General features: G+C 30.7%; 6 protein-coding genes and 1 non-coding gene across 14 annotated transcripts; 4 read left to right on the top strand and 3 right to left on the bottom strand.

Moving 5' to 3' along the window:
- The first annotated feature begins 22,231 nt into the window (after positions 1–22,231).
- LOC111282639 (UDP-glycosyltransferase 74B1-like) lies at positions 22,232–24,573 on the top strand. The gene is made up of 2 exons (XM_022870812.2): positions 22,232–23,311; positions 23,473–24,573. Exons 1-2 carry the CDS (start codon positions 22,670–22,672, stop codon positions 24,217–24,219), a joined length of 1,389 nt encoding a protein of 462 aa, XP_022726547.2. The 5' UTR covers positions 22,232–22,669; the 3' UTR covers positions 24,220–24,573.
- Positions 24,574–25,505: 932 nt separating this feature from the next.
- EMB3108 (DEA(D/H)-box RNA helicase family protein) lies at positions 25,506–30,778 on the bottom strand. Of its 3 annotated transcripts, none has more exons than XM_022870588.2 (8): positions 30,246–30,778; positions 29,411–29,695; positions 29,137–29,250; positions 28,601–29,046; positions 27,039–27,363; positions 26,147–26,299; positions 25,830–25,881; positions 25,506–25,704 (listed from the first exon to the last, which is right to left on the bottom strand). In XM_022870588.2, exons 1-8 carry the CDS (start codon positions 30,678–30,680, stop codon positions 25,655–25,657), a joined length of 1,860 nt encoding a protein of 619 aa, XP_022726323.2. In that variant the 5' UTR covers positions 30,681–30,778; the 3' UTR covers positions 25,506–25,654. The 3 variants fall into 3 exon arrangements, with proteins under 3 accessions (XP_022726323.2, XP_022726324.2, XP_022726325.2); XM_022870589.2 differs by having other exon boundaries at positions 25,506–25,701; positions 30,246–30,775; XM_022870590.2 differs by lacking the exon at positions 29,411–29,695 and having other exon boundaries at positions 30,246–30,777.
- Positions 30,779–31,379: 601 nt separating this feature from the next.
- On the top strand, positions 31,380–38,498 carry POL{LAMBDA} (DNA polymerase lambda (POLL)). Of its 6 annotated transcripts, none has more exons than XM_022870946.2 (14): positions 31,380–31,696; positions 31,789–31,926; positions 32,238–32,567; positions 32,738–32,831; positions 32,936–33,066; positions 33,408–33,470; positions 34,028–34,207; positions 34,301–34,354; positions 35,446–35,534; positions 36,131–36,221; positions 36,918–36,998; positions 37,275–37,342; positions 38,013–38,097; positions 38,176–38,498. In XM_022870946.2, exons 1-14 carry the CDS (start codon positions 31,424–31,426, stop codon positions 38,272–38,274), a joined length of 1,776 nt encoding a protein of 591 aa, XP_022726681.2. In that variant the 5' UTR covers positions 31,380–31,423; the 3' UTR covers positions 38,275–38,498. The 6 variants fall into 6 exon arrangements, 5 of the variants coding, with proteins under 5 accessions (XP_022726681.2, XP_022726684.2, XP_089616925.1 ...); XR_016342144.1 differs by having other exon boundaries at positions 31,408–31,696; positions 38,008–38,097; XM_089760799.1 differs by having other exon boundaries at positions 31,496–31,646.
- Positions 38,499–39,254: 756 nt separating this feature from the next.
- On the top strand, positions 39,255–41,560 carry LOC111283128 (protein PLASTID REDOX INSENSITIVE 2, chloroplastic-like). Its single transcript, XM_022871542.2, has 3 exons — positions 39,255–39,635; positions 39,732–39,827; positions 41,134–41,560. Exons 1-3 carry the CDS (start codon positions 39,342–39,344, stop codon positions 41,320–41,322), a joined length of 579 nt encoding a protein of 192 aa, XP_022727277.2. The 5' UTR covers positions 39,255–39,341; the 3' UTR covers positions 41,323–41,560.
- Positions 41,561–43,623: 2,063 nt separating this feature from the next.
- LOC111282211 (Putative thiol-disulfide oxidoreductase DCC) lies at positions 43,624–46,453 on the bottom strand. The gene is made up of 3 exons (XM_022870221.2): positions 46,168–46,453; positions 45,877–46,044; positions 43,624–44,010 (listed from the first exon to the last, which is right to left on the bottom strand). The coding sequence occupies exons 1-3, from the start codon at positions 46,394–46,396 to the stop codon at positions 43,787–43,789; spliced, it is 621 nt and encodes a 206-aa protein (XP_022725956.1). The 5' UTR covers positions 46,397–46,453; the 3' UTR covers positions 43,624–43,786.
- A 2,198-nt stretch (positions 46,454–48,651) lies between these two features.
- On the bottom strand, positions 48,652–51,053 carry LOC111282202 (uncharacterized). The gene is made up of 4 exons (XM_022870197.2): positions 50,432–51,053; positions 50,109–50,313; positions 49,188–49,757; positions 48,652–49,095 (listed from the first exon to the last, which is right to left on the bottom strand). Exons 1-4 carry the CDS (start codon positions 51,009–51,011, stop codon positions 49,008–49,010), a joined length of 1,443 nt encoding a protein of 480 aa, XP_022725932.2. The 5' UTR covers positions 51,012–51,053; the 3' UTR covers positions 48,652–49,007.
- A 74-nt stretch (positions 51,054–51,127) lies between these two features.
- Positions 51,128–51,201, top strand: TRNAV-AAC (transfer RNA valine (anticodon AAC)). The gene has a single exon. It is a non-coding gene; the product is annotated as a tRNA-Val (tRNA).
- Positions 51,202–72,089: the final 20,888 nt, after the last annotated feature.

Here is a 72,089-nt window from a genome sequence, read left to right as displayed (position 1 = left end):
AGCATAAGTTATGGGGATAGGATCAATATGAGCTCTCTCTTGGTTACCCTTAGATCTCAAACTACTAGCTTGATTATAGCTCCTTGAGATTGGTGTACTAATAAAACTAGGCCTAAATATAGGTGCTTGAGAAATTGGTTAATAAAAACTTTGAGTAATGTTCATGGTTTGGCAATAAGGCTGGTAAGGGACTTGTGCAATATTATTAGCTGTCGAGTAGTAAGCAAGATAAACATATGGTGGATATGAAGCATAACTTCTGAATTGTTGCCCTTTAAAACTCGCTACTTAGGTTTCAACTTTTTTTTTTAGGTGTCCCACCTTTCTTGGCACTACTGGACTCTTTTTCCACAAGCTTGCCACTCTTTATGACATTTTCAATAATCTCTCCATAGATTACCATGTTAGTAAAGTTCTTTGTTGCATTTCTTATCATCTTCTCATAATAGGGTGCTTTTAAGGTGCTAATGAACAATATTGTCATTTTTTCTCAGTCAGAGGAGGTTAAACTTGAGTAGTCATATCCCTTTATTTTTGAGCATATTCTTTGAAAGACTCTATTGCCTTTTTTTTCATACTTTGTAAAGAAAGGTGATCATAGACCAAGTCTATGATTTGGCAGTACTAATTAATAAATGCCCAAGCAAGCCCATATTAAAAGTGGATACAGGTTTGATCTAGCTAAACTACCACCTTACAGCTGAGCCAGTAGAGTTGTCTTTGAACACATACATCAATAGCTTTTCATCACTGGTGTAAGCAGCCATTTTTTGACAATAAATAGTGACATGTGTGATCGGTCACTTAGTACCATTATACTTCTCAAACTTAGAAACTTTAAACTTTGGTGGGATTACAACATTTGGGACCAAATAGAGGTTGGTTGCATTCATAGAGCCATAAAAGTCTATATCCTTGATGGCTTATACTCTCTCCTCTAATAAGTTCATTTTATGTTAAGACTTTAAATCCTATAAACCTTCAACCACCTTTAATTTCAACTTCTTATTCTCATTAAGGTCATCTAAGTTGGAAACCGGGACTTACTCAACTATTTTTTCAATGAAGATAGGATTAGCAAAACTTTGAAATTGCCTCAGAGTTGGTGCATATGGCATTCCTATGTAAGTATGCCCTGTAAGGAATGTGAATTGTTGTGATGATGTGCCTTGAGTGGAATGGGCTTGACATGGGCTGAAGCTAGGAGGATACAGAGGATCAACATCTTGCAATTGATGGTCTTTAGGTCTAGCCTCTTCTTTTATAGTATTCCCTTTGTTCAGCTTGCTTAGTTCTTTTAAAATTTTACTCAACTCCCCTTTAAGCTCTTCTTAGACCCTCTCCAACTTTTCAATATGGCTTGCATTGTCTTGCTCCATTCTTTTGACTTGGGCTTGGGTGTTATATTGGTGTTGAGCTATCCTTGAACCTTGATTTTTCATAATTACGGCGCAAATTTATAGGGATATTTATGGAACCAACCAATTATGCATGAAATTGAATGCAGAGATGCATGAATGCAATAAGAAGGATTTAATTACGTGAATGCATGCATATACAATAAAAGAAAAAGGATTAGTAAACATGATATATACAAAAAACAATATAATATATACAAAAAACAATGTAAAGGGTTAGTATGCAAATAATATACAAAGAAAATATATAAATTTACAAGCAAGATAAATGTCCCATCATGTATCCTATTGAAGATTTTCTAACACAAAAAAAGGCATGGCTCTAACTTAAGTTCGGACCCTTAAGGTTTACTTATATGCTAGGTTTAAAGGTTTAATAGTATAAAGGTTCCCAAATTGTTCCTTACATCATTGTCCATTATAGACTAGTAAAGCATCCTAATCGTCACCCATTATAAGCTACAAGCAGAAAAGATTAAATTTGAGGGTTTTCACTAGCCCATGCAAAGACATGAAATCTCACAAAGGCATAAGTACTTTACTCCCTCTTAAAGGATAAAACTCGAGTAGTCATGTTATGCATACGCAAATGAATAACAGATATATATAAAATGAATAAATAAATAAATAAAATATAAGGAAAAATTTCTTAAATTTATTAGGTTAAGCTTGGATAACAAGAAATCATTTGTTGGCCTAACTCTTGATGTCCCTAGTGAAGTTGCCAAACTATCATAACATATAGATCCATGGACCTATTGCTAGACATAAACTTAGGAATCATCACGAATCTTTTTTGTTAAAGTGTGATTGGCCATCTGATAGAATTTGTCCCATTTAAAGAGGAGTCTCAAGATTGACTTAGGTATCTTTAAATAGTATATTCTAGTCCATGAAACTAGATTTTAGGTTCAGAAGTGCGACTACGTGTGAGAAAAGTTATAGCACCCTCATAGCATCCTTCCAAAGAATGGTACTAGTTTGATTTCAAATTGTTCAAGCCTTAACCATATTCATGATTTATCAAAATATTTAATATTAAAAATTAATCTTAAAAGTACTTTAATAGTTTGATAACAATTTAAGATAATTCTCTCACCTTAAGAGTATTTATGGAGATTAGTATCCCACTCTGAAGAGGCTTTGTTATTAGATTCATTAACATATTTTATTTAAAAATTAATTAGTAAAATCTTTCAATAGTTTAGTAAGATTTACTTTGATACAGATCTCACAATAGTTTAGTGAAATATCTTTATAAATTTGTTTTTTTAAGAAATGCATTAAATCTTCCAATAGTTTGATCAGATTTAATGTAAGATGCAAATCCTCCAATAGTTTAGTAGGATCAAAACAACCTTTTGTTAAAATAATATTTTTTATAAAAAATTTGATTTATGAAATTATCCAACAATTTGGTAGAATTTATAAAAATTTAAATTCATGAAAAATCCTCCAATAATTTGGTAGGATCCATGAATCTACTTTAGAAGTATTTTTTTAGTAATTATTTTAATAATAAATAAATAAATAAAATTCATAAATACATTTAAAGAAAATAAATAATAAAATTTTCCATTTAAAGTGATGAGCAAAATAATAATTAAAGATAATAATAATAAGTAAAAATAAAAAAAATCTAAAAATCAAATAGAAAAAAAAGTAAAATCCAAACAAATCAAATAAAATCAAAACAGAAAATAGGATGAAAAAAGAAAAAAAAAACACTTACAATTGGGTTGGGTATCATCCACGGGCAACGTGCGGTTTACATCCAGGTTCTTTTAGGTCAAAGTTCCAAAATAGTGCTGTTTTGGTGTGGGTATTAAAAGGCAAATTTTATTTTTTTTCTTCAATTACCTGAATCCCCTCTCTTTCTCTAACTCTAACTCTCCCTGACTTCTCTCTAGAAGTCTCCACTGAAAACCTTAAGTTCCCTAAATCCCAACCACAAATCCAAATTTCAATGCCGAAATCTTTCAATGGCCATTGAGATATTCAAGTAAACCTAGAAACCACCATCTCCGGCCACTGTGAATCACTGAAATCTTCACAGGTTCATCTAAAAATTCATCCCAATCCTAGAAAATCCTAGACTAACCCAGAAAATCTGAGATTAACCTAGAAAATCTTAGAACAACCCAAAAATTCAAACTTCACCCTAAAAAAATTCTACTTTTTTCTAGAAACTTCTTAAATCCAAAAAAAAAAAATAATAACATTGGTAATTTCTAGGAAAAAGAAAGAAAAAAATTACAATCAAACCCACCAAAAATCACAACAGAAACACCAATCCACCATCAATACTCAAAACCATAATTGTTTTCTAAAAACCAAGAATCCAAAACCAACATTACAAAAGCCAAAGAACTAACTTATGAATTTGCCCTCTCTGGAATCAAAATTCCTAGTTAAAAAACACAAACACCAAAAAACCCAAGAAAACCCAAAAATCCCAAAAACCCTCAGATGGCCCAAAATCAACCTAACACTTAAACTTAAACCTCTACTTAGAAATTCCTAGATTATCCTAAAAAAACCCTAAATGAATAATCAAATTCCAGAAAAATAGATTCAAAAACAAAAACCTAGAAACCAAATCAATTCCTTAAAAAAATCTAAGTGCAAAGAAACTTTTCCATCATTTTTGTATATTTACCTCTAGAATTTTCGTATGTTTTTCCTTCTATGCTTGAACATGATTTATAGAGTTTTTTAACAGAATTTTTTAGATTTAACGGATTCAATCAATACTTGAATCCTAGGATTTTATTCTTGTTCGATTAAGGTCAATGGTTGTATGATTGATTCTGTTTCTAATTTCATGCAAATGAAATCCCAAAGATCCTCCATTGCTTGATTCCAGCAAACTTTACTTTGATTTGATTTTCTTTCCTTTTTTTTATTCTTTTGACTTTTTTTAACTTTTTCAAATAATTAAAATAAATAAATAAATCAAATTAAAACAAAAAATTTTTCTATTAGACCCAAGGCTTCCTAATCGGGCCCAATTTATAGTTGAAGCTTGTTTTTAGTTCTGAAAAAAATTTCAAACAAAATGGGGTGTCTGCATGGCTTCTTATGTTTCTCTACATATTAATCTACTCAAGTAACATTATATTCTTTGCTATCAGTTTGTAGTATAAAGTAATGGTCTTCTCTTTGAATACTAAATTTATTTTAAAACTTGAACATCATTTTCTTTCTATGTTAAAAAAATAAGTCATATGTGGCTATTTGTATATTGTTATGTTGCAAAGTGATTGGAGAAGTTGAAAACTACAATTTTTACTCAAATAAGTATCCTTGCTATCAAGCATAGAATAATAAACCTCGGCTAAGGATTCCCTAATTTAATGGTCTAAATTTTGTAAAAGAAATAGCAATTCAAGACATTAAAGATTGGAAAAAACAATATGGTCGAGGATATGGAGTTCTAGACTTTAACAATGCCATAGCTGCTCAATTTAAAAAAATATATTGGACTTGTGATTGATCTTGATAAGGAAGTTACAGTTATGTCTGGGTGCACAGAAGCTATTGTTACAACCATGTTAGGCTTAATTAATCTAGGTGATAAGGTGATCCTTTTTGCTTCATTTTATGATTCTTATAAAGCAACACTATCTATGGCTAGTGCCAAGATAAAATGCATCACATTGCAACCTCCTGATTTTACTATTCCCATTAATGAGCTTAAGTCCACTATCTTAAAGAATAGTCATGCAATTCTTATAAACACTTCACATAATCCCACTGAAAATATGTTTACTCATGAGGAACATAATAGCATTGCATCAATATGCATTGGGAAAGATGTATTGGTTTTTACTGATGAAGTTCATGATAAATTGGCTTTTGAAATAGATCACATTTCTATGGCATCCCTTTCGAGAATGTATGAGTTAATAGTAACTATGAATTCCTTGAAGAAGACATTCTCTTTTAATGGGGTGGAAAATTGGGCATGCAATAGCTCCACCATAATCGACTTGGGGAGTGAGGCAAGCGCTCTTATTCCTTACTTTTGCTACTTCCACTATAATGCAGTGCATTGTTACAATGGCTTTGAAAATAGATAATCTATAAAAATTTAAACTTAATGTATTTCTACATGTTTTTTGTTTGTCAAAATATATATAAACAATAATATTAATATATATTATCTCATAATTATTATCTTATAATTATGTTGATTTTTATGTGTTTAATAATAACAGCACCGCATCATAGTGCAAATGTAATCCTAGTATTTATAATAATCATAATTAAAAACCTTGTATTGGAAAAAAAAGTATAAACCTGGAGTTTTTTCCTCAACTAAGGCTCTCATTAACCTTACATACTAAATTAGAGCAATTTTAAGCTTAATTCCTAAAAAGAGGTATCTTGCACATGTGGACTACACATAAAATAAAAAAAATAAAAATATTTAATCAATTATTATTTTATCAACAATTCAATTAGAGATTACTGAAGGCATTTTCAACAAGGAACACCTTTAATAATTTCACCAAAAAATTTCACAGCCTTATTGAAGGCATTTTTGGTAAAAAAATGCCTTCAATAAATATTCTATAAAAAATCTTGAATCATATAGATGTTAATCATAAGGTGATAGGTTCAATCCCTCCTTTTAGCCATTTTTTTTTAGTTTTTGTAGAGATTATTTATAATTGATTATTTTAGGCATTTTCTAGGCAAAAACGCCTTCACCAATTTGTCCAAAAAATTTTGGAGAAATATTGAATGCGTTTTTGGTAGAGAAATGCCCTTAATAATCCATAAGAAAAATATGGAACTGATTCTTAAAGATATTTTTGGCCAAACTCACCTTTAATAATCCAATCAATAAATTTTTAGTATGGATTATTAAAGGCTGTTTTTGTCAAAAACACCTTCAATAATCTATACATAAAAGTTGGAACAGATTCTTGAAGGTATTTTTGGCTCAAAACACCTTTAATATTCCACACTATAAATTTGAATCGTCAGATTATTAAAGGTAGTTTTTTTAAAAAATGCCTTCAATAACATTTTGTTAGGGATTATTCAAGGCATTTTCGACAGAACAACACCCTTAATAATCCATATAAAAAATATGAAATGGATTATTGAACGCATTTTTTGTCAAAAGCACCTTCAATAATCCATTCAATTAATTTTTAGTTGCTATTATTGAAGGTAATTTTTTTAAACGCCTTCAATAATCCATACAAAAAAGTTGAAATGGATTCTTGAAGACGTTTTTTTGCCTAAAATACCTTTAATATCCCACAAAATATTTTTTTAGGTGAGATTATTAAAGGCAGTTTTGATTAAAAATGCCTTCAATAACATTTTATTAGGGATGATTCAAGGCATTTTTTGGCTAAAAATATCTTCATTAATCTCATCAACAAAACATTTTTGATATTATATATATCAAGTCAGTTATAGGTTTATGCCCAGAAAACATTTGTTTTATATATGCGATACTACGATTTATATTTTGGAATTTACATAATGAACATTATTGTATTTATATAAATTGACTACACATTCGAATTTAAAACTGATAACCTTGCCTTATTAATATACTTTTATGAAATAATCGTACTCAATAATATATTAAAGACACAGTGTATTCATATTAAGTATACCAATAATATTAAACTAATACCCCAATCTACAAATTTAAATTTTCCATTCAACATGGCATGTTAAAAACTTACAACAATTTGTTCCTTATATATTTACATTCAACCAACAATGTCTAACATCAAGGTTTATCAACATTGATAAATGATAATACATACTCACACCATTCTTTACAAACTTTATCTAATTCCTCTACTGTGAAGCTTTTTTTACCCTCCCACTAAAAAAAAATCAGAAGTAAATGTTAATAAATGAGAACATAATTTAGGTTACCTTAAAGCTTTCTTTATCCTCTCACTAAAAAAAGTATCAAAAGTAAATGTTAATAAATGAGAACATAATTTAGCTTTTTATTTTTTTAAAGATATAACGAGTTTATAAAATTTATACTAACCTTGAATGGTGTGGTCATAAAATCATATAAAACTATCTCATGCATAAAATGAAAGACATAATATCCATATTCAGTATTACCAGGTTGACGTGGTACCTAAAAATTAAATTGAGTAGGTTTAGGAAACATTTATATACACAAACTCAGCATAAAAGAATAAATTTCACATTTACCGGTAATGACACCTATTTTGGTTTCTTTGTCTTTTTATTGAATGTAGATATTACCCTAAATTGAAAAGAAAAAAATTACTTAATACATAAATAAAATTACTATTTAAAAAATAGAAGATATATAATATAATAAAGTGTAATACCTCTTTACAAAAGTTTGAATATTGGGGTTAGGCATCGTCATTGGATTAACTGAATTAAGTAAGTATGACGTTAAAGATTTAGTGTCAATCACAATAAATGCCCAATGACGACTGCAAAATAATAACAATGATATACTCAGATTACGCATCAGATCAAATTTAGGTAAGGTTAGAATATAACTTATTGTGCATTACACGATAGCAAATAATAATCAGTCGATCTTTTCATGCATTCAATCACATTATTAGCATGATAAGCAACTGTGCCACTCTACTCACTAATGAAGTTGGGGTCAACGAATTTAAATCTATTTGTCAATTATCTCCCTTTGAGCTCTCTATATAGGAAGCTACACGATAATAATTAACAATGCTAGCTAATATTACACTGTAATATAGATTAATACATATTGAATTGCATATTTGTATTTATAAGTTAACTTCATATAAGCAACAATATCAATAGCTAATAATTCATCCAGTTCATAAAATTCTTTAACCTCCTCCACACCAATGAAAGAAAATGATAGTTTACCAAATAACCTTTTCTCAAATTCCATGGTTATGAAGTTTCCTTCGGATAAATGCTCTAACAAATATTTAGATAACTCATCCATGGTAGCTTGAGCAAGGGTCATACTCTGAGTTCCAACATCCTGCTACAATATATAATGAAATATAAGTATTAAAACCAAATCAATAAATATAATAAACAAATTAATATTAAACTTATAAACAAAATCATACTTCATTGGAGGTAGCAGAGGATGGGTTTGTTGCCTGACTTGCAACGAAAGCTTGTCTTACGGGGACAATGCTATCAGACTGGCCTACTTGCAAGCTATGCTGCATTGTTGCCAACATGGCCTCTAAAGCAGTAAGTCTTTGCTATTACTCATTGAGGCATTGCTCCTAGTCATCAATTTGTTACTGTTGTTGCTCAATGATTGCTTTGCATTGTACATTTCTCATTCGCAGGGTTTTGGGTTGATTACTAAAAACTTTTGATGGCAAGACAAACTTACCAACTCCACGAACCCGACCAGGCCTTTCTTTAGTGCCTAATGCTAAAGACAATAGATCTTCGCCATACCGGGTTACCAGTTCACCATATTTGACTTTGGCAACGTAATTATCCTGAAAGACAATAATAAGATAGGCTATAATAATAAATCATACAAGCTAGTCTACAATCATGCATACAACCACAATGTCAATCATACATGATATCAAAAAAGTAGTTATACATACAATTTTTTTTGTCATTTCTTCGGTTGCTTTATCTGCAAAGGATCCATCTTTTCGTAGATGTCTTTATTTTCAGACATCCCATCTAGAAACTTTTGTGCCAAAGTTCGTTAATTCTTATTAAATTATCGTAATATAAAAATAAGAATGTATGAAATAAATGTTCATAAATATTCATTAATGAGTATAAAATAAGTGTGTGAATACATAGAAGCTCATACTTCACATTTGCATATCCTTTTCTCGTTGTCCGATGGTGATATTATTGTTTGGCATGAATGTTCCATTGGTTTTCTTTGATTTTCTATAAAAGAAAAAAATTACGTCAATCACATATGAAGATCAAAAGATATATTGCATAAAGACTTATAAATAATTTTTTTGGTAATGGGTTTGCATACTGATAAATCTTTTGAAAACTAATATCGAACAAAATTTGTCCAATCTTCAACACTTATTACATCTGCATATGACGTAGGTGGAACAATCAATACATCACTTTGATCAGCCAACGATAAAATATATTGGGTTATCAATCTACTTTTAAAGTCTTTAAATGCTTTTCCAATTGATTGCTACACAATCTTTTTGCAATCAATTAGGACGTCGAACCATTCCTAAATAAGTTAACACAATTATTATGAACACATTGAATTTTAATTAAATGATCATTTAACAAATTTTATGAAATAGTTGAATAAACATACTACAACTAATTGTCATATATCATCTTTTAGATCTCAGGAACTCATCGCCAATTAGTGTACGTAATTGAAATCCTACTATGGACGATGGCTCCAATATGAGTAGCCAACTTGGTAGCTCTTTCAAACATAAGTTGCCCACTTTGATTGAAGTCAACGTGAATTTTTGTGTCACTCACTTTAATTTATTTATTTGGGCCCCTTCCTTTTCTTTTTTGGCCTACAGGTATGTCTTGTGTATGTTCATTTGAAGGAGAACAATGTTGTTCGGAGTCCATAACACCTGCGATCTTGATTATAATTATATGAATTACACAAAATGACTGTCTAAATTTAACATTGTACATAATTAAATACAACCAATACCATACTATGTACAAAACCACTATTTAACAAACCAATCAGCAAACTATTCAGAAACACCGTTCAACAAATCATTCAGAAACACCATTCAGCATAACATTCAGCATACGATTCAGTATACCAATATCATACAATATCATTCAGCGAAATGATATCACACAACAAGGTTTAGCAAACCACAATATTTAAAGAAAACTACACAGAAATAGCATACATGTAATGAAAGGTGCTTGGATGACTATGCTTATGGTAAAATTAATAAAAAGATATAAACGCATATGTAAATAGTAAGGAACTAAAAAAAATAATTCTATCGAATAATATAAATAATACAATAAATAAAAAAATAAAGATATATTGGTAAATAGAGAGGTGCACATCGTTGATTTGTTGAAGGTCGGTGGTGATGGTAAAGATAAATAAACCAAAAGTCTGATAAAAATGTGTTTATGGGTTTAGTTTGGTTGATTAATGCAGCTTTTAATCATTCTCTGTACTAATGGTTTGTGATTTTGATATTCAAGACAAGAGAATGAATATATAAATTATTGTTAAAGGCATTTTTCTAGAAAAAATACCTTTAATAATCCCCTTAAAATTTTACGTAGAGATTATTGAAGGTGTTTTTTACTAAAAGAAGCCTTTAGTAATCCAAAAAATAATTTTCAAAAGAAATTATTAAAGGCATTTTTCCTTAAAAAAATACCTTTGATAATTTTTAAAAAAATATTGAAGGCATTTTGAGTAGAAAATCGCCTTCACTGATATTCTCGTGACAAGAATTGAGGGAATTATTGTAGGCGTATTATGCAAAAAATACCTTTAATAAATTCTTTCAAAAAATTATAACAAATTACTGAAGGTATTTTTTTGAAAAAATGCCTTCAAAAATCCTCTTAACATTATTGAAGGCATTTTATATTAAAAAATGCCTTTAATAATACTAAAAATTTTTTAAAAGGAAATTATTGAAGGCGTTTGTTCTAAAAAATTACCTTCAATAATTATGTAAAAAAATTAAAATGAATTAGTGAAGGCATTTTCCTAGAATAAACGCCTTCACTAACTATCTTAAAATTTGAGCACTAGTATATCAAAAGCATTTTTCAGTAGAAGATGCTTTTAATAATCCTAAAAATTTTTTAAAAAAAATTATTGAAGGCGTTTGTTATCAAAAAACACCTTTAATAATTATGTACAACATTTAAAAGAAATTATTAAAGGTATTTTTCTGGATTAAATGCCTTTATTAACTTTTATAAAATTTGAGTATCGGTATATTCAAGGCATTTTTCAATAGAAGACGCCTTTAATAATCTCAAAAATTTTTAGGAGAAAATTATTAAAGGCATTTGTTATAAAAAAATACCTTCAATAATCCATTCCAACTTTTAAAAGAAATTATTAAAGGCATTTTTTAGTAGAATACGCCTTTAATAAACTCAAAAAATTTTAAAGAAAAATTATTGAAGGCATTTGTTATCAAAAAATGCCTTCCATAATTATGTACAAAATTTAAAAGGAATTATTAAAGGTATTTTTTTAGAATAAGCGCCTTCACTAACTATCTTCAAATTTAAGTACTGGTATATTGAAGGCATTTTTCACTAGAAGACACCTTTAATAATCCTAAAAATTTTTAAAATGAAATTATTGAAGGCATTTGTTCTTAAAAAATACCTTCAATAATTATGTACATAAATTAAATGGAATCAGTGAAGGCGATTTTCTAGAAAATGGCTTCACTAACCGTAAAAAAAATTTGAGTTGTGAAATATTGAAGGCATTTTTCACTAGAAGACGCCTTTAATAATATCAAAAATTGTATTAAAAAATTATTGAATGCGTTTGTTCTCAAAAAATACCTACAATAATTATGTACATAAATTAAAAGAAATTAGTGAAGGTATTTTTCTACAATAAACGCCTTCACTAATCGTCTTAAAATTTGAGTAGTAAAATATTGAAGACATTTTGCACTAGAAGGCACCGTCAATAAATTTTTTTAAAAAATAAAACAAATTAGTCAAGGTGTTGTTTTGGAATAAACGCCTTCAATAACCCTTTAAAATTTTAGTAGTGTAATATTAAAGGCGTTTTCTACAGAAGATGCCTTTAATAATCTCAAACAATTTTTTAAAAAAAAAAAATTATTGAAGGTGTTTTTAGTACAAAACCATCTTTACTGATATTCATAGATAAAAATGAAGGAATTATTGAAGGCGTATTATGCAAAAAAACACCTTCAATAAATACACCATAAAAATTAGATGAAATTAGTGAAGGCATTTTTGTGGTGTAAATGCCTTTAATAATTCCAAATAATTCTACTACGACTCTGTTGAAGGTGCCTATAATATATTCAAAAAATATTTAGGAGGAAATTATTAAAGGTATTTTTCTTAGTAAACACTTTTCATAATCCAATCCAATAAAATTTTTCCTAAACTTAGTGCATCCAATCATCAACTTCAAGCTTCATCTTCATTATTTTACTATTTCTCTTTCCAGACCAAGTATAATTTACTTTCCCTTTCCTTCAGCTTTTAGTATTCGAGCATTGTCTTTTAGAAACCTATTTCGATTATTCATTACTTATTTACTTTAGCTTTTACTTCATTTGACTATTCCTTCAGCTTCTACAATTCGTGATTTTCTTTTTGGTTTAAACAATTTTCTCCTAAACCAACTTTATTTCACTTAATTTCAACCCCAACTACAAATACTCTTGGGTATTGTCTATGTTAACAATAGAGTTTTAACATTCATAATATAAGGTAGCTAATAAAATACTTTATAATAAGGAGTTCTCATTTTCTGTAAGTACTGGTCTTGTTGTTATCTTTTATTTAAAACATAGTAAATTAAGTATTGTACATGTTCGTTTCATATAAATTATTTATATACATTTGGTCTGATAATGTAGCAAGTACTAAATGGATAAAAGTTGGATGTAAAAGTCAAGATTAAGTTAAGAGTACAGAGATAGAGTAGAAAATTTTCTTAATTTTACATTTGAGAATACAAGTGAAGATAATATGATATTATGCCCATGCGTGAAGTGTGCTAATATCGAGTGGCAAATGCATCAAGTTATTTTTGAACATTTAATTTGTATTGGACTTCTCTCGAGATATGTTAATTGGTATTTTCATGGAGAGTCTATACCGTTAAGGTCTTCCACTAGAGTTCCTTCAACTTCAAGGGCTCTCGAACTCCAACATGATCATTTTATAGTAGATGACATTAAAGGCATGTTGTGAGATGCTTTTAATATTCATAACTAATATTTTCGTAATTTTTTCCCCAAAATGAAGGATTTAATCAGTCCAATATTGAAATGAATGAATTTGGTTAACTTGGGATTAGTGTACGTGACCAATAACCTAGAGGAGAAACATCAAAGTTTTATAGGTTGCTTGAGGATATGAATGAAGAACTTTATGAGAGATCGAAGCATTCAAGGTTATCTTTCTATGTTCATCTTTTTCACTTGAAATGCTTATGTGGATGGACGAGAAACTCTCTGACTTTATTATTAGAGTTTACAAAAAAAATGTTTTCTTTTGTAAAAATCCTTAAATCTTGTAAGGAATAAAAAAAAATGATCAAGGATTTAGGTATCGGATATGAGAAAATTCATAGTTGTTCCAATGATTGCATGTTGTATTAGGGTGATAGAAAAAATCAAGAATCTTGTCATTTTTGTGGTATTTCTCGTTGGGTGGACAAAAACCCTGATGAAAGGTTGAATGAAGATGGTGATAAGGTCTATGTCAAAAAGAAGCCTATTAAGGTTTTATGCTATTCTCCATTAATACCAAGACTTTAACGACTCTTCATGTCTTCCAAAACTGTAGATTCAATGAGGTGGCATTATGAAAAATAAATGGATAATAGATCATTGAGGCATCTTGCAAATTTTTTGGCATGAAAATCATTTTATTATAGGTTTTTAGACTTTGCATCTGATCCTCAAAATGTTATGCTTGGACTAGCATCTGATGGATTCAACCCATTCAAAATTATGAGTACTTCTTATAGTACTTGACCAATTGTATTAATTCCTTACAATTTACCACCATGGGTTGCTATGACGTAATAGTCATTTATATTGTCTATGATAATTCATGGAAAAAAAGGTTCAGGTAATGATATAGACATCTACTTACAACCTCTTATTAAAGAGTTAAAGCAATTATGAAAAGGAGTTGATACCTATGACGCATAAAAAAAAAGAACTTCAATATACGTGCTGCTTTATTATGGACTATCAATGATTTTTCTACTTATGCAAATTTATCTGGTTGGAGTCTAAAAGGTTATTATGCTTGTCCATGTTATGCTGTACAAATATGTTTGAAGTGGTTACCTAATGGTAGAAAGTTCTGTTATATAGGACATCATCGATGGTTAGATGATAATCATCGATTTAGATTTCAAAAACATCTTTTTGATAGAACTGAAAAGTTGAGGGGATTGCGTTTACCCATTAGTAAGTCTAATATCTTGTCAAGGTTAAAAAGATATCAATTTCACTTATGAAAAAATGACTCCATCAAGAAAAAGAGTGATGGACATCTTTGAAGGTGTGTAGCCTCATATTTACCAAGTTGGTGATACTGATACTGAAGTTGATGATCTTGATGTTCAAAGTGATGAAAAGAATGATGAAAAAGATGACCCTAATGAATCTGAGTTATGAAAAAAAAAGAAGTATCTTTTATGAGTTACCTTATTGAGAATATAATTTATTACACCATAACCTTGATTTGATGCACATAGAGAAGAATATTTGCAAAAATTTTATCAAGACAATTTTCAATGTGAATAGAAGATCAAAGAATGACTTAAAGAGTCGGTTGACCTAGTTGATAGGAGGATTCGCCCTAACCTTTATCTGAAGTTGCTTCCTAATGGTAAATATCGATTGCTTACTGCTTGTTTTGAGATTTCTAAAGCTGAAAAAAATATGTTTTGCAAGGTTTTGAAAAATGTCAAAGTTCCAAATGGCTATGCATAAAATATATCGAGATGTGTAAATCTGAAAGAGCAAAACTTTCTTCATTAAAGTCACATGATTATCACATTTTGATGTAAGACTTACTTCTAATTGCTTTATATTCATCAATGTCAAAGCAAGTCACTTCTATGGTAACTAAATTGAGTAACATATTTAAATCTTTATGTGAGAAATTTATGAATATGGAAGAGCTTGACAAACATCAAGATCAAGCCACAATTATTTTATGCCATTTAGAGAAGATTTTCCCTTCAAACTTCTTCACTATTATGATGCATTTGGTTATCCACTTTCCATATAAAGCAAAAGCCAATGGGTCAATTTATTATCGATGGATGTATCCTATCGAAAGGTATTATTTGTTAATAGATTGATTACATTTTTATTGATGATCATGCTTTACTTAAAAAGATATATGGCTAATGTTTTATGCTATAGGTTTTTAGAGAGGTTAAAGTCTTATTGTCGCAACAAATGCTATCCAAAAAGTTCTATTGCTGAAGGATATTTAGCAGAAGAGTGTATGACATTTTAGTCTTGTTATTTGGAAGATGTTGAAATGAGATTTAATAAACCATCAAAAAATGTTAGTCTACAGCATACTGACTCTACCTACAGTTATCTTTTTCAAAGTTTTGAATAACCAATAGGCAAAGCTGAAATGATAGAGTTAGATGATAAATCTTAGGCACATGCACATCAATATGTTCTTTTTTATCATGACTCAATTAAATCGTTTCGCACGTAAATTTTTTAGCAAAGAAATTATTAATTACATTAAGAATAATTTATTGTCTTTTTTTATTGTTAATACTATATCATGATGCTTTGTAGTGAGTATAGAAATAATTTAAGAGCTCCTACACATTATTGATGATCAAACCCTCGAAAGCTTGATCAGTTGTTTGTCGAAAACTTTCATGAATGGTTAGGAGCAACTATAAGTAATGCCATACTTCCCATTATGAGAAATCTACATAGAATGCTTATGGTATAACTAACATTAATAACATATATATATTTATTTCACTTTTATAGGTTTGGAGTAAAAGGCTTATTAGTGAAAAGGTGAAATGTCTTTCATAAAGTTCGAACAGGATTGTGAAACGATACAAATATTTCATCATCAATGGATTTAGATTTCACACTAAATCCCGTGAGAGATTTAGAAGTACACAAAGTTCAAGAATTATTGTGATTTTATCAAATACTAGCTATGCTAATGCTAGGAACACAAATCTTTTAAAGGAAATTGTTGACTATTATGGCATGATTAATGACATTATTAAGTTGGATTATTATGGCAAGTGAAAAGTTATCTTATTTCGCTATGATTGGGCTAATGCAAATAGTGCAAAAGGTATTACGAGAGATCAATATGAATTTACACTTGTGAATTTTTCTCGATTAATTCACACTGGACAGTAACTCATTGATGAATCTTATGTTTTTTCATCTCAAGTCAAATAAGCTTTTTACTTTGAAGATCCCAAAGAATTTGGTTGGTTTGTTGTTCTTCGAAATACACCTAGAAACTTATTTGATATAAGATTAGATACCAAAGATGATGTTGAACATAGAACTGAATGTTATCCTTTTGCTGAACAAAACTTGGATGAAAATATCTCCAGTACCTACGGTTAGTAGATCAACGAAGATGTTACTGATGACATTTATGAACCATGAAATGATGCATCTATATTTTGTAATTCAAGTGTTTAAGACATAATGTAGTAAATGATTGTATGTAATTAATGTCGCATTTGCTATTGTATATTTGTTGTCTTCTAAATCATACATTATCTTTTGATTGAATTAAATCAATATGTTCTTTATATATTGTAGGTTTTGATTTCTTAACTTCTCAATGTCTTTATATATGTTCTAAACTAATATATTTTCTATATTCATTTTTATGATTAGGTAAGCTATAATGCGAAAGAGTAGATTGAAAGGAATACATATTAGAGATATTAGTTCAAAACTGTCTGCGGCACCTATTGATATTAGCTATGGACTAAATCCTTTTGAGGAGAATGAACGTACTGTCGAATCTAACTTAATCACTTTTAACCCTTCAACTAATATTAGATATGGCAATACGGGATGTTCAGGTTTAAATAGTATCATGTCAATTGATTATGCTTTTAAATTTGAATGCAGGTATCATATACCCTATATTTAGAATTTGAGTATAATGATAAAAGTATTGCCATTTTACAAATTTATTTTTTATTTATTGTAGTTGATAACAATGGTCGACGGAGGACTGGAGACTTGACAACTTTGAAAGAATTATTTGTACTACCTCTAAATGAGCATATTATAGTGTCTGCAAACTCTGATAGGCAACCAATTGATGAAGAAGCTCAACTATTGGCTGGATTTCTAGGCATGCTTGCCCGTAATGGAATGAAATTGCCTATTCATTATGAAACATGGCATAAAGTTCCAGAATAAGTTAAAGTCGATGCTTTAAACTTTATTGAGGTATTAGTATAATTAGTTACATATAAAAATATAATTATTTTACATTTTGTTTACTTATTCAAACTTTTCTAATTGTATTATTGCAGTCAAGATTTATATTTGAAATACTAACTTCATTTGTGCTTAAGTCATTGGAAAAGAAATGGAAAGATTATAAGCAAAATTTGAAAAATAAGTATTTGGATCAAAATAATACTGTATAGGCGATGATGAAAAATCTACCCTATAATGTGATTAGGTGGCAATATGAACAATTAGTTAGATTTTGGTTCTTAAAAAAGAAGATGTACTAATTTATAACTTTGTATAGTAGAATGAAATGATGAAAATATTTTATGCTTTAAGTTGGTAATATTTGTATTTCTATCATATACGTAATTATTTTTTATGACAGAAAAGAGAATAGATTGGGATTGGTAGCAGAAAGCAACAAAAATATAGCCACACAAGTGGATCAAAAAGTTTTGCAAAAAAGCAAAAAGAAATAATAAGTTTATGATTTTAAACTTATTCTAATGAATGAACTTTTTGTGTTATTAAAAGATAAATATGCAAATTAATAATTATTGTTCTATTTTAATAGTTTTGATAGTTTCAATACATGATATCAAACTTATCGAAAGTTTAAAACTTAGTTGACACGAATGATATGTATGAAAAAGTTATTGTTTACGTATATTTAGGTAAAAATACAAATTTGTTGTTATTATTGTATTTTAACAGTTTGGATAGCTTTAATGCTTGATATTAAACTTGTCTGATTGATTAAACTTGGTTTCTACGGTTGATATGGGAGAAAAAGTTATCATTTATGTCTATTTGGGACAATTTTTTGCATATAAAAGGCAAATATACAAATTAAACTTTTGGATGGCTTTCAATAGATTGAATAGCTTCAATCTATGATATTAAACTTGTTCAAATAATTGAATTTGGTTTTTATGATCGATATGTATAAAAGCCCAAAATGCTTTTATTGTTTGCGTTTGTTTAAGGCTATTGCGTTGTTAAGGGGCTAAAATATAAATACATGATATTATTCGAAATTTTAATACTTGATTGACAGACTGATATGCATCAATAAGTTACGGTTGATATGTATCCTATCAAATAACATATGTTTTTGTATAGGAGAATGAGATGGGCGGTAAAATTGGACATGTGAAACTTTTTCACTTAACATACACAAAAAAATGGATCTTACATAAATGTCAAAACATAAGAAATTATGGTAATTTGTAACATCTCTTTTAACAGAAAGTAAATATTTACTCTTTTTAACACATTATCAATTAATCATTAAACTTGATACTTGTATATGACAAATTTATAGGAGAAAGCAAAAGAAAAAATGACTGCTGAGATTAAAGTAGCATCTGATGGTTTTCTCAACATGTAAGAATTGAAAAAACGGATATTCATAGAAGTTACTGGAAAAGAAAGGCATGGACAGGTCCGAGGCCTTGGATTGGGTCCAACATCATTTACCTATTATGGACATAGCTTTCAGCAATTTACATTCTCAGTAAGTCAGTCTTTGCGAGATATTTCAATATTGAGAGAGGAGTTACAAACTATGCAACAACATTTTCAGCAAATGAAAGTAGAAAGAGAACATGAGTGTGCCAAAATTTAAGAAGAACATGCTAGAATGGAGTAACAGCATACAAAATTTCAGTAGTTGCATGATCAATTCAATCATCTTATGAATTTTATGCAACAATAATTTTCAAGAACTGATCTTGGTAGTCCACCAACTTAGGTATTATATTTAGTAAATATTTATATTTTTTAATATAAAAAAGCTTACAATGAAATGTTAAAAATTGTATGATATTATTCAGTAGGTTCTTGAGCACACTAGTGACCAAGGTAGAAAAATTTCTTCATCAATTAACAACCTTCAAAATCTATGCAGTCATCAATTTCATACATTTTAATTTTTATTTTGTTAATGTATTAAAAATATTTGAATGTTATTATACTAATTATTAAACTGTGTTAATTAGATACATATTTAAACGTGAATTAAGTTTATATTAATTTTAGTTTCTGAATTTAAGCTCGTTTATAAAAATAATAAATATTAACAGAAATTTTTTATTTAAAAAAAATACATTTCTTAATTTCACGGTGTTTGCATTCAAAAATATTGTTAAATGAATAATTTAGTGACGTTTGTATCATAAAATGTCACTAAAAGTAATGGTGCTCTTACTAGAAAACACCGCTAAAATAGCGATTTTTTTTATACAAACGCCACCAAAGCAACGGTGTTTTTCTTATAAAAACATTACTAAATTAGTGACGTCTCAAAGATACAAACATCATTAATATAAAGGCGTTTTCATATACAAACACCACCAAAGCAACGGTATTTTTCTCATAAAAACATCACTACATTAGCGACATCTCATAAACGTCGCTAATATAGCAGTATTTCAGATACAAATGCCACTAATATTGTGACATTTTTACAAAAATGCCGTTATTTTTTGTGACATGTGTATAGCCGACAGTTTGACTGGCGTTTTTGGCAAACGTCATAAATCTTTTAGTGGCATTTATAAATGTCGCTAAACATTAAAAAAAAAAAGGCACTAAAAACCTAAAACCCTGTAGTGGTTAATGGTTCAAAGTTTTTCCATTTATGATGTGACATTTTGACTTTTTATGTGGCATTTTTGCTTACATGGTCGTTGAATTTATTGACATGTAAAGTCCACATGATCAAAAATGATGATATGGTAAAATTTTTTGAAATGTCATCATTTTTTCACATAAACTTTTCTCAAATTGTATGGCTCATCCTTGTATTTTTGTTAAATGATTGAATTAGTCCTTTATCTTAATGTATGTTTAAATTTAATCCTTATAGACCAATTAATTATCAAATTTAAGATTTAACTTAAGATAACATATAAAAACATAAATTATTAATTCGACCATGATACTTTTTTTTTCATATTTAGATAAATTTTTTGGATATTTGAATTATTAATTGGACTTAATTGACAAATTAAGTTAATTTCAAATTAGATTATAACCATAACATAAACTGAATTATATCTTTTTTTATCTTTCTTTTATTTATTTATTTTGATTTTGATTCTTTATTTTTTATTAATATCTATTTTCAATAATTTTGAAATATAAAAAATTAAAAATAGATAAAAAATTAAAAACTTTAAAAATGATAGAAATATAAAAATTAGATTAAGAAACCCATAGTCTACAAACCCAACAAACTCATATACACAATAACAATAAAACAACTGTAGACATTTTATTTTGTCTAAAAATTTTTTAGATATAAAATGGACTTTGAATTTCATCTTGACATTAGGTTCCAAAATCATTTTTTGATCAATTAGGTTTTAATTGTGAAATTGGATTTTACACCCAAATTTAAAAGCCCAAAAGTATTTTATTTATTATTTATTATTTTCTTTTTTATTTTATTGTTTAGTTGGTAAAAGTCAAAAAGTGAAAGTCAAAAAAATTGAAAAATGAAAAATAAGGAAAATATAAAAAAAAAATTTGGAAAGATTGATCTAAAAAACTTTTAACAATTCAACAACAATCGACAAGATAACACAACAAAAATAAAGACAACCAACAAAAACAATTAGAAATAATTTTTTGTTGAGAAATTATTTTAAAGGTTTTAGCTTTAGAATTTTTTTGGCATTATGCTCGATTTTATTTCGGACGATGATACAAAATGGTGGTGTCGATGATCGATTTCTGAGTATTGACGGATTTTGGAATAAATATTATCTACAATTATTGAATTTTTTAATCACTAGTTTCTAAAAATCTCATTAAAATATAAATTCATTAAATGATACTCGTGGAGAGAAGTAAAAGGAAAATTGAGGATGAGAGAAAAGAGAAAAGAGGAAAATTAATTAAAATAATTTTTTGTTTTTATAACATATATGACATCATTTTAGAAAACAACCCATGTGTTGACCAATGTAATAACTTTGTTATAATTCGACTTATTTGCATTAAAAAACTTTTTGTGTTTTATTTTAGTTTTATTTTACTTATTTTAGATTAAATCTTAAATTCGATAATTAGTTGATGTATAAGAATTAAATTTGAAAAAATATTAAGGTAAAAGGATTAATTCCTCCATTTAATCAAAATATATGAACAAGGCATACAATTTGAGAAAAATTGATGTAGAAAGTGATGACATGGTAAAAAATTTTTTGTCATGTCATCATTTTATCATTTAGATTTGATATGTCCATAAAGTTAATGATCACGTAAGAAAAATATCATATTAAAAAAATTAAAATGTTATGTCATCAATTTTTTTAACAAAAAAAGTTTAAATTATTAATAATTTGACTAAATTTGATAATTTATTGAAATATACGGATTTAATTTACACACATTAAGATAGATGGATTAATTTCCCCATTTGACTAAATTATAAAAATTTATTGTATAATTTAACCTTTCTATTAAATGATTTTGAGATCTGTTATACCATAAAAGATCTACAAATTGAACAGACATGAATTTCTGAGTTGAGACACGCACTTTTTTTTTATCACTTTACTTTCTCAATATTTTGTTTATGGAAACTACTAACTTATTCCTAACCAATTTCATTTTTGTTGGGGAAATGGAAAAGATATGAGGACGGTCACAGATTGGACTTCCATAGAGATAGAGAAGGAGAAGATTGGAGGAAGAAAAGTGACGTGGAATTTTTTGCTCACGTGGAATTTAGTTGTATAACACTATAGGCCCCATTTAAGAAATTAAGATTACATAATACCTTTGTTTGTCAAAAACAACTCAAAACCTTGAAGATAATTATTTAAAAACCTTAAAAAGACATTAATTTTACACAAAAATCAATGTCGGAAGTCGGAAGGCTTTTGCTTTATTTTTTCTCTTCGCTGCTGTCAGCAGAATTATGACCCACTGGGCATGTCAGTTGCCTCCTTAACCAATTTAGATTTTATTTTACGATCTGGTCTATAAAAGGACACCCTTGCTAGGAAGCAGCCTTCAATACATCAAAGAGAACCATTAACAAAAGATAAAAAGATGGAAGAGAAACAGTTTAAAGGGCACGTAGTAGTACTGCCGTACCCAAGCCAAGGCCACATAAACCCTCTTCTCCAATTCGCTGAATGTCTAGCCTCTAAAGGGGTCAAGGCAACTCTAGCCACAACCCACTACACTGTCCAGTCCATATCTGTAGCTCGCATGGGGATCGAGCCTATCTCTGATGGGTTCGATGAAAGTGGCTTTTCTCAAGCAGCAAATGTAGACTTTTACCTTAAGTCGTTCAGGGACAATGGCTCCAGGACTCTGTCTCAACTCATCCAAAAGTTCAAAGGCTCTAGCACCCCTTTTAATTGTGTTGTGTATGACTCGTTCCTGCCGTGGGCTCTTGATGTGGCAAAGCAGCATGGGATTTATGGAGCTGCATTCTTTACCAACTCTGCCAGTGTGTGTAGCATCTTTTCTCATCTTCGTCGAGGCCTGCTCGCTCTGCCACTGACCCCTGAAAGAACACCCTTAAGATTACCAGGACTTCCTCCATTGAACTTCCGAGACTTGCCCACTTTTCTCAGGTTCCCTGAGAGTTATCCTGCGTACTTGGCCATGAAATTGAGTCAATACTCGAATTTGAATGAAGCCGATTGGATTTTTTGTAACACCTTTGAAGACTTGGAAGGAAAGGTATGTTTAGATCATTTCAAACTACGTAAAAGCATCATCATCATCCTGATCGTACAACAAACATATTAACGTTGGGCGTAGTTAAATTGGTTTCATTTTCATTTGGCTCATTCGAATTTCGTTAATTTTGTGCTGATATTTTTAGTTACATGTTCTTATAGGAAGCAAGAGGCGTATCAGAGTCCTGGCCAGCGAAGTTGATTGGCCCTATGATACCACCTGCTTACTTGGATGAAAGGATCAAGGGTAACCGAGGTTATGGCTCAAATTTATGGAAGCCACTCAGCGAAGAGTGCATGGAATGGCTAGCAACAAAGACATCTCAATCTGTGGTTTATATTTCTTTTGGAAGCATGGTTTCATTAACAGAGGAACAAGTGGAAGAGATTGCCTGGGGCTTAATGGAAAGCAATTTGCATTTCCTGTGGGTTGTGAGAGAGTCAGAACGGAAAAAATTGCCGAAATTGTTCCTAGACTCAACAAAAGAAAAGGGCATGGCCGTAACATGGTGTAACCAACTAGAAATGTTGGCACATCCAGCCGTAGGTTGCTTTGTGACACACTGTGGGTGGAACTCAACCCTGGAAGGGCTAAGCCTTGGCGTGCCAATGATCTGTATGCCCCAATGGACCGATCAATTTACCGATGCAAAGTTTGTGGAAGAGATATGGGAGGTAGGAGTTAGGGCCAAAGAGGATGAGAATGGAGTTGTGAGGAAAGAAGAACTGATGAAGTGTCTCAAGGAAGTAATGGAAGGGGAGAAAAGCAAAAAGATTAAGAAAAACGCTAACAAATGGAGGGAATCATGTAAGAAAGCAATCAGTGAAGGAGGGAGCTCATATGAGTATATTAAAGAGTTTGTGGAACATTTGATGGTTTCTTATAAGAGCTTGAATGGCGATTGTTAAACAAAATAATCAATATTGTGCAAGTTGATTTCCCTGGGGTTGAAGATCAGTTATTGACTTTGATATTTGAGAGTGCATGGATTATATGTACCTTGGGATCCTCTAATTTGCTTTTTGTTTGTCCGTTATTATATATATGAAAGAAAAAAAAAATCAGATTGTTAATACAATCATTTTTTTATACAATTGTGTTAGCTTTCTTAGTTTCTACATTATTCTGGTGGGAAAAGTACTGTGATGTTGATTTTTTAGTTTCGGGAAGCGTTTTGAAATTTATCTTTTTCAAATGATAAAAAAAAAATGTATTTTTTATTTCTTATATTCAAAAAATATAATTTTTTATAAATTCATTAAATTTAACATAAATAAACTTGTTTTTATCAATATATATATATATAGTGAACAAAATTCAAAAACTCCTTAAAAAATTATTTTCATTTGTTTCTTTCATTGATTTGTTAAACAAATGCCTTTGATCGTCATTTATTAGTCTCAGGCTAAGCTATCTAAAAAGGGCAGGCTACAACCAAAGCTCCAACGACAGCCTAGCCTGGACTGGACAAAAGCCAGATTAATTCCCAGGAAATGCTTTTGTTCCGATTTATGTCTTTCTTAGCCAGCCAATGTTTTTTTTTTTTTTTAGTGAATTATTATGTTTGTCAGCTGCACCTCCAACTACTTGAAGGATCGCAGCTATTCCTCTGCTAGTGGACATGTCAAACGAAGCTTTTCTGACGTAAGTAGGGTCATTCTAGATAGAGAAAAGAAGAAAGCTCATCCAAACTCCAATGGCTACTCTACCGTCTTTTCCCCCCAATGAATTTGGGTTTTGGAACCTTGACACAGTGCAATTACGAGCCAACTAAAGTAAAGTTCCAATGTAGCTACGGAAGATAGATGAGAATGCTATACCAAAAGAACTACATTCTTTCCAGCATCAAATGAAAAGTGAAAACTGATTTTTGTCCCTTGGGACCATGTTTGGTGGACAAAATTATGGAACGGATGGGATTGAAATCAATAGGAACGGCTGGATCCATGTCACACAGGCTTTCAGGAAGAACGTCAACTTAGTATTGGACAAATTTTGCCTTATCTTTTCCATCCAACAAGCTAAACACAAATGCTCAACAAGAAGATAAATTGACAAAATTTGAGAGCAAGAGACAGTGCGGTAATCTTGATTGAAACAGAGAAGACAACATGTTTGGCCTTCTATTCCTTTTTTTCAATTCTGTTCGCACGTGTTTGGGCAGAGAGAGGGGGGGAAGGGCAGGACGAGGAGATCTCTTGAATATTGCATGTATTTACTAAAATATTTAACACTATAATTCAAAGGAACCATAATTCACTTAGTTGATAAGGCTACAATCTAACCGAGCAGAATAATTTAATAGATCAATCGCTATCTATTCTACTTTACATACCATGTTTCTTACACCATCAATTCAGTTTTTGATATATCTTCAGCTTTGTTTGAACCTGCTAAAATAAGACAATAATATCAATATTTTGAAATTTAGTATACAACATATAATGTTAAATTTTTTGTAAATATTTGCCAAAGAAAAGAAAAAATATGGCAATTATATTCCAAAAATTAACTCTACCTCTCTTCTTAAGCTTGTTTCGGAAACTTCTTTTCCTGCTAAATGCCGCTTCCTGTAGCCAACCAAAAACATTTGTCATTGCTCAAGAAAGTGCAACACATCAACCAATACACAAGCATATGGAATTTATTTATATAACAACAATCTAAGACTTCTTAATCATTGAATCACTCCCTTTATCATTTATTCAGCGAAAAAAAAGGAAAGAGAATACTGGAGAGGGGAACCAATGGAGGATTATTCTCTCCTCCATCTGGGATTAAGGAGTGTAGAACTGTCAACTTAGATAAACGGAAACTGCAAGCTTTTGGAATTACCACAGGCTGACCCAGCTTCTCAGCTTTTTGAATTGCATTAACAAGGTCCCGGTTGGATTCAGTGTAGAGGCTGGTAACAACTCCAAATTGACCAGCCCGTGCTGTGCGACCAACCCTATGCAAGAAATCTACTGCAGAAGTGGCAAAGTCTGCCTGAAAGAACTCAATACTTCAGATAATTAGCTTCACTAAATAATTTAGATAATTTTCTAGTCATAAACTTGTAACAATATCAGAGCTACAGTCAAGCAACAGCAGAAGGAAAAAATTTATGATGTGTTATGCATCAAGAGTTCAAGAATATAGATCCTTGGCTCATAGATTATTCCCCAGCACTATTTATATATGTAAATGACTTTTCTCATGGTCTATATCATTCCTCATAGGTGTTGGACAGAAGTATATGTTTTCCATCCTCATCTTCCAATTTACCAGACTGCTTCAAATTTATATTTTTGGCATTGCTTACTCTCATATGACATACATGCATGTTTATTTACATTTAGATTTTTGTTGGCATTATCTGGTTCAGAATGTCTAACCAGGAAAGAACAGGTGTGTTAGTTTATTGAGAATTGGAAAAAGGAAAGTTGCCAAAGTCAGGAATGCAGCAAGATCACTCCATTTAGGAACCTGCTTAGGTAAACCAAAACTTAAGAATGAAAAGTGAAATTTTTTTATCAATCTTTTATTTTACAAAACCTATATCAGTTGTTAGCTACTTAGCTTTAGTGAAATTATTCTCCAGTCACTTTAATTATTATTGTTAAACAGTTTATTCTTGATTCCTGTTTCTTGTACACATCAAAGGAGCCACATTTTGAAAGATTTATCCATTTATCATGAGCATAACTTTTGCCACTATAAAATTGATTTAGTAAAAATGAATCACCTGGATGACATGAGACACATTTGGAATGTCAACACCACGTGCAGCAGCATCTGTGCACACAAAAATTCCACCTTTCTTTCGGAAATCATCTAAGGTCTCGGCACGCTCTTCCAAAGAGAGGTCCTTGTGGTAACGGTAACACTCAATCTCGGCCCTCTGGAGTATATTTGCCACCGCTAGAACAGCCTCAACAGTGTTTCCAAACACCATGGTTCGACTAACATCAGCACCATGATCTAAAGCTTTTGAGTTAAATTGCTTTACAGCCTCTATTAGTGCATCAACCTGTGTGTCAATCGTCACTTCAATCCATTTCTCCTTCAACCTGAAATTGGAAAAGAAACAAAAATTACCAAAAAGCTAAAAGTTGGCATTGAAGACAATGGAACTTAGGGGATTGAAATAATGATTTGTTACACATGGCATATACATGACAAAGGTGTATGGAAATTAAAATTCATGCCACAGAACATAGCAATTGTGAAGAGATTGGGCTCCATAAGACTAGCTTTAATGGAACTTATCAAACCACAAGATCTTGGATCCTTAATGATTAATTGGTTCTGCATTTTCTTCCCCAAAACAGATAAATTAACAAGTTGTCTTGAACTTTTATTATAAGAATCACAAGCAAGCACACAACAAGTGACCTAATAAGTTATGTAAGACTTAATTTTTTCAGCACTCCACCTGAAATTTCTATACCTCCAAGCCCTTCCCTCAAAAAATAAATAAACAAATAAGTAAAAAACACACACAACAAAGAGAGAAATATCCTCCACAGTTATTATTCCGAAATTCATATAAAAGCTATTATGATGTGCATAAATGATATATCTAATTAAAACTAGTCAAGTTACCGCATAAGTAATTATACTTTTGTAGTGGTTCAGAATTAGCCATCTCCATGCACCAAACAGATGGAACAGGTAGAGTTGGTATGAAATGATAATCAACTAAGAGGCATCTCTATCAATGTTGACAATTACAGACTACAACAGATCAAAGAAACATATAACATTAGGAGTTTGCTTCACCTATATATCAATCATTGGGATTATCAGCATTAGCTGAGTGCAAAGCTAATTAAATGATCTTGTTGGCAATCAAGATCAAACCGTAAGAAGCCTTTAAAACATAAACAGAGAAAAGCAAAATAAATATTTTCTTTTAAATGATTATAGAGGTTTCACTCTATGATTGGACTTTCAACAACAGAACTGTATTCAGCGTAAATCTGTCAGAAAAATCAGTATAGCCATCTATGATCAAAAGATGTATCCAGATATAAAGAGTTCTTAACATATTCTAAATCTCCATGCATAAGAAACATGATATCTGAAATCTCCAAGTGTTCTCCTTGTTCATGACAAGCATAGATGATTTGGAACAAAACTGATCACCATGAGCAGCGAAAAGCTCAAAACAGTAAAGTATCAGCAAAGAGATGTACACACCTTAGCCTCTAAACAATTCTAATAACCATAACCAAATGCAGCACCATTTATCCATGGAAGAGGGGGGAAAAAAAAGAAAAGGAAAGGTGTAAAAGAATTTGGCACCTAGGGTTGTGATAATGGAGGTAGTTTCCACTAACCCAGTTGGCATCTGGAAACATCTTTTTCAATACTGCACCCGCAGTTTTCTTTCCATTATCTGGAAGGGTAGCTGCAACAAATATGTACTGCTTACTGCGTTCAAAATTTTTTCTCACTCTCCTCCAGTCCTTTTTCTTGACATTCAAAGTTTTAGTTTTTTCTGTCAAGTCCTCAGCATCAACATCATCCTCAGAAATTTCCTCTGATTCAGAGATGGATTCATTTTGTATGTCTTCCTCACCCTCAAAGTCAAATTGTGATAGAGAATCAGAATTCAGTTCTACAGGGTTCTCAGATCCAGATTTATTCATCCGAGACAATAGCTTTTCATCAAAACGGAGCATGTGTATAAGACGGATAACATGATTCTGAAAGCCCCCACATAGAAGCATATCTGCTTCATCAAAAACCTGCCAATTATTGTAAATAAAAAATCAAAAATACTTTCCGGTATCTCAAATAACCAATGAAAATATAAAGTCATGGATAAGGAAACATACCACGTACTTTACACCACGAATGAAATCCAAACCATGGTTTTTTTTGGGGTCTATATTGTTCAGAAGAGCAACTGGTGTTGACACAATAATATCAGGTTTGTTCACCGGCCACCCCTGTAGTCAAGGACTTATTATGATCAATATAAAAAGAGCAACACAAAATATATACATGCGTCTGACCAAATTCAAAAGCACCCTTCCAAATCCCAATAACATTGAAAACCATAAATGTTGCCAATGCCAAATAGATATATGAGGTTATTCACAAAAATACCTGTCGACCACAGACTGCTGCGACTCTGAGAAGTGGTTCACCATTATTGTCAGAAAGACCATTAGCCATTCGAACCACTTGTTCGCAAAGCAATACATTTGGGCAAAGAACAACAGAAAAACTACGCGAAGAAGCAGATGCTTGCTTGGAATCATTATCCCCATCATGCTGAGCACTACAGAGCTTATCAATCAGGGGAACTAGATAACCATGTGTTTTACCACTACCAGTTTCGGCCGCAATTACCACATCTTTTCTGGAGAGTATAGATGGCACACAGGCAGCCTACAATGCATACAGGAAATTTCTTCACTAAACATCAAAAACCCATTAATGGCAACCACACATGATGGAAGGATAATATAAAAATTGAGGTAGATAAACCGACTGTTGACCACAATCTAATCAAAATCCATCTTGAATTCAGAATGATGCGTACTACTTGAAATATGCATCCGCCTGTTGCTTTGGTAATATCTTTTGAATGATTAAAAATAGGTAAATTTTTTGTTCTATTGGTTGCTGATTTTGCTCTTTGCTTTTAGTATTAAATTACAGAAAACAGATTTATTATTGATTAAACATAAACAAATGACTAAAGGGCCACGTCAATTCTAAAGTAAACATCATGAATTTTGTTCTTCAAAAAGTATTACTCCTACAATTTTAGTTATTAATTATTAAAAGAACAGCATTTAGTTTTGTATTATGTATCCAAGTCGCACATTTCTAATTAAACAAAAAAGATTTGAGTAGCAAAAAGTAACAAGAAACGGTGGTTAAATAAAACTACAAAAAATGCATATGAATTCATCCAAAGAAGAAGTGAAAGCACCTGAACGAGGGAGGGTCTGTCGAAACCGGCATTAGAGAGGGCCTGAGAGATCCTATCAGATAAGCCTAAAGACTTCCATGAAACACTCTCTTCAGCCAAGAAGGTATCCCTCCCAGTTTTCTTTGGAACAGAGACAGCAACAGTAGCGCCACTGAAGGCCCTGATTCGGCGCCCATAGGATTGATTCAGCCTAATTAAACAGATTCGAGCAAATGGCGAAGAAGTAGAGAGAAAAGAGCAGTGGCTGAAATGAGAGAGGAGTTTTGGGGTAGTTGATAAACTGTAGAAATGGAGCGTTGAAGTTGAACCGCATAGAATCATTGTCTCTTTTTTTTTTTTTGGATTTCGAAACCCTAAACTGAAACTCTGATTGGGCAAGAGAAGAAGATAGGGTTTAGGGTTTAAGCAGACAAAAGCCCTCCCAATTGGCGTCATCTTGCGCTCTTTTAATCTTTTTTCAAACAGTGTGGAAGCCCCGTTTCTAAACGACAGGTCGTTTTGCTATGAAGTTTCGCATGATAAACAGGTAGTGCTAAAATCCTGTCAATTGGCATAGAGAAGAATTTTTTTGTCAATGGAAATTCGATTATTATAAAAATATTTAGAAAATAAAATTTTCATTTTTTTTAATTTCTAAACCAAGACAAAATATGAATATCTTTAATCCTATTCGCCAAAAAAAATAAATTTTGAATTTTTAAATCTCGTTTTGTTCATTCTTTATTTCAAAGACAAAGTAGTCCAAACAATTTTTTTCTTCCATAATTATTTTTATATCAAAGATAATATTTAATAAAAAAATAAAAAATTCATTTATAATGATGTTCTTAAATTTTATAAATGAGATTAATAATACAATAAATATTAATATATCAAAAAATAAAAAATAATTAAAAATATATATGTTAATTTTTAATTTTTTTATGAAATTAAAAAATTTTAATGATAATGTATCAAATAATAATGATAATTATTATTGTATATTATTAAAATTTTGCACGAAAATATCAGTAACCTCTAGGCTATAGCACGAATGGTGAGCACTACATCCGACCCGAGTACCCAACTTGTAAACTTATTTGAACTTTGATTAACTGAATTGTACTTTTGTTTGCTTACGTGGTAAAAGAACATGCCTCATGGCCTAACGGACCTCCATCGTTTTAACGTGTCAGTCAATGGAGCCGATTTACAGCCAGTCAGAGGTCAAAGTTTCAATGTCTTTGTGCGCACTTCAACCTCCGGGCCCCGGCCCCTCATTCGGTCACATAACCAAAAAAAAAAAGTCCTCTCTGCTCAAGGCTTGGAACAGAAGCTGGCTGAAACAACCAGAAGAAAAAATGGCGCCAAAGCGAACCAAAAACAAGGCTCCTTCCGCCGATCCACAGGGAATGTTCGCCGGTATGGTGGTTTTCTTAATCGAAAACAGCGTCCAGTCTCGTCGTTTACAGGTCTTTCCACTTTCCACTCTCCAATACCATAACCTCTCATTTACTTGAATCAATTTTTTTTTTTTTTGTTTCTTTTGGCGGGTGAATAATAGATTTGGAAGCAAAAACTGGAGCAAATGGGAGCTAAGATTGAGACTCACTTGTCCAAAAAAGTGAGTCATGTTTTTGCTATGAGCTCAGATGCTCTTTTTCACCACGTCGATAAGGACCAATTGGCTCGCTTCAAAGGAGTCAGTCCTCTTTACCCTCTTTTTTTTTTTTTAACTTTCTTTCATGTTTTAATTTGATGGCATTTTAATGAAATATTGGAAATACTTTGTTGTTTCTGACTTGCTGTAAAAATTATGACTTTTGCTTTTGCTAGGGCCAAATTGCTACTTTTCTTCTGATTATTGTTTGAATAATTCATTTATATTCATCCATTTTGTCAATATCTGAATTTAATTTGTACCAAGAATTGTAAAACCATTTCAATTTCGGGTGTTTATGTTGAGATTAATCTCTGGAGTATAAGTGGTTTTGCAATTACTTCTTGTCACAGCATGTTCTCCTCTATCAGTGGTTGGAGGACAGCTTGGCAGCTGGGGAAAAGGTTTCTGAGCATTTGTACATTCTGAAAGTGGATCCAGAAGGGGAGGATGTACCTGACAAGAATCCGAAACTTGAAGCAGCCAACAGAAATTCTTCCATCCATGGTGAACAATCACACTGCAAAAGGATCAAATCCTCACCTGAGGAGATAAAACACACTAATGAAGAAAGTAAAGGAGATATAGAAACTAACACTGCATCAGGGTTGTCAAATAATGAACCCAACTCCCCCAGCTCCGTCACTAGTGGTCCTGAAATCCCTAGTACTCTAGATAAGGATGTGAGTTCCTTATTCAAGTGTCAGACCACATGAAAATTTTCTATTTTGTCCATCATTTTGTTGTGCTTAATGTAATTAGTAGCCTTAAAAAGGATCTTACAAGCAAGATGTATTCTTTTAAGTCTTCATGCTGCTAATGCTTATAGAGTTATACTCTGTTTTGTAACAAGGTTGGCACACCAACATCATCTTTGCCGTACAGTCCACCAGATTTAAACAAGGACATTACGGAGATATTTGGGAAACTTATCAACATATATAGAGGTGAGACTTAGTTTTACCTCAAATATACATAATTGCTAGTTTACTAACAATTGCACTTATTTCTTTCTGGGGTCTGATCTGATATGGTTAATTTCTACCAAAAGCACTGGGTGATGACCGCAGATCATTTAGCTACTACAAGGCTATTGCAGTTGTTGAGAAGTTGCCCTTTAAAATTGAAAGTGCAGATCAGGTCAAAAATCTGCCTGGAATTGGAAAGTCACTGCAAGATCATGTAAGTAAACATGTTTGTGTTTGAAATTCTACATGTGGCATTTGTTGCCTAGTTTGGTTGAATCGTCTAAAGTTTCAAATTTAAGCTTTTGCTTAAGATAAATTAGAATAGGAAGCAATTCATTAATGTTGCTGACATGTGTAGTTCTTTCTTCTATCTGCATCCAATCAAGACATGAAAATGAAAAGATTTGACTTTAAAATGTCAAATAAGGACAGTAATTTGAGATAGAGGGAGTAATATAGATTACCAGAAAATGTACATTCTAAGTGAGTCTTCTAAACATGGACAGAACTTTTAGTCTTCTAAAATTTATCAGGGCCTTTGGAATATTTATGCAGATTCAGGAGATAGTGACTACTGGAAAGTTATCCAAGTTGGAGCACTTTGAAACTGATGAGAAAGTAAGATAAAGACTCTTTTTCTATTGAATTTGGACTACCTTTTCTTTTTTCTGTTATTTGGACTGATTTGTTACAAAAAGAAGTTTTCTTTCACCAAGATTGTAGATTTAATTCCTATTCATAATCATCTTTTCTCCGCATGCTTTAAATTTCTCCTTTGATCATAAAGCATCTTTAAAATGAAGTTTAGAATGCAAATATAGAGGCCATATGATGTGACTAACTCTTCTGCCTTTGGTTTTTTAGTGGTTTTTGGAATGTCAATGTTTGTTTTTTAGTGGTTTTTGGAGTGTCATTATTACTAGTTTGAGAAAAGGCATCATCTAGTATTTTTTTAGAATGCCAGTGAGCTCTTTGCAGGCTGCTGGATAAACACACAATCTACTTAGGGAAAAGAAAAAGGAACTAGGAAATTGAGCTATTATATATATATATATATAGACTCACACACACGCACACACACACACATATATTTGGTAGTAAGTTTAATGGTAAAGCAAAGGCTTTGCTAATATTCTTTTATCTATATTTCAACATTTTCTTTCAATCTTTGGCAGGTAAGGACAATAAGTTTATTTGGGGAAGTATGGGGAATTGGTCCAGCCACAGCACTGAAATTTTATGAGAAAGGACACCGTGCATTGGATGACCTGAAGAGTGACAATTCTTTAACAAATGTTCAAAAGCTGGGGTTGAAATACTTTGATGATATTAAAACAAGGATTCCACGGAATGAGGTCTGACTACTGTGTTCCTGCCTGGGATTTTCCTAAGTGAAAATTTTCAGCCTTCTTTTTATGGAAATGTTTGGTGTGTTTTTGGTTGCATAGGTTCAAGAGATGGAATCTCTTCTACAGAAAGTTGCAGAAGATATTGTGTCTGGGGTGAGCACCTAAAGTTTAGACTGAACTAGAATAAAAGAATACTTTAAACTTTATATGTGATGAAGATAATATTCTGCTTCCCAATAGGTTTTAATAGTGTGCCATTATGAGTTGGACATATAATGTATATGTCTCACAGATTAAACTGATTTCCCATCCTTTTCTACTTTTTTTTCCTCTCTGCAATAAAAAGACTAACATAAAAGAAAAATATGCAATTAATAATAATAGAACTTGATATACGGATGCTTTGACCATTATATGGTAAATGAGAACTAAAGTTGTTTTGTCAATTATTCATTTGTGAATTACATTCTGGTATAATGGTCCAGTTGGCTATTATTTCAGTTATACTATTCTAAGGTACCGGTAACTTGGTTGCCCAGCACAAGAGAAATTCATAAGGCACATAGCATATAATTATATTGTAGCTTAAATGTTAGTGTTTTTTGAGTTTTTGTTTCCCATAGTGAACCCCAGTGTATTTATGAATTTGACCTACTAATACATATTAAGTAATTTTTATTATTGGAGTTTTTTTAGTTCACGCTTAAAAGAGGTATTCCATTAGTTGCAAATAAAACTCCTTTTGGGAAAACAGCCTCTAGTGGTGCATATCATGTCCCAAAAGTGGTATGACCATTTCATCCCTTTAGTGAAGCCCTATAATCTATGGCTTAACTTACAAGCTTATTGCTACCTTCATTGTAAGTTTTATTCGAAAGGAAAAACTTAAGAAGAGGTAGGCTATAGGATTAAAATCCCTTCCTTCATCCTGGGTCCGCTTGTTGAGAGCGAAATGAACTATGAGATCCAGAGCCAAAGGTCAAAGGGAATTCTAGCAGTTGCAAATGTAGCATTTTCCTTTGTGGGATTGGAATTAAGGAGTAGGGTTCTGCTAGGACTGACCCAGAGCAGATATTATTAGTGTTTACTGGTGTTTGAACCTTCTAGACACTGGTTTATTATGCAATCGGACCTGCTGTTATTTGACTTGATATGTATCAAGTTATATGTTTCACAGCCATAACTTGGCTTAATTATGTATTTGTGGATCCCTACACTAATTTTTTCTGATATTTCTCTTGAAGGTGGTTGTTGTATGTGGGGGATCATATAGACGTGGAAAAGCTTCCTGTGGAGATTTAGACATCATAATCACACATCCAGATGGAAAAAGGTTTAAAATCCATTTCTTTCTTTGGTTTCTGACCCATTTTTCCTAGTTATTCAGTTTCGTGCATACCTCTTTATCTGAAAGGGATCAGCTTATCTTACTTTGCTTATCTGCTTGTACATTGTATTCTGCTTATCATAGAACAAAAAATAAAAGCTGTAGAGCATTTCATGTTTAAGATGTTGATATCAGTAATTAACTATAAAGTAAAACCCCAGCATTTTTTTTTTTTTTTGATCTATCATTGCTTGGTACTTTCTTTTATTATCAAGTAGATCTTGGTAGCTGATAGATGGGTTGTGTCACGAAGGCTCCGTGTTCATAAAACATCTAGTCGTGAGGCAGGATAAGATAAACCCTTTATGTTATGGTGCCTATTAAGAAGCACAACTATTTTCTTTGTTTGATTTCTAGTTTGTAGCTTCATTCTTCAGTTTCCTAAGATGTTTCCTTCTAATATATATCAATTTTGAATGGAATTTCACATCACACTCATTTATGTGTTTGCGTTATATCACCTGTTGTGGTCTTCCTGCTTTCTGCTTAACAATTTATGGTATTAGTTTCTACAAATGGGATTAATTGCTCTATGATTTCAGCCATAAAGGTTTTCTGCAAAAATATGTCAAGCGTTTAAAAGAGATGAAGCTTTTAAGAGAAGATTTGATTTTCAGTACCCACAGTGAAGAGGTAAATGATTGCTCTCTTGCTTGTTTTTGCTCATGCCATAGTGATGATGAGGGTGGTTATAAATTGTGGGATGATATATATACTTACAACTGAAGGCTTGTCATTTTCTTCAGTAGCATAGAAGAAGAACATGCATCAACTAAGCAACATTGGCAAAGAGTTTTGTGTTGTTTGGTTAGTGAAAGATTAAAGTGCTGTTTTATAGTCTTTTAATAGTGTTTAATGGCGAACATACTACCTATTCTTATAAGACACGTAGAATTAACAATTAATAGGTAGCCGAGTTCATGTGTTGGTTGTTAAATGCTCTGTTCTGAACTTTGTTTAGTTGTGCACGGATTGATGAGAATAAATCTTAAAGGAAATGCTGAAGGAGAATAGTTTTGGACTTGGTACTTTCTATGAACAGTAATTGCGAATGAGCTAACTTGACTTTGTTGAAGACTGAGGTGGTCATTTTAAGTTGCTTATTTGCCTTCCTTGTGTATCTAATTCTGTAATTTGGTAGAGACTAGAAGAGTATGTAACCATTTTCTTCTCCATCATTACTCAACCTTTTCTGATTGCTTGATTATACTACTAAATACTTGATGTCCAACCTGTAAGATGCATTTGTATTGAATTTTCTTGATTCCTGCTCTTATTGTTTCTCTATTATCATTGCATTACCTTTACTTTTCTATGTTATGTGAATAGGGTACTGATCAAGGTGTTGACACGTATTTTGGTCTTTGCACTTATCCTGGACGAGAGCTTAGGCATCGCATAGACTTTAAGGTAACTTGATGATTTTTAGCTTGTAATTAGAATATTGTATCATGAGAAAAATAAAGGGGACAAGATGGTTATCAGCAACCTGTTCTTTATCGTTTTATTGTAATGTTATAAACACATCCTTATTGAGCATGTTTTATGTTCCTTTCTATTCTATTTAACACCTGATGTGACATTCTCAGGTTATGAAACACTTAACTTTATCTTCTTACTGGAGTGATAAGTTGCAGGTCACGTTGTATGTGATTAATTTGCTTGTATGCTACTTCTATTTTGTAGGTATATCCAAGGGACATATATGCGTTTGGGTTAATAGCATGGACAGGCAATGACGTGCTAAATAGAAGGTATGTTCATTAATTACCAAATTATACAATTAGTATGAAGATTTGCATATCATTAGTTTTGCAGCTTTCAGCATGTTCATTGTGTTAATGTTGCAAGTTTGCATGTGAACATGGAATTTGTGCAATACATGTATGATATAATAGTTGTTGTTGGGATGTTACAAGTTACTTTTCAGTTTAATCGTGTTGCTAGCTGATGGATGGTAATTTGATAGTAGTGTATATATATATATATAGTGATTGTGTTGTTGTCAACGGATGCTATTGAAAGAATCTGATTCAATAATATAGTAAGGTGCTTTTTTAGATTGTTGAATAAGTCTAACCAAGAAATTATCAGAAAGGAGTTGTCCATAAGATCCCTTGGACAATTTACCTGAAACCTCTTTATTGTACCTGTCTTTTATATCTATCTTCATTACAAAATTATCATTTTCCAAATGTAGCTGACAAAAGTTTTTGAGAACCAATTCATTAACAAATCTAAATGAACCGTATTTATTTTACTATTTATGCAATGGATGAATTTCTTTATGGCATTGTTGAGGATTGATGAGTTATAGTTTGCCTGTATTTTCTTTGTTTGTTTCTTGACTGCGAATATGAACTGTATGTCTCTGTGGCTATGGAACAAATACATGTAGACACTGACATTGATCCTTTAGTGCAGGTTGAGACTGCTAGCGGAATCTAAAGGATACCGACTTGATGATACAGGGCTGTTTCCAGCTACTCATGGTTCAGGCAGTAAACGGGTAATTTATTGGTTTCGCAGCATGTAGTCTTTAGCAAAACCTCTATTTATGGATCAATTAGTGTGAGTTGTTTTGTAGGGTGCAAGAGGTACCACAAGCTTGAAATTGGAGACGGAGAAAGAGGTGTTTGATTTTCTGGGATTTCCATGGCTTGAAACTTATGAAAGGAATTTGTGAAAAAGACAGTTGCTTGAACTTGTGATACATGATACGCTTCAAAGCACTACCGTGGAGCTTAATGCTGCCCCAATTTTTGAGGTTTTTGGTTACAAGGATGATAAAAGAGTGTCATGTCTTGCTGTCACGTTTTTGCTAAATTAACAAATATATGCTGTCAGTGTACATATAATCCCGTGTAAATGGTAGTAATTTCGTGTGAAAATAAAGAAAATTGCAGAAAATGGTTGTTGCCTTGTTGTCAATTTCTCAGAGAACCCAATAACCCATAATGCTTTGCAAATTACAAACTTTACAATCTTTAATCGGTTTCTCAGCATGGAAAACAAAAAAACATAAATGAGAAAACAAAAGCACAAAACACAACTTGGATATACTTAATTGTTTTGACATAAATCAAAGCGAGACATAACTCCCGAGTCTTTTTTTTTTTTCCTTACCAACAATGTTAAATTAGAAATTTCATTTCTAAGATAAAGCAATCTTAAATTTGAAAAGTCATATGACATCTACAGAAAATGAAAAGCTTTCATAGTTTCTAAGTACCTTTCTATCATGCAAAATTGGCACTGCTATTAAATGTATTTAAATTATTCTAAAAAATTTATTTTAATTTAAAATTATTTTCGTGATTTAATGACTTAATAATTTTAAATATAACACAAAAAAATTAATTAATTAATTAAAGTAATATAGTTTATTATTTTTATATTAAAACAATTTTAATAAAATTTGTATTATGTTGATAAAAAAAATGTATTTTATATTTGATTTGTAAACAAAAATTATGAAATGATAATTTTTATATTTTATATACATTTAAAACAAAATAAACATAATATATATAAACTGACAAATTTATATTTTTTTATATATTTTTTTTTATTGAAGTATCAGAAAATTTGACTAAACGAAAGTTTTAGATTCGAATTTTAATTCTAAGTATCAAATTGATTAAAGGCCAAGTCACTATTATTTAAACCATTTAAAAGGGTAGGAGTTTTTAGAGAGAACGACAAACCCCATTCGCTACAGAAGAAGAATAGAAGATAAGGAGGCACAAAGAGATGGGTTCATGGAGCAAGGCTCTTCTCGCTTCCACGCTTGACCCACTTCCCTCATTTCCTTCTTCCTCCACTCCCATCCTTTCCTTCCTTACGAACTTTTCTTCTTCTTCTTCTTATTCTTCTCCGTTTACTCGGTATTCACTTTCCTTTCCATTCAAAAACTCCACTGTCATCACACTAAAGAACTCTTCCACTTACCCACCACCTCTTTTGCTCTCTTTCTCATCCACCAACTTCATTTGCAAAGCTGCTGAGTACAAATTCCCTGATCCAATTCCCGAATTCGCTGATGCTGTAAGTACCCTTTTCTTACTCTTGCGTATTTATGCCTCCAATATCTTTGTATGAATTATGTTGACGGAAAATTCTCTTTTTTCTTGGGGGGGTCAGGAAACGGATAAGTTTAGAACGCATCTGCTGAAGAAACTGTCCAAGAAGGATATTTATGGGGACTCGGTTGAAGAAGTTGTAGGAATCTGCACTGAGGTAGCTGCCTTTCAGTTTTGCTAGAAAATTTGTTGGCCTTTTCGCTTATTTAGATGGTTGGTCCGCCGTACAATTGTTTGGGTGAGAATTGAAGATTGCTGGTTGACTGAATATATGTTATTTCACAATATCCCATTCACAAACTCAAAGGTCATAATTTTAATGAAGAGCACTTGTTAAATAAACTAAAACAACAATTTTGTCAGAAGTTTGAACTTCAAATGAGAGGATAGTGAATGCGAAAGGTCTGGTTTTCCATAGCCTGTTTATATTAGTTCTAATTGGTCTAATTCTGTGGTTTTCTTGGAAAACAAAAACATCATTTAAGCTTCAGAAAAACCTAACGTTTTAGTAGAAATGGTGCAACATAAGCTGAGCATCATTACAATGTTTGGACTTTCTTTCCATATTCATTCGTCTCATAGCCGGTATGGTAACGCTTGGATCACCTATAATGCATTGAATCATAGGTAATCAATTGTCCACCAAAAAAAAAAAAAACAGTCAGTTAATCCTAGCAGTGGCTGATATGCATCGAAAAAACACGTTGTTTCATATGGATCCTACAATATGCGTGTCCTGAACTATTTGGTGTATATTAGATCGCAAGAAATCAAACAACTATCTTATGTGCATAATGCCCAGGTCACCTCATGTTTGTATGCATGGAAGAACAGCCGGATAGCTTGATAATTTGAATGAGTCTAGTAGTCACTATTCTATTAAATTCTAAACTTGCTTACAATCACCTTAGGATGGCAAACTCTGGGTATGCCATGGACAATGAAAGGAGAACCTCCTGGATGTTGGCCGTACAAGGGTCAGAGCAGTAGTAACATCTGTGCTGTTTGTCCTTCATTGAGAAGAATTCTCAAAATAGAGATAATTGTGTCATTTTTCACATAGATACATACTTAAAGAAAAAAACTTGGAATGTAGTCGGAAGAGTTGAAAGAAATTGAATAGTTTATTCATGGAGGAATGAAGTATGAACGAACATGCCTCATGTTAGTCTTTGCTGCTTTCATCTGAGACTGATGGTAGAAAAAATGGAAGACAAGCCTTTTTTTTCCTGTATGGCAAAGCACAATATACTAAACGGGTATTTCTAATTGGTATGCAATAAACATTTTGTTTATCTTTGGGTCTGCTGCCATATTGTCTATAACAAGCCTTTTCTTCCTGAGCATGCTCTGGGGCTTCAGATGATTCAGTCATGTTTTTGCTGATGTACGTTTTCTATACTGTTGAGATATATCTAATTATACAAGCACTCAACTATGTTACTTCCGATTATTCTGAACAGATATTTAGTACTTTCTTACACGCTGAATATGGTGGTCCTGGGACGCTCTTGGTTATACCTTTTATCGACATGGCTGATACTTTAAATGAGCGGGGGCTGCCTGGAGGACCGCAAGCTGCCCGTGCTGCCGTCAAATGGGCTCAGGATCATGTAGACAAGGACTGGAAAGAATGGAACAGTTCCGATTGATAGAAAAGCAAAAAGCCTCCTTATATTTGGAATGTAATTTAACATTTTTAATGTATGTTGTTAGAGGTAGTTCGGCTATTCTTACTCTGCTTCCCCGTGAAACTGAGAAGTCATTTTTTATTTGAAAACTTGGTAAGTGTAAATTGACTTCTGAGCCAATTTTGTTATGATAGTTTTGGAGGAAGCATCGTGTCAGAACTTCACAATGATAATATGATCTATTGACACTTTTTCTAAACTAGATTAATCAGAAGAAGCTGTTGATTTCAAGTAGAAACGGTTTTGAAAATCATCTCGTTGTCTCTGCTTCACAAATTTGAACAATAAACAATTCATCCCCTTTATCTTTCACAACAATTATTGTTCCTGGACTGTGTTATTTTTTAGCATATCCCAAGCAGCTCCATACATAAAATGCAGTGCAAGCAATCATATGCCATACCTGTTCCTTCTGCCACCATGAATTCTTGAAGTGTCAAATGCACCCTCTTCTTGCTTTTTGTAAAGGGGTTCTTTGGTGAAGTGAGGAAACTAAGCAATTAAGTAGAATGGAATGTGTCAGAGGACGGTCAAGAAAAAGATCGGAGCAGTTTCTGAAGTATAGTGCAGCGGCAGGAGACGGTAGATGGGGAAATAAAGCTAAGTACAAGAGCGAATAATGTTGAGAACAAGATTTTAGGAAAGAAGAAATTGCAGAGAGAATTTGAGAGGAAGTTGTGATAAATCTGTTCAGCTACAAAAGCCTCTTTAATAAGTTGTGGGAGCTTTTATATATAGTTACATAACATAAGTATTGAATATGAATAATGGTTAATAATGGTGGAATTGATCATTATAAAATGTGTTCATGTATTATTTAATAGAGTTTAATTAGCTTTTGGTAACGGGCATAATAAACATAGAAATTTAGTATTTATCCTAAAAGATAAAGAGAAATATTTATACTTCAGAAAATGATTCAGAAGATATCTTTTGATTATCATCATATTTGATTCACAAAATCAAATTCTTCAAAACATTTTAATAGTAAAATTAATCTAAAAATTTTATCATATTCTAAGATTATTTTTACTTTTTTTTTGAAGTTAAATTTTTTTGCAGAATAATTCCTAATAAAGTAATTTTTTGTGAAAGTTTTTGGTTAGGTTGATGATATTTCTTGAATAAATTAATCCGTAAACAGTTGTTTTATAAAAATATTGTTTTATGAAAAAATTATTTCTTAAATAGTTATTTCGTGAAATAATTATTTCTTGAATAATTATTTAATAAATAATTGTTCCATGAAAAAGTTATTACATGAAATAATCATTTCTTAAACATCTGATCTGTAAAAAAAGTTGACTCGTGAAGGTGATATTTTGTGAATAGTTATTTCATGAAAGAATTGTTCTGTGAACAATTATTCCATAAAAAGGCTATTATGTGAAAGATCTATTTTGTAAACAACTGTTTTGGAAAAAATCTATTCTGTAAACAACTGTTTGGGAAAAAACCTATTTCGTGAAAGATTTATTTATTGAACAACTGTTTTATGAAACAATCTTATTACCTATTGACTTAACAACTTTGGCAACTTCAAAAAAATTTAAAGAAATAAAATGTTATAAACTTGAAAATAGAGAAATGATTTTAAGCATATTCGCTTTTTTAAGATTGTCAATCATATCATTTGGGTAAATTTTTTTTTTTTTTTAACATTTGACCCGTTCTGCGTCACCGAAAAGTTGTTACATTGCGAGTCAAATGGGCAGGATGGGAAGATGATCGAGGGATACAAAATGTATAAAACAAAGCCATGACCAAATCCCACAGCTATTGTGGTTTAGGGAAAGCCAAAACTCATCAGCTACGTTAAGGAGCTTTCAAGCTTAAACTCATGGGCTACGTTGAAGGAACTTTTAAGCTTAAATTGGAGACACACGCAGCCCAGCAGTGAGAAGAATGATCATTTCTTTCGCCTTTCACAAAAGAATACCATCATCACTCTCGTTTTGGATAGGATTTCTCCTCGTAGGAATTAGTCCTGTAATTTTATAGCGGAAAGAGTGATCAACACTTCAAAAATATACTTTTACTAGTTGGGGAAAACAGATTCAAACCTTATTGATTTTCAAGTAAAACTTTTATTAGTTGGGGAAAAGAGATTCAAACCTTATTTATTTTCAAGTAAAACCATCATGTAGCACCTATTGAGTTAAATGATCGGATTCCTGAACACTTCCAACTTCAATAATATGGTGAAGTCCAATATAGATTGTTTTTTTAGCCAAAATTCAATATAATGTTTGGACCATATGGTGAGATAATAAAGCTTAGTAATCTATTGCAATCAGTTGGAAAGAATCTTATTTAACTAGTAACATTGATTACTATATTATCTTTAGCTCCAACTGAGAAAATATTGTAACCAAGGACATCTGCCAAAAATAAACTTGTTTAATTGTATCGGACGGAATCTGAGTTAAAACTTCCATTGATTACGAGCCATCATTTCTTCTCTATCTATGAAACGCTCCAAGATCTCGTCCTCTTGCAAAACTAGGCAGTCTTCACTCTTTCCAAACCAGTCATAACGCCGCTTGGCAACATAATCATAGACAGCATCCCTCAATGGAGTTGGAATTATCGAGAATCCACTTAGAGCAGAGTAGGGAAGTGGCAAGTAGGACAGTACTCTCAGTGCAGCTGTAGAACCAATTATAGCAAAATGTTAAACTTCATAGAGATTACAAAACAAGAAAGGAGAGACAGAAAGAGCAGCTAACAAAACTCTCAATCTGGTAACAATCTAGAAAAATTAAACTTCAGCAGACATTTAGATGCTTTTCCTTGGAAATATTGTTCAATTTCAATATTTAAAGTTTAAACGCATTGCATTAGACATTAGTAACAGAAAATCTTTAGTAGCCCAAAACCATTTGGAGTTCCTCTACATGGAACAACAATTCCCTCATAAGATATCACCTTGTTATCAATCTACCTTTCGCAGTTCTCAGAAGTGGCTTTCTGGAATTTAAGTCCATCCTTTTAACTAAAATAATATCTTTCTGCTATATAATGCTCTGCTAACTGGTAGATGCAAGTTTATGCAGATAAAAGCGCAGAAAATATACAATCTACAATAAGTAAAGCTAATTGCCAGAAACTTTAAATTCAACATATTTTCAACTGCCATTTTTGACATCACCATTCACTTGTCTCTTCTAGCATGCAAAGACATTTTACTCAAGTAAATGCAAAAGAATTCTGAGTTTAAAACAACAATCTCTCTGAATGGCATATATTATACAGGAGGAATACAAACAAAGAACTTTCGAGAAGCATTTAACATCAATTTCCAAGACAAGCACACCCCAGAATACACAGAAGAAATCAATAAATATAGTGCATAACATAATTTTTATGCCAAATAAAACGACTACAAAGAAAAAGGCTAAATGCTCAATTTGGAATTAAACGTTTGGGTGGTTGCTTAATTAAGGATCTCAACTTTAATTTAGTTTAATGTAAAACATAACGTTTTTGAATTTGTTCAAAAAAAGACTAAATTACGGCTGTGGCTTACACGTGCCGTTAAATCCACTTTCTGTCAACATTTTCCATTAAAGCCATTAACTCCAATAGAAAAAAACACAAAAATTAAGCACAATAGCAATTGATAATCAATGTAGAGGCAGGAACAAAATTAAGCACAACAATTAGCCTTGAACAATCAAGCAAGGGAGGCCGGACGGTAGCAATTCACAATCAGAGGTCATTGAAAAACAAGAAATTTGGGCAAAGTTTTTTTGAAGGGGTGGAAAGATAAACAGTAAAGCAATTGTTCGGAGAAGTTTTTTGGGTTAAGGAAAATTTTTTTGTTGAGCAATCAACAAAGCAAATTCATTAGCAAGATCAACAATGGACAACTAGCCTCAATTGAGCAATTGATCAAACAAAGAGGTTTCAATACACAGAAACAGCCACAGCAGCAAGATTCGAGCATTCATGTTTTTTTTTTGGGTTTGATTCTTGTTGGGAATTTTTGGGTTTTAAGCCAGAGTTAGAAAAGGGAGGAGATGCCGATCAATCGATAGCACAGTGAAAGCAAACGGTGCCGAATTTTGACGATGAGATTCCATGATTCTTGAGCTTTTTATTCTCAGGGTTGTAATTGAGTTTTGATTTGGGGATTTAGAGAGAAGAATGCAAAAGAGGGAATGAACCAAAGATTCTGATTTCAATCACGAAGAAGCTGTGTTGTTGGTGAAATACGAAGACCGGCGGTGGTCATTAACGACAAGATTGTCGGAGGCAGAGGCTGATTTCAAAGTAAGCAAAGTTTTTGGTTATGTTTACTGTTTATTATGCTGCAAATCAATGATTTACGTTATTTATTTACGCGTGTAAATCACAGTCGAAGATTTTATTTGAACAAATTCAAAAATATTATATCCATTAAATCAAATTAGAGTTGAGATTCTTAATCGAAAATCAGGCAAACGTCATAGAGCATTTAGCCAAAGAAAGAGCCGTTTATTCTGGAAGAAAATGAGCGGTCAGAGAAGTAACCAGTGGAACCTTGGTGATAAACACCAAGGCCTTCAATGAAGACAAAACGCCGAAGAACATCCTCTCGTTCAACACCACAAACACTCAAGTATGGTTCAGCAGCTTTTGACTGGACGCAGCAGAACTTGATCTTCCTGTATTTGTCCGCTTTAATCACCCACTTCACCCCTTTAAAATGACAAACACACACTAGCAGAAGTAAGAAGAGATTGAACGGTAACAAAACCCAATTACTCAAAACATTCATGTTTTTATCAAAGTTCTTAGAGCAAAAGAGAATAGAAAAAGAACCTCGGTGGCAAAGATGGCAGACCCCATCATAGATGACGACACGTGGTTGAAGGATGTTGGGCAAAAGGGGGTTTACGGTGGTTGACACAGGTGGGTCGGAATAGACCAGATCGTCTTCTGCAGAAAGTGAGCGACGGGTGAAAGAATGGATTTTGGAAGAAAAAGGAGGGGCAGGTTTTGCTGTGGCTTTGGTCAAGTTAGCAGCAATTCTTTTCATCAACATTGCCATATTTTTTTCCCCGTTTTATGATTTTGGTTTTCTTCTTATTTCTTTGACTTAATTCATTGCGTTTTCTTCTTATTTCTCATTCTTAAATTTGGTTTTATTTATTTATTTATTTATTTCATACAGTTCCTTTGAGGTGTAAAATATTAACAAAATTCTTATATTTATTTTTTAATAAAATATTAATAATTTATATATTTTTATAATATTTTACACAAAAATTATATATAAAATCGTGTGAATGTAAAAAAAAAAAAAAAACATAAAAAATATTTTTTATTTTATAAATTCATATATAAATTTTCTTAAAATTTTAATTTTTTTATTTTTATATATTTTATCATATTATATTTTAAATTACTAAATCTATTTTCATGTCCGCTTACAAAACCTATGTGGCACTGATCACGGATGAATCTTGAAATTCTTTCTTCGGCTTGGGGTTTAGCACCGGCCTTGTAACTTGTAACTAAAAACTTGGGGCCGAGTATCTGCCAATATATCTTTTGTTAGGCTGCATTTCTTACCCAAACTCAATCCTCCCATATCCCATAATCTCCTTATTAAAGAAAAAAGAACAAAGAAAAAGGGAGGAGATGCTACTACTTAGATGTTGGCTGTACTCTGAAAGGTGCAATGCTAGTCCCTAACCATAAATTATATGATATATACACTTCAAATTTTAAAGACGAGTTTCGCCATGAGACGTTTGATTTGAGAAATTTTAAATTTTATAAAAAAAATAATATTCAAAAAATATAAAATTCAAAGAAAATTTTAATTTTTAAATTATTTTATTTTTAAATTTTTGTATTTGATCGAAGAGAATAATATTCTTAATAATTTTAAAAAACCTTTCATTTTGTTATTTTAAAAAATAAATACAATAAATAATGCATTTATTATTGAATAAACAAAAAAATTTTATATTTTTATAATATTTAAATTATATCAATTATTGTATTTATAGAAAAAATACAATAATTGATGTTATTTTTAAAAAATAATTATATTCGTGATGTTTAATTAAAGAAAACATAATAATTACTTTCATTTAAAAAATTATTAAACTTGATTACAACGTTTAATTAAAAAAACATCATAATTGTTCTCATTTAAATACTCAAACACGGCAGTGGACTTGGGCTCCGTGGACCGCTGCAGCGGCAGTGGCATACTCTAGTGGGACCCAGATGCCACCTAGGACTACAAGCTCTTTATTGACTTATTTATCAGAAATTGTGTGCGGCGTTGGTACTGTGTCCGGTTTAGTACAAATGCACTTTCTTGCTTGCCCTTGCATGTCTCAGTGGAGAGAGAGTTACCTGAAGATGGCTTTTCACTTCACCATTGGTCAAACCTTCAGCCTTCATCAGCTCCCTTATCTGTATTGGTGTGGCAACTGGAATCACCATCAAAATATCATCAAAATATTATCAGATCAGACTCAATTACGGTGTTTTTATATAATAAACACCGTAATAGACAGTAATTAAATGCCACTCAGAAAAACGTCGTAATAGCCACTAATAACATATATAGTATTACAAAAATATTTATATATATCAATTACTGTATTTTGTCCACTACAAACACCATAATTAATTTTTAAAATATTTAATTATATTGTCTGATTTAAAATTGACAATTCAATCCGAGTGATAAGTTTTGATCCGATACGATCAAATAGAATCGATTTTTCTTTTTTAAATTCGAATTTTAAATCAAATATTATTAAAAAAAAAATCAAGTTCAAATCAAATTTAAATTTTAAATAAATCCAACCTTATTTGATATTATATTAAAAATTATTTTTTAATTTTTATTTTTGTATAATTATATATATATTTATTTTTTAAAAATAATATTTTATTAATTTCAAATCGGATCAAATACGATTTATACAATTTTTGATCAAATTCGGATTCGAGTATAAAAAATAAAAAAAATCAGATCGAGTCAAGTTGAGTTCGAATTTTTTTATTATGAAGTGAGTCGAGTTCAGGACAAGCAAAAACCCACCCGACATTACCTGTTATCAACCCTAGTCAAAGTGGCTTTTAAAAAGATAATATAAAAAAAAAATTTATTCACATCAAATATAAAATTTAAATAATTTTTCACACAAAATTATAAAATATTACAAAGAAAAGTGATTTTTAATTCAAAAATTTTGGAAACTATTAACAATTTGGTATTTTCTTTAAAAATCAAATAATCTTAAACCAAACGACAAAATCAAATAATCATAATCAAGATTTCGAAAACAAATTAAATTTCCTCGAATCAAATGACTCCTAAAAAGGAAATCAACAATATGGAATTCCTATAAAACCAGGACCAAATATTCAACCTAATCTTTCTATACTTGTATAAAATGGAATAGCTTGCCTGGTGAACAGAGATGCAAAATAACAACCAACAGTAATCTTATGGCAAAGAAAATAATATGCCGTAAAGAGTTCTCTAGAGGCATTCACTGCCTTCCCACAATAATCTCTTGAAATAAGGTTTTTTAATAAAACCAAAATATAGGCCATTTGTTACCAGTCTGGCAAATTTCAGAGTCAACTGAGCTGCTGTTAACATGCCATATCAAACAATCTACACATTATTAGGACTCTTCCTTGGAAGTCAAAGCAGTTTTAAACCGATATTTGGAGAAGACTCCCGTTAGCAGAGCTTTTTCCTTAATCTTTAACCTGCACAAAATGATAAAAACAACTTTGAATTTCAAACCATATTAAAGGAAAAATGTCATTCACCAATGTCTTGCGATAATGCAGAGAAGTACCTTTTTGCAGATCCTGGAATATCAAGCTTTTGAACCTTTTGTTCTTTTGGAACCTTTTGCTGGTTTCCTTTAGCAAGTACCTTCTTCTCAATAGATCTAATTCTTTCTAGCTTTTGATCCTTTGGCTCTTTCGGAACTCTTTGTTGTTTTCCTCTACCAAGTAGCTTTTTCTCCAAAGCCCTAATTCTTTCTAGCCGATTTGAGGAAATTGAATCTTCTGCGTGCTTAAATGTTCGTTCCATGTCATCACCATTACTTGGCTCTGATTTACTAATAACACTAAGATTGTCTCTACCTTCTCTAAGTTCTACTCCATCAAACTCGTCATCCTGATCATCAATTTTATCAGATACACTTTCCAACGATAAATTTGAGGAACTGTTATTCATATCAAAATCAGCATTTGGACTGTCTACCCAGCCAGAAACTGCCATTTCATGCATCATGTGATCATTGTCAATCAGTCGTTCATGAGCAGGATTGTGGGAATGCGAACTCATCATCTCACATTTTACTTGCTTCTGAATCTTACCAAAGGTGAGATATTGTCCAGAGAAATTTTGCACAAACCTGCCATAACAGAACATTATTTCAGTTAAGGAATCATCAATAGTACAATATCAAATCTCTATAAACAAGAACAATATGCCACCTGAGGTCAATTAAAGCAAGATGCATTATTGCATATAAAATAAAAACTTAAAGAATCTCCTAGAAAACCCGATTTAAAACAAATACTCGTTGCTATATTACCAGTAGCTTTCGACTTCTTAATTTTATTGCACGACTTTCATTTTCATACAATGCCATACTCCTGCAACTAGTATTTTATCTTATCACCATTTTCATCAGTTTCTCTTACACAAAATTTTCAATTAACAATGATTAAAGTTTGGAGTACAATCTCTTATCACACCATACCTAGTTGCATCCACCTCAAGCTTGAAATCAACAAAGGCAAAACCCTTGCAAACATGGTCTTTAGTCTTCTTATTCCCAGAAACAGCTGGAGATATATTAATTATTCCAGAAACCCCATCGAAAGCAGCTTTCAAATCCCTGTGAATATTCTTTTTCTTAGGAAGGTTGCCCACCCTCACACGAATTCCACTTGGAACAACTTCAGCTATTGCAAAAAAAGCAACAGGCCCATCACAAAAGCCATTGAAAAAAAAAAAAAAAAAACAGACTGCAAAGAGAAAACCATTTCAATAAATTTACTAATAAAGTTCGAAATGCAAAACCTTTTTTGTTTTGTCGATCATTTTTCTTGGAACCAGACTTGGCAGGATTGCTTTTGAGATTATTGACATTAACAATTTGTGCTTGCCTGCTTTGCTCTATTTCTTCAAGCAGCTTGTCTTCAATAGTAGTATCGTATACTTTCCCTTCACCGAACCCACATGGCTTGTTCTCAAACCACTTGCTCATTTTCCCAAGCGGGGAAAGCATACCCTCATCTTCGTCGTCATCACCACCGTCAAATTCATCATCAAAATCAAAGAATTCATCGTCGTCGTCATCAGAACCGTCCATTTCGAAGACGGTAGTGCTTACCTTTCTTCCTTTATTAAAAGCAGAAGCCTGCAACCTATTAGAATTTATAGTGGGAAAAACAGAAAGAGAAGTGAAATGAGTTGCTTGGGAAAGTGGAGGCAAGGAAGAAGAGGGAAGGGTTCTGTTGAAAGGGAAAGAGAGAAAGAAAGTGGTGTTATTCTTTTGGTTATGACTGTGGTAGCTGCTGCTGCTGCTGCCATAGCGAAGAGAAGTTAAGAGAAATGTTGAATTAGAAAATGAAGTTGAACACATTCCCATCATCTGCATCTTCCACGGCCTGTCTACTCCTACTCTCCCCAATCCAATCTCTGTCTATCCCCTGGGAACTAAGAGTTATTGACATAATCACACCAATTAAATTTTATTTATAAAAAAATCTCAAAGGTGTCGTGGTGTAGTTGGTTATCACGTCAGTCTAACACACTGAAGGTCTCCGGTTCGAGTCCGGGCGACGCCAAATATTAATACATTTTTACTGAAGGGAGGATGAAGTGGGCTGGGTTTCCCTTCTCTAGGGTAGTTGCAAACTGGCATATTAACAGCCCTACATGCAATGACTTGATCGTTTTGTTTTTGTTTGAACTTGTTGATGGTATTTCTAAATATATATAATAATTATTTTAATTTTTTTTACAAACACATTTTTATTTTAAAAAATATTGCATATTGTTTTTATATGAAAACCCAAAAAAAAAAAAAAAAACTGTTAAAAATAAAAGGTGACTATCTGTCATCTCATGACACTTCAATTTTTATTTTTTAGTCTTGCCTTAACCTTCAATCTTTCATTTTCAAGATTTTCAATCTACGATGTTTAACCATTTTTATGTCTTCAAGAAAGTGCATCATTTGTATTTGTATCATCTAGTCACTATGTGAGAAAAAAAATATTTAAATATTTAAAAAATTAATCATTTTTAAATATGTCTATGTTGAAATATTTGACGGAAAAAACTTCATTCCTGAAAAATCTAAGATGCTGCGAACCCCTAAATAAAAAATTTCTTTCAGCCATGAGAAATGGGTATAAATATAACCCCAAATGCTTTAAAATGTCTTCTCCATAAGATGGAGGAATTAAAAGACAAATAAATAAAATAGAAAATATGTTAACTTAATCATCTATATTTCAATGTACCTAATAAGAATATCATGAACTGTTGAAATGGTATTTTGTGCTTAAGCAACATGTTCAAGAATGTAACAGAAAATGCTATACTATGATTTTAAGTGTCTAATAATAATAATAATAATAATAATAATAATAATAATAATTATTATTATTATTATTCATTTCGACAAAAAAAATCTATTATTATTTAATCATTCATAATAAAATTTTAAATTTCATAAAAATTAAAATGTTATCATATGTCATTTATTCTAATCATATTTGTGAAATTTTAAAACCCTAATTGCAATATTAATCTCACTAAGAGCGTAAATAAATCAAATATGAACGAATTTTATTATATTCATAATTTTTTTTATTTAACTAATAAATTTTAAAATATAATTTGTGATCATTTGTTAAATTTAATAAATAAATAAAAATTAAATTTATTCAAAAATTATTCAATAAATGCTTTATTTATTTATATCTCCGAGTGTAAAACGAATTGAACGTAATATTTGTGATCTAGTTATTTTTAATTAATAAATTTTCAAATATTATATGTAATCATTTATTAAATTTAATAAATAAACAGCAATAGAGCATTATCATAAAATGTTGATCAAATGTTCTACGTTAAACGGTTCAAGTTCATCTTTAACCAACCTATATGGGGCCTAGATGTTGAAGCCCATTTACCTGTCGGCCTAATACTTCACTAGCCCACGGGGCACGAATATTAATTGGGGCTTCTGAAAATAGTTTCTTTCGACTTTCAACAAAAACATTTCATATTTATTTGGTCATGGATGCTTGATTTTCAACCGCGTGAGAATGACTGGAGTGGTTGAAGTGAACGAAGATTCAACTAGAAATTCTAACTTTGAGATTTAATGATCTCTTTTTCTTGAATTAAATCTCATAGAAAACTTTAACCGTCTCTAATTCCGAAAGGATTTTTTTTTTGTGGCAAGCTCATCACAGGTTCATAACAAGTCAAGAAAAATGACACTGCACTTCCAAACTAGGCACGATGCTGGTCCCAAGCCAAAAAATAAAATATCCGACAAGTAGTAGAGCAATTTAAATGCTGAAATGTTGTATCAAATTCTTGAGGAAGGTAACCGACGCCATTGGTTTTGATACAAGGAGCACATGCAGTTCTTGTCCACATCCTCCTTACAAAACCCAATTCAGAGCAGGCTAGCCCACTTACATCTCTGTCCGTGGCCCATTTTCTACTGTGCTGCTCATTAATGGAGAACCTAAATATCACGATAATCTATTGTATCTTTTTAATTTTATCGGATTTTTTCGAAAAGTAATCAAACTCTAGCTCAATTGTTCAGAGTTGAGAGTTGAGATTGCTAGCCATAGATCTTAGTCCTTGCTACAAGGGGTCATGAGACACATCATGAAGTCCATTCCTACTGGATGCTGCATATCTTGCCTTTCTTATTGATTTGATCTAAAAACAATGCTAGGCTGTGTATACCCTAGCAGTTAACCAGTTCTAGTGTGTCCATACCATTCTTCATTAGAAATTGTGAGGGATGGGATCGAAAGGAATAGAAGGCATCGTCCATAGAGTTGGCATTCGTTAAGTAGAGGTTTCCATCAGGGCCTCGACTCTTTTTATTATTTTTATCTTTCAGTTTGATTGGCACAGCTCTTTCAACAGTCAAATAAGAGAGGTTTGAAACTTCTGCCAGTATTCTGTGACTGTGAAGCAAGTTGGTCTCTATCTGGTGGTTGACAGGTTTTATATATTTGCATTAAAACGATGCAAAAAAAAAAAAAAGTCAAATTTAACATAATTTAGGAATTGGAATTCTCTAACTCTTTACAATTTTATGCCCCATTTATATTCGTGTTCCTTATCGAGCAAGGTGGTTGGGTTTTCAGTTTAACAAGTTGGGTTACAATATCAGACAAATGAGGTAAGCATGCCATTGATGAATCAAATGCTCTTAAACACAAGATTAATTAAATACTATTAAATGCAAAGAAAGAGTTGTCATAATGGACAAGCCGATTTGTCAGTTGCGTGAACATAAGCACGTATCTTGGAAAAATTTTAGGTAGACCATCCACATTCTTATACGTACATGTCAATGATGACCAAACAAGGCTCCCGGGCAAAAAGAAAAGGCGAAAGATTGAAGAGGACAGAAATGAGCTATGGATCTGCACTTTGAACCCCGAAAATAGAAGAATTGTTTTTCTAATAATTTACTACAAAATTTTGTTACTTTTTTTTTTTCCTTGGATTTATGTCTTGGGAGTAGAAAAATGAGGGATAAAGTATGTACTCACAGGGTCGGCCACCCTCAATAAATGGGTATGGTGAACAATGTAAGGTGAATATATTGGATTATTTCAACCATTTCATATAAAATCTGAATTCGACGACTATGATTCCTCGTTTTGTCCCCATAAGTTTGAAATATGCGCATCTTGCCAACCGACCTAGTTGGAAAAGTGAGACAAATTTGAAGAACATTGAAGATCATAAATTATATAGTTGTCCAAAGATTCTAACTTAATAATGATTCCTAATTACTAAATTTAAGTTGTAACAATCACAGGATACATCAATAAAATATTAAATTTTTACTTTTAATAAATAAAATTTAAATTTCAACAGTCTCAATTAAAAAAAAAAAACTAAACCCAAGTCTCCTGACATTATAGTGGCTGCCGGCGTTGAATTAAGCAAAGATTATAGAATTAAGTTTATAAGTTGTATCCACTTTAAACGGAAGATAGATAAATTATTATTGAGTTCTAAAAGTCATATTAGTTTAATTAAACCAATGAAAGACACCAAACTTTATAGCAAGCTAAAAGAAGAACCTAATGAAGGTTTAATATTAACTTTTTAGTACAACAAATATCCTTGACCTACTCACTGTATAGCATCATCATATGCTGATATTTGCCCTAAATATTTGACAAAATTCATCGTAATTATTTGCATTTTGAAATTTGTTTAGTAAACAATATAAAAGGCATATAGACCAGAAATTCAAAACCATAGTTCAATGGAGTTAGACTTCGCTATCAATACAAATTTCTCTTTGGTTAGAATTAAAAGAATATAATTACAATATTTCAAAATTAAATAATTTTAGCAAACAAATAATCTTACAAAAAAAAATTAAATAAGTCTTATCAAATTTAAAGACTAATCAAATCAATATGTAGAAAATTTGAAATCTAATTTCCTCTGTTTAGATTTAAGAATAATGATTCGTGAATATATAAATAAAATTTCAACTCAATTAAACCACTTATCGACTTTAATCAAAGATCATAAATGTATAAATTTCTTTTCTCTTTTTTTTTTCTCTCTCGTGCCACCTAGTCATTACTTTTTAATTCTCTCTTTTTTATGCCACATCGCAGTTGCATAAAACAAGAATATAAGGGTGTTAAATAACCTTTAACCATGTAGGAAATGACTAAAAAATCCCTAAAGTATGGGTTTTAGTTATGGGCTCCTCCACGATGAAAAGAACTCAAGCCCAACAAATATCCTTTTTTTCGAGTTTGTGAAAAGAATCAACATCCCGGTTATCTAATAACAAACTATAAGTTTCTTTTTTGGTAGTATTTTTGTCAACATATTAGAGCCATTATGATTGGTGTCAAGTTCAAATAAATTGTCATAAGGAGTATCTTAACCAAAAATACCTCACATCAATGTGTTTTGATTTTAAATGAAAAGTATATTCTTACCAAGGTGAATTACACTTTGATTGTCACAAAATATCACATAATATTGCTGCTTGAAATTGAGCTCATGTATGAACTTTTTCATCCATAACAACTTTTTACATGCTTTAGTACCTGCAACTACTCTGCCTTTATTGTAGACCGTGCAACACATTTTTGTAGTCTTGATTGCCAAGATACAACGCCACTCAATAATGTAAGCAAATAACCCGAAATGAATTTTTAGGAATCCATATTTTCTTCCATATTTGAATCGTTATATTCAACTAGCACTAGTTTCCCACTTCCAAAAGTGAGTCTTAGGTTGGAAGTACCTCGTAGATATATCATAATCCACTTAATTGCATTCTAATGATCTTTGCTTGAATTTGATAGAAAACGACTAACAACACAAACTGCATAGGCTATATCTCACCTAGTACATACCATTACGTATGTCAAATTTCCTACTATTGATGTATATGGAACTCTTCTCATGCCTTCTCCTTAGCAATAGAAAAGCTCAGTTTAATACTTAGCTTAAAGTGTATAGTAAGAGGAAAGCTAACTATTTTAGCTTGATCCATATTGAACCTTTCAATTACCTTTTCAATATAGTGCTTATAACTTCTTAGCTACTTTGTCTTAATGATTTCGAATTCTAAGAATTTGCTGTGCTAGCCCTAAGTCCTTCATCTTAAATGATATACTCAATTGCTTATTCAACTGGCAATTCTAGAAGCATTTTTGCCAATAATAAACATGTCATAAACATAAAGTAATAATATAATAAAATCATCAATAGAAAATTTCTAAATAAACACATAATGGTCTGAAAAGGTTTTTTAGTAGCCCTACTCATCCATAATTGACTCAAACTTCTTGTACCGCTGTTTTGGAGTCTAATTTAATCCATAAAGACTTTTGTTCAGCTTGCATTCATAATCTTTTTTTCCTTTTACTAAGAAACCCTCTGACTGCTCCATGTAAATCTTTTTGTCCAAGTTACCAAGGAAAAGAATAGTTTTGACATCCATCTACTTAATCTTCAAATCAAGACTAACTACTAAATATAAAACCACATTAATAGTTGACATTTTAACAACTAAAGAAAAAATTTCATCAAAATCGACATCTTTTTTCTTACTGAATCCATTGACAATTAGTTTAGCTTTGAAACATGGCTGTGAACTAGTCTTGCTCTTTTTATTAGTGTCATATTTATTCTCTCAACCAACCCATTCAATTGAAAAGTTTTAGAAGGTGACCTTTGATGTTTAATACGTTACTATTTACAATACTCATAAAAACGTCCAGTGTGCTTACTTTCATTATCAATCTTTATGCATTTCAATTTCAATCTCGTTTGTCTTTCAACTAAAGTGTAAAATTGTTTAAACACATCTAACACTTAGTCTTTTGTTTTCAAGGGATAAGCCTATATCTGCCTTGAATGATCATTTATAATAGTCACAAAATAGATGGAACCACTAAGTGTTTTTATTCTTATAGGACCACAAATATCAAAATATACTAAATCAAGCATACTTGGATTTCTTGATGGAGAGGATGCCTTAAATGCAACTTTGGTTAGTTTTCCTACCAAGTAATAAGCACACGTATTCAAAGATACATTATTCACTTCAAAAAAAAGATTTTTCTTGGCCAAAACCTTCAAATCCTTTTGCTTATATGACTAAGTCACTTGTGCAAAAACTCAATTGTATCGTTATTATTTACTGCATTGATAATGGAATTAAATACCTTTGCTTACATCAAATACAATTAAGAACATTTTGTACACTAGCTACAACCATAAAACCTTTATTAAGCTTCCACTTACCATCATAAAAAGTATTGCAAAACCCTTCATCATTAAGCTCCCCCACAGAAATCAAATTTATGTGAATATCAGGAATATGTTTAATATTTTCAAGATCAATGTAGTGCCATTATTGATCTTCAAGAATACATCTCCTATGCCAATGGCTTTAGTTGAGCCATCATTACTTTTTTTTTAAGATATAGTATGAATTGTAGCACTACTATCAATCACCCAACTCGTCTTATAACATGTAAGATTAACAACATCATCATCATATAAAATAAAAAAATTATTTGTGACAGTAGTAACATCATTACCATCACCATTTTTTTTTCTTATCCTTGTCACTCATGTTGTCTCCTTTCAACTTTCCTCAATAGTTTTTTATATGCATTTTTAAACCATTGTCATAACGTCTAAATCCAAGGATCTATCACTAAACATTGACTTGAAGGAGTCGTCACCAATCTTTTTTATTTAGGTGTGATTGGCCACCAAGGAATCTATCCTTTTAAGGAACACCTAAGCCTAAGGGTCCCTAAAAAAATAGGTTCAGGTCTACTAACCAGAACAGGGTTCGAGAATACGGTTACGTGTGAGGAAGGTTGTAGCACCCTCACAATGCCTATCGAAAGATTGTACCAGCTTAATTTTGTGTTATCCAATAAGCCTTAAAAAATTTACCAAGTAATTAATTATTGAAAATTATTCTTAATTGACTCTAATACTTTTAGTAGAAAATTAAGAAAATTTCCTCACCTCAAGAGTATGCAAGGAAACTACTATTTCACTTGCAGAGGCTCCATCGTCGGATTATTTAACATTAAAGAAAATTCAAAAAATAAAAAGGAAAAGAAATAAAATGAAGAAAAAAATGATTTAGCTTTAGATATAAATCCTTTTCTCTTTAAAAACTCATTGCTTTTGTACAAGAAAAATTAATACTTTCAATTTTTTCTCAAAATATTTTTTTGAAACTTTAATTTCGAGAAAAATTGATACTTCTAACTTTTTCTAAAAAAATTTTTTTAAAAAAAATTATTTTCAAGAAAAATTGATACTTTCAACTTTTCATCGAAAATATTTTTTAGAAAACTTATTTTCAAGGAAAATTGATACTTTCAACTTTTTCTCAAAAATATTTTTTAATAGAAATTTTATTTTTAAAAAAAATTGATACTTTCAACTTTTCCTTAAAATATCTTTTGGAAATATTTTTTTTATTCATTTATTCCTTTTTACTCATTAAAAAAAAAAGATAAATAATGAGCAAAATGACAAAAATAGACAAAGAATACCTAAAACAATTCGCAGCTTGGCTCCGAAAAGTCACCACGGCTCGGCTTCACACAAGAAAACGGCTTGGCTTGGAGCTCAATGGCACGGTGCTGGACTGGAAGAAAAAGATCGGGCTAAGCGACTGGGTTGGATCGTGCAATGTTTGACGCGCGGATCCTTAAATAGGTCAAAGGGAACTCGATTTCTCTTACCAAAACGGCACCATTTTATTAATCCTATAAAAGCCTACTTTTAAGCTTTTCTCTCCATTTTTTCGTTTCTTTTTTCTATCTCTACACTCAGCTTTCTCTCATTCTCTCTCTAGGGACAGAAGAATCCAGGTCAAAAACTTTAGAGATTTCTAGATTCTATTATCGGTGCGTCATGCTCCACCACCGGTGTCGTCGTACTTTGTCATTGACCGATGATCGGTCAAGCTAAAATTTTTGCCACTGCTATTTTTCACCTTCTTCATTTCGAATATGGGCTTCTTTTTTTAAAAATCACTTCCTAATGGCGCAGATCTGAAGTTCAAGCTTCGGGTTTTCTTTTTTTTGTTCCAACCTCTTCCACCATCAGATCTTCTCTAACTTTCAATATGTTGTTTCGTTCATCCAACTCTTCGTCTTCACCATTCAGATCTTCAAAAGTTGTGCCAATCGTCACTTGTCACCGTTGTTGTCATTGCTGGCTACTGGTCGCCAAGCTTGTTCGTCGTCTTTCGTCACCAGCCTATCACCACCAATTATTCCTTTAGCAACGTAGATTCTTCGTTCACACCGAAACTCCAAGGATTTCTACCAACTTTTTTATTCAACTTCCTTTGTCAATTTTGATGTTCTTTGCTTATGGTCTTCCTTTGTTTCTGACCTTTTTTATTTAACAAAAGGTGCCATTTCAAAGGAGATTAAGGACAATGGCAGGATCGACTTGAGTAGCAATTGGTGATTTGATCTATTGGGTTTTAGTCTAGTATTTGTGGATGTCTATGGAATTGTTTGCAGGTTTATGGCTTGATGGTGTCTAGATATGGATTTTTTGGGTTTTGTGTTTGGTTGCTGGATTATTTGATGCTTCCTCTGCGCTGTTTGGTTTGCCAAGATTTTTTATCTCTTTCGGAGTTGATTCTAGGCTACTGGCCTCTTGGGGATTGATTGATCGTCGGATAAGGTTTTTGGGTTTAGGCTTTGGATTACTATTTCCCTATTTTTTGTCTCTCCTTGCTTGAATGTGGCTGCGTAATTGAATATTACTTGGGACTATTTCTCTTTCTCGTTATGCATGGTTGATGGTAATGGGTGACCTAAATGGGGGATGGTAGAGATCAGTGGACTGTTTCTAGCCACAAGGTAATGGTGTGGTAAACACTCGATGGTGAAGGAGAAATTCAGGTCTAGGTGGCTTGGGCTAACTGTATTCTATTGACGAATCTAGAATAATTGCTTTCTGATTTTTCAGTGTGTTAGTTTATGCTTTTTTTTTATCATTGTACTTCTTTTTCCCCTTTAAAATCGTGAATCACAATGATTTATAAAATCATGCTGATAGAGTTTCAGTTCACTTCCAATTAGTCATCCAATGCTAAAGATTAGCATCTAGATAATAATCATCACAATCACCAAGCCTAATCTCAATCTTTCAGCTTTGTTCCCTCTTTTTTTTTAATTAATCAGATAATGAAGAGAAAGAAAAAGAAAATAAATCATAAAATAAAAATAAATATGATAAATATGAAATAAAAAAATCTAAAATAAAAATGAATAAAAATCCTTATAACCAAGCTTGGATTAGCCTCAATTGACAAAGAATCCCGGATAAAATGGGGTGTTTACAACCATAATAATGACACTCAATATTGGCAAGTTTGTTGGACTTATTCTTGTTTTTTACTTTGTTATTCGGACCTCTGCTTTTACTTTTTCCTTTACTTTTTATGACTAAAACATTTGATTGCGAAGAAGAACCCTATGACTTTTTTCTTATCTTTTCATTCAAAACACTGCTCTTAGCCAAATCTATAGTGATGACACCATTTAGAGTTAAGTTAGGTAACATTGTTCTAGACGTCTCTCACAAGTTTAATAATATAACAAGAAGCCATAAATCCTGTACCACATATTCAAACTTAAGATTCATACTAGCCAACTCATTAATAATACCTTGATATGCCTTCAAGTGATTTATCATAGAACTTCCATCATGATATTTCAAACTCTCAAATGCTTAATTAAAAACAACTTATTATTTTAGTTTTTAGGGCATACAACTTTTCAAGTTTACTCCACAAAGTGCATGCATACATCTCTCAACTAATATGGTTTCAAACTTTGTCATCTACCCACTGTCTAATATAACCACATACTTGTAGATGAAATAAATTTCATTATACATCTATTTTATTTTCAAACTTTTTAGGAGTAAACACAGGTAAATAATAATCTTTAACATAAAGCAAGTCTTCCATTTTTCATTTCCACATATGGTAATTTGAAGCATTTAAATTAATTACTCTACTTGTATTAGCTTATATTACTCAACACAAGGTAGAAATCAAATAATTTGAGCTCTATTACTACTTTGATGGAATAAAATAACCTCTAACAATAATTAAACCAAATACATCATGCAATAAAAAATTAAATTATCCCTTTCTTATGTACATTTAGCAGGAATCATACAAATTAGGTAATACCAATTCTAGTAAATAAATCATCAAACCAAAAGTATAAGAACATAAGTAACTTTACGTGAAAAACTTTCTCAAAACAAAGAGTAAGAACCATAGGCAACAACAAATAATCTACACTATTAAAATAATGGGAATACAAAGTTATTTTTAATTAGAACTAGAAGTATACAACTACAATATTTTAAAATTAAACAATCTTGGCAAAGAAATAATATTATAAGAGAAAATTAAAAAAGCATCATCAAATTTAGAGATTAACAAATACTTACCAAATCAATAGATAAAAAACCCAAAACCCAAATTTCATTATTCAAACTAAATATTAATAATCATGAACATATTAATAAAATTTTAACTCAATCAAATCACAAATTAACCTCAATCAAACTACTTGATCAGAACTATAAAAACTCATTTTCTCCTTTCTTTTTCACCCTCACATTCTTAGCTGTCAATTTTTAATTCTCTTATTTTTTAGTCCACACTACTAACCAAATAAAACAAGGACAAAAATGTGTTAAAAACCCTTCAACCATGTAAGAAAGGATTAAAAAATTCCTAAAGTGTGGGCTTTAGTTATGAGCTCCATCACATTGAGGAAAATCGAAGCCTAACAATTTACAGGATAAATATATATATATAACAATTTATGGGTTATATATATATATGTAAGGTACTAATTTAAATTGTGTAAAATTTTTTTAATTTTATATTTTTTAATTTTAATAAATTTAATGTATAAAAAAATAAAAAAAATTCAATTAAATTTCACCCTTTCAATTAATTGGTTAATTTCTGTTGGTTGGGGAGGGTGCAACAATGTTGCATTTTTCCATGTTCAAATAATTGAGGCTAATGCAAAGAAACACAGTCATTCCCAATTATTATTATTTTTATTATTATTTGGCCAATTTTGGAGTATCTAACAAAAGCTAATTAGTTATTGAGTTCCGAGATATGGTATCCAACTTTTGGCAAAAAAGCCAAAGAAAAACAAAGAATAAAAGTTAAAATGGCATATATGAACTTTTAACATCTCAATTTGAATATCAAACACAAATATATATTAAAAAGGGTATATTTAATTTTTATAAAAATTTTATATTTAAAAATATAAAATATTTTCATTTCTATATCCACCCAATATATATTGAACACGATTAATGACTCAATTAGTCCATATGATTTAAGAGTACTAATTATTTAAATTATCATAAAGCTAAAATATTTCAATAAGATTATGAATTTCGCTCCATAATGATCAACTGTAATATTCGAATAGTTCAAATTCAATAATTAAAACGAAAACGCTGATTTAACAACTTCATGATCACCATAAAATGCAAGATACAAAAGTATGTAAGTTATAATTATTAAACATAATAGTGTGTGAGTTCATTTGTTCTTTTTTATTTATGGGTGAAAATAGTACTTTCTTTTATTTACACTTTTAATTTGGTTTATTAAGTTTGTTATAAAGGTAGTAAATTATAGAAATTATTACTTTTGAACTTTTATTTAATAATTTAAAATTTTAATTCAAGTGCTTTTCATCATCAATTTTGCCAATTTACATAAGTTGATTGGTATAAATATATTATAAATCAATGTTAAAACTTTTCATGGCCAAAAAAACATAAAATTTTTTTTTCATATCATACTTCTGTTTCATTGAATTGTATGATCATATTTTTAATTTTATTAATTTTTAGATATAAAATAACGAAATTAAAGAAAATTTGCTACTTGTACTAACAAGAAATTTTATAAAATATTTTAATACTGTTATCTTTTGTTCAAGAATAGACAAAATTAGAAATATAGTGATAAATTTTAATAAAATTAAATCATAACAAAAAATTAATATTAACTCATAATATAATGACAATTTTATATTAATTTCTTTTTCTTACAAGTGAAAATTAGCCAATGACCAAAGTGAAAATTTGTAACACTTACAAGATAAAAGATACATATATTTGTTCTCTGTTTACGCTTTTGGTTTATAAATTTGCTCATAAAGATAGGAAATTACTTTTGAACTTTCATTTTATACTTTATAAATTTTAATTGAAGTGGATATTATCAATTTTGTCAATATAAAAATGAGAAATTATCAAATATATCGATGGAAGAGTTTTTTAATTCTATAAATAGGATTAAATAGTGATATATGTTTTTTTATATATTAAAAAAAAAGATATATCATCATATTAATCTTGCATGTGAAGTTTAAAAAACTCTACTATTGGTGTAATAAATAATTTAATCAATAAATACACTTTTTTAAAATAATTCAATTAGGTATATTCTTAAACTTTATTATATTCGAAACCATGTATAAATCATAAATGACCAAAGCAGTGGAAAATAATTTGAATAAGATGTTCAAATTAATCAATAAAGTTAGAATGGAACATTTACCACACTTAAAAATCAAGTTTCAATTCTTTCGACCATAATATATATATATATATATTTATATATCCAATGAAATAATCAATTAGACCTTCCACGAGTCAAACGACCCATTAAAATTGATCAAGTTTAAGTGTTAGACAAAAATTTTAAGATAAGACTTGAATTATAAAATATTTTATTATTATAGAATTGTTTTTAATTAATTTTAAATTTAAATATTAAAACATAATATTTTGGATCGGTTGATCTTGAGCAAGTTTAGTAGAAATCATCAAAATGTGATAAATGATGCCATACCCCAAATTGGCAACTGGATGGACAAAGTACTTTTTTTGGTTAGTTCTCTTAAATAGTAGAGATGTAGGGGGAATTACTGAAATGCATGGGATTGAAACTGGAGGCAATGGCCATTGGCATGGGCATAAGGCTGTGAAATCCTGCTTCCACATGGCCGGCAAGTATTTTCAATATAAATAAATGAATTTTGGACATGTTTAATTAGCAAAGATTTGACATTTTATGGAACGAAAAAAAAAGAAAGAAAAGGAAGTGATGCATTGCCAAGTACTCCTAATTAAAGATTTTCTTTTATTTTTGTTTTTGTTTTCGTTTTCTTCCTCCTCGCATTGGTCTGTTCTCAAAGATAATAGATGATCATATATGAATTTGATCAGTCGAAGCAAAGAAAACGTTTACATGCATTTAATCTATCATTGACCCTAAAATCTATTAATTAATAATGTCATTTTCATTTTCATTTATTTTCAGAATAATGTTATGCATTTTTTTTTGTGGGTTTTGTTTTGAATATACAGTTAAATAAAATGCATATACAAATTACTTATTTTTCTTAAAAGAATTAATAATTTCAGAATATGAATGCTTGATCTTTTAGTTTTTCTAATCAAAACTTCCATGTTAGCTGCAATTAGATTTTTCAAAATTACACAAATCTAATGAGAGCCTCAAAAAATTAACAATTGTTGTCATCTTTTTTTTTTTTTTTAGTGCTAACGAGTTTTTGGGTTTTTGACCGTTATATCTTTGAAAATTAAACAAAAGATTTCAACATGATTGTCATTGCCAATAGGCAAATTGTAACATCTTTTGGCGAATGCCCCTTGCCTTGCTATCGACAAACCACCAAAATTAATTTTTACAGTAAATTTTTGCTGCCAATTACGGGGGTTGGGGGTTTAGCTTAATTTGATATAGTTGAGTTTAGCTTTACATTGTGTTTGGTAAGAGAGAAAGAGAAAAAATATGAAAAAATGCTTTGTTTTCACATTTTTTTATTAGGTAAGAAGAAAATATTCATTCAGTTTAAATTATTTACACCTTTACTTTTAATAATAACAAAGATAGAAATCGAAAAAGCATTAAGAAAGGGGATATATATAAGTTTTCATTACCATGAGAAAAGTTATAAGAGTGAATGAAACTGAAAAAAAAAAAAAAAAGCATGAAAAATAACTGGAACGCCATCTCAAAGGAGAAAGATTATCAGAATCATCAAACTAAAACTGATTATTTTAATTTACTCTAAACTTGAAAAGAAAATTTTATAAAAGTAGGAATCACGTGACGGTAGAGTTAAATTTTACATATTTTTATGCCTCTTTAAGTATAGATTTACATCTCTTTTTATTGTAATTTTTATTGATTTTACATGATTATTTCATATGTAAGATGATAAAGATGAAAATAAAATAAAAAACAAAGTAGTAGATAAACTAAAAAAAATCAAGAAATCATGAGATTTTTTATTAGATTGGATGAGTAAGAGAAAAAACATATATATAGAGATTGGACGGCAGGTAAAAGAAGAGTACTGGCAGCAAAAATGAATTGGGAGGGCGGGGGCGGCGCAAGATAGCAGAGCACGAGCCGCGAAGCCCTTTTGGAAGCTGGCTGTGCTTCAATTCACGTGACTTTGTTTTTTTTTTTTTTTTTTTTTTGAATAAGCAGCCATTGATTCACCCTATTTCATTCTTTTCAAGAGATTTCACGTGTTCTTCTGATTTCAATATTTCTTTTCTCTTACTGTAACCAATTAACGTGTTTATTATTTTTTAAAATTGCATATCACGTTTCTCTAATCCTTTCTTCCTATTTCACGTTTAATTGTTCTTCTATTTCACTGTTCATTTTTTATTTCTTTAATTTTGGATTTTAATTCTTCTTTTCAATTTTAATTATGTTGCTTAAAAATTTTTATATTAGTTTTATTATTTTCGTCATGAATTAAATTTATTTTTAGGGTGCCAATGAAATTTTTTTATCATGAAACTTTGTTTTCCTTTTAATTATTAATATTGGTTTTATTTTTTTTTAAGTTGAATGCTTTATTCTGTATTTAATATTTTTAGTTATTTTGGACAATTAATTAGATGAATTAAGACTCTAAACCAAACTGTAAAATGAGGTTTAGAGTATTGTTTTCCGAGTTAGAATATCTAAATTATTTGATATGGAAATATACTTAAATAATTTATGCAGAATTTATAAAAGAGTCAATTGTTTCTAATGAATCATTATCTTATTCAATTTTCATAGGAATATGGTAAAGCTAAAAGTGGATATAAAATTGTTAGATCATTGGAAAAGATTGATAGTTTAAATTAGGATTTTCTTGATTGTCAATTGAAAAACAATTTGGCTTAATAATTAGAAAGGAGAATTGAAAAAAATGAAATTAGTACAAGAAATTTTATCATTAATTATTTCTATTTATTTTAAACTTGTTATTTTTTGTATTTTTTATTTATTCACATAAAAAATTTCAATTATTAGGTAAAAATTAGAGTTTAAATGTTATTAGTAGTTAATAGATAATTTATAATATACTTTTTTTATTATTATACTAGTTTGTTACCCGTGTAATGGATAGATTAGTTTTACTTATTTAAATATGTTTAGATATATAAATTAATGCTATTTAATCACTTAAATATCCAATATATATGTAAACCACAAATAATATAATTAAGATATCAAAACATAATAAAATTCAAAATTTTAATTCAAAATTTCAAAATATATAATAATATTTGAGGAAAAATAAAATATCCAAAAATTTTATATATAAATAATATTATTGAATACACCAACAAAATATCATATTAAAAACTAACAGTTTTATCACTTCAAATTAACTTTTTTTTTTAATTTATGTTATTTTTCATCTACAAATTTATATAGTTTTAAAATAAGTTTTATTTATTTAGAAAAAAACAATGATTTTAAATGTTTAAATAATATGCATGATAGTTTATTCGTACGTATATTTTTGCATGAATTTTAGTAATATCTTGATCTTCAACATCTATAAGATTTAACAAATTAAGTTTTATATTTTATTAAGCTTTACATTTGATGCAAAATTGTGTTACTTGTAAATACTTTATTTTGTCCAAGAATTTTTCTTGATATTTAATGGGCTTTGAATTTTATTTCAATAATAGGTTGCGAAAATATTCAATTAGGGCTTTAATTTATGAAATTGGATTTTAAACCCAAATTTAAAGGCCCAAAAGTGTTTTTTTTAATTTATATTTTGAACATAAATTTTTATTTTTTTAAAGATAGTGATTTTATTTATATTTAAAATTTAAATGTTGAGTTAGATTTTGCTAATTCTTAAGAATCAAGTTTCTATAAGAAGGAAAAGAAATTTTGATAAAATCTTAATAGATTCAATTGTCATTAAAATTTTTCAAATTGAAAAGGAATTCAATTTTTTTATAAAGAACTCAACTCCAAGCTTAGAAAAACAAGAAGCAACATAACCAGCAATCATCAAGTAACATAAAGTTTTGAGTTTTGAGGAAGAAGTTCTTGGGCAAAAGGTGAAGGAAAATCAATAGGTAATTAGAGGAAGAGATCACAAAAACAATTGACAATTAAGTGAGTGTAGACACCCGTTTGTGTCCGGGGTCGATCGAATCATGTCTGGGATCAATTGGACCGTATCTCATTATTTTTGCTATTATCATATTTTATAGTAATAGTATTATTATTATTTTTTCTTTCATTTTTTTTTTTAATTTTTGGCGAGAATTATGAAAATGGAAACTGAATAAGCCAGATCAAAATCTCACAGTCAAATATTTTTAATGATGAATCAAGTCAGGATAATTGACCGAATTCAATTGGGACCAAAAGTTAGAATCCTAAACTAAGGCTCAGACAGAATCGAATTCTAAAATTCAAGCTTGGATTGATTCTGTGAATCTTGGAATTTGATTTTGTCCGTTTCCTAGATTTGTGCTAAGATTACTTATAAATTGAACTAAATATCAAAGGGACACATAGGGGGTGGATTTTGGGGAAGAACGGTTGATTTTTGGAAAAATGGGTGTTTTGAAAGATTCTGGGCAGAATGAGAGTTTTTGGATTTTGATTTTTTTATTCTGGGTTCGTTTGAAAAATTCTAAGCTTAGATTTAGGTTTTTGGGATCAAGTTTAGGCTTCTGGGAAGTTTCTTGAAAGGATCTAGGTAGAATTCAAAAAATCTGGAAAAATTTTTGGATTTTTAAGGCTTTCTAGAAAAATCTGAGTTTTTGGATGAACTATGAATTTTTTGATGAGTTTTTCAGTGAAAGGTTGAATTTTTTGGCCATTTTTTCAGAAACCGATGGGTTTTCTAGTTTTCAGTTGAATTTTCTAATGACTTTTCCAAAAATCGATGAAATTTTCAATTTTCGATTAAAGTTTTTGAAGAAATCCTAGAGAGAAGTCAAAGCTTCTCGGTCTAGAGAGAGAGAACAGAGGAGATTCTGAGAAAAATGCTAGCACTTGGTTTATATACTATCCTAAAACGGTGTCGTTTTAACAGCGTAGGATTCGCGCCTCGACTCGTTGATCCGTGCTTCAACCCGCATCCTAACCCGACTCAATCGTAAGGTTCCCCTTTCCATTTTTATTTTAATTTTTAATTTTATTTATTTTCATATTTTAAATTTTGTTGTATTTTCAATATTTTATTCTATTTTATTTTACTGGTCTTTATTTATTTTATTTAGGAATTCAATCTCTATAAAAAAAAGTCTTTTCTTTTTGAAAAAACACAAAAAAGTTTTCAAGATAAAATTAAAAAAAATACAAAAAAATCTTTTTAAAAAATATTTATAAAAATAAAAAAATCTTTTCAATAAAAAAAATCTTTTTTCAAATAAAAATCCTTACAAAATAAATTCAGGAATTTTACTAAACTATTAGGGAATTTTTATGGGTTTAATTTTTAAATGGAATCCACTAAACTATTGGGAAGTTCCATAAATCAATTTTTTTCAAAAAATAATAATAAAAAATAATAAAATAATCTTTATCCTCTAAACTATTTGAGGACTATTTTTAAGTCTTACCAAACTATTGGGAGACTTTACTAATTTTTTTTAATAAAATATGTTAATAAATCCAACGATGGAGTCTTTTAAAACGAGATATTAGTCTATATAAATACTCTCAATGTGAAAAAATTATCTTAAATTGCTACCAAACTATTGGGATAATTTTAAGATTAATTTTCAATACTAAATATTTTGGTAAAATATAAACATTTTTAAAGCTTGGATAATTTGAAATCAGACTGGTACCATCATTTGGATGGGCGTATAGGGGTGCTATAACCTTTTACATGTGTAACTGACTTCCAAACTTAACATTTGGTTTCATGGGATAGATTCAATAAGGTGACTAATCACACCTATACAAAAAAGATTGGTGGTGAATCTTCTTATCCATATCTAGCGGTAGGTCCACGGATCTATACATTATGATAGTTTGGCGATTCCACTGGAGACATCGAGAGTCAGGTTAGTAAATGATTCCTTATTATCCAAGCCTTGCGTAATAAACTTGAAATTTATTTTTTTTATTTTATTTCTTTTCATTGCTTATATTTGTTTTAGTTATTCATTTATTTACTATATATATCTGTCATTCATTTCATGTGCATAACATAAACCCTCCACCCAGGCTGTACCTTTAGGAAAGAGTGAAGTACCTATGCCCTCATGAGATTTCATGTCTCCGCATGGGCCTACAAAATACTCTTATTCAAATTGAACCATTTTCACTTGTAGCCTATGATAGGTGAGGATCGGGGTGTCTTATTAGTCTGCAATAGACAATGATATAAGGAACAATTTGAGAACATTTTAGAAGTAATCCAAACTGTATATAGTTAACTTCAAGAGCCTAACCATTGATAAAGCCATGTCCTTCCTTTATAGTTAACCCAAATTTAGGTTCATATTGTTATTTTACTTGCTTTGTAGTGCTTATTCTTTATTTTAAGGTGACTAACCAATTTTCTTGTCTTCTTTTATTTTTTTTATACATATTCATAAACATACATGTAGATTACATATTATGCTTACTAATTCTTTTTTATTGTGTATCTATGCATTCATGCATCACCGCATTCATTCTTATGCATAATCTAATAGATCCATAAACATCATCCTAAATTTGCACCATAATTATGAAAAATCAAGGTTCAAGGATAGTTCAACACCAGTACTATACTCGGGCTAAAGCCAAAAAAATAGAGCAAGATAATATAGACTAACTTGAAATAATAGAAAAGGTTCAGGAGATACTTGAAGAAAAATTGAGCAGAATCTTGAAAGCTCTAGAAAAAGGAAATAAATGAAAGGTAACAAAAGAAGACATCTCACTTAAAGATACTAAGCCACTGTATCATCTAAGTTTTGCTCCACGTCTGACTCAAGTCACTTTAAGCTTTCATTAACAACAAACCACATTTTTAAATTTCAATCAAAGGAATGTTCAAAGCTATACCAATTTTATCTTCACTGAAAAGCAGATGAGCCAATCCAAATTCCCAAAATGGATGAGACTAAAAAAAAAGAAAAGTTGTAAATGGCTATACCTCAAAAAACTCTAAGATCGATCAAGCCATGAGCATGATTGAAGAAAGATTATGGGCTGTAGAAGGCATTGATTCTATGGATCCATGGATGTTGTCAATTTTTGCCTAGTTTTAAATGTTGTGATTCCTCTGAAATTCAAGGTACCAGAATTTGAGAAGTATGACGATATCAAGTGCTTTATTATGCATATCACAATGGACTGTCGTAATATAGTAGCATATGCCAATAATGAGAAATTGTTAATGCATGTATTTTAGGATAGCTTAATCGGGTCTACTACAAGGTGGTATGTCCAGTTGGATAGGACTTACATTAAGTCATGGAAGGATTTGATTTATTCTTTCATTAACTAGTACCACCATTTCATAGACATAGCTCTTGATCACTTTTCATTACAAGGTATGGAGAAAAAAGTATTTGAGTCCTTCAAATAATATGCTCAAAGATGGTGAGATGTTGTTGTTTAGGTATAACCTCTCATAACAGAGAAAGAAACAATAGTGCTATTTGTAAGCATTCTAAAGTCGCCTTACTATGAGAAGATGATAGGGAATGCAACTAAGAATTTTATCGACATGATGATTTTAAAAGAAATCATTGAAAATACAATAAAAAATTACAAACTGGAAGAAGGAGAATCTTCTGCTAAAAAGATACTAAAGAGAAAAAAAGTGAGACTCAAGCTGTGAGTTTCAATAGGTAGCAATCCAAAAACTATCCTTAATCAATCTATCCTACATATCATTCTTTTGCAAGTCATGTTTCGATTGTACTTCACCAATCAACTCTACGACCTTCTTATCCATCCCCTCTTAGGCCTTCCATTTATCCTACTACCCCAATGAGTGGTGCACAAGAATCACAGAATAAGAAAAAACCTACATTTGACCCTATCCTCATGAGCTATACCAAACTAGACTAAGAGCTTTACAAGAACCACTTGATTGCCCCCATTCTTACAAAACAATTTGAACCTCTTTATCCTAAATGGTATGACTCCACTACTCACTGTGACTATCAATTTGGGGTGACAGGCCATTCCACCAAAAATTGCATCCCTTTGAAACTTATGGTGTAAAGTCTAATTAAATGAAGGCTGATAAATTTTGATACAGGTGGAAACATGACATACAATGTTAGAGGTAACTCGTCACCCAATCATCTAAGGGCATAATTTTGAGAGGTTGATTGGAATTGTCTATCATTTTGGATCTTTTGAGAATGTGGATTTTCTTTTATGTACTTGAATTTCATCTTATTTTTATCATTTTAATAAAATGATATGCTTGATGCATTTTCATGACATTTTTTTTTATAAATATCCATCATTTACTTTTACCATATCATATCTTTTTTCTCTACCCATTTTTTTTTAATAATGAATGTTTAGACAATCATGATG

The sequence above is a fragment of the Durio zibethinus genome, chromosome 5 (assembly GCF_047325235.1).
Source record: "Durio zibethinus cultivar Kanyao isolate XHJ-2024 chromosome 5, ASM4732523v1, whole genome shotgun sequence".
NCBI lineage: Eukaryota > Viridiplantae > Streptophyta > Magnoliopsida > Malvales > Malvaceae > Durio > Durio zibethinus.
Note: the sequence above shows the minus strand (reverse complement) of the source record. Positions and strands in the feature narration are given on the sequence as shown.

Bases quoted from the DNA above. Each gene is read 5' to 3' on its own strand.
- LOC111283128 (XM_022871542.2), top strand. From the start codon at position 39,342: ATGGGTTCATGGAGCAAGGCTCTTCTCGCTTCCACGCTTGACCCACTT. The intron at 39,636-39,731 runs GTAAGTACCCTT...TGGGGGGGTCAG, and splicing joins TTCCCGAATTCGCTGATGCT to GAAACGGATAAGTTTAGAAC. The intron at 39,828-41,133 runs GTAGCTGCCTTT...TATTCTGAACAG, and splicing joins TTGTAGGAATCTGCACTGAG to ATATTTAGTACTTTCTTACA.
- LOC111282211 (XM_022870221.2), bottom strand. From the start codon at position 46,396: ATGGCAATGTTGATGAAAAGAATTGCTGCTAACTTGACCAAAGCCACA. The intron at 46,045-46,167 runs GTTCTTTTTCTA...GTCATTTTAAAG, and splicing joins CTGCCATCTTTGCCACCGAG to GGGTGAAGTGGGTGATTAAA. The intron at 44,011-45,876 runs GTTACTTCTCTG...TTGGTTCTACAG, and splicing joins TTATCACCAAGGTTCCACTG to CTGCACTGAGAGTACTGTCC.
- LOC111282202 (XM_022870197.2), bottom strand. From the start codon at position 51,011: ATGCAGATGATGGGAATGTGTTCAACTTCATTTTCTAATTCAACATTT. The intron at 50,314-50,431 runs GTTTTGCATTTC...TTTTTGCAATAG, and splicing joins TGATCGACAAAACAAAAAAG to CTGAAGTTGTTCCAAGTGGA. The intron at 49,096-49,187 runs GTACTTCTCTGC...CATTTTGTGCAG, and splicing joins ATTCCAGGATCTGCAAAAAG to GTTAAAGATTAAGGAAAAAG.
- EMB3108 (XM_022870588.2), bottom strand. From the start codon at position 30,680: ATGACGCCAATTGGGAGGGCTTTTGTCTGCTTAAACCCTAAACCCTAT. The intron at 29,696-30,245 runs GTGCTTTCACTT...TATGCATTGTAG, and splicing joins ACAGACCCTCCCTCGTTCAG to GCTGCCTGTGTGCCATCTAT. The intron at 29,251-29,410 runs GTATTTTTGTGA...CCTTGACTACAG, and splicing joins CAGCAGTCTGTGGTCGACAG to GGGTGGCCGGTGAACAAACC.
- LOC111282639 (XM_022870812.2), top strand. From the start codon at position 22,670: ATGGAAGAGAAACAGTTTAAAGGGCACGTAGTAGTACTGCCGTACCCA. The intron at 23,312-23,472 runs GTATGTTTAGAT...ATGTTCTTATAG, and splicing joins TTGAAGACTTGGAAGGAAAG to GAAGCAAGAGGCGTATCAGA.